The 72,089-nt window shown below is 43.0% G+C and overlaps 2 protein-coding genes across 2 annotated transcripts; one reads left to right on the forward strand and one right to left on the reverse strand.

Annotated features, from left to right (window-relative positions):
* Window positions 1-13,308: 13,308 nt before the first annotated feature.
* Window positions 13,309-28,672, forward strand: LOC122553851 (intelectin-1-like). Its single transcript, XM_043698263.2, has 8 exons — window positions 13,309-13,496; window positions 16,136-16,230; window positions 17,345-17,497; window positions 22,651-22,898; window positions 24,766-24,924; window positions 26,253-26,373; window positions 27,371-27,474; window positions 28,093-28,672. Exons 2-8 carry the CDS (start codon window positions 16,164-16,166, stop codon window positions 28,243-28,245), a joined length of 1,005 nt encoding a protein of 334 aa, XP_043554198.2. The 5' UTR covers window positions 13,309-13,496; window positions 16,136-16,163; the 3' UTR covers window positions 28,246-28,672.
* Window positions 28,673-30,761: 2,089 nt separating this feature from the next.
* LOC148149453 (putative G protein-coupled receptor 139) lies at window positions 30,762-57,010 on the reverse strand. Its single transcript, XM_087990219.1, has 5 exons — window positions 56,938-57,010; window positions 52,104-53,001; window positions 47,051-47,129; window positions 40,919-41,050; window positions 30,762-30,779 (listed from the first exon to the last, which is right to left on the reverse strand). The coding sequence occupies exons 1-5, from the start codon at window positions 57,008-57,010 to the stop codon at window positions 30,762-30,764; spliced, it is 1,200 nt and encodes a 399-aa protein (XP_087846345.1).
* Between the last annotated feature and the right edge of the window lie 15,079 nt (window positions 57,011-72,089).

Genomic DNA, 72,089 nt, shown 5'->3' on the forward strand with positions numbered 1-72,089 from the left:
ATCAGCCTACAATGGTGAACCATATCAAATGTATTATTGAAGTCCATTTATATGACACCTACAGCCCTTCACTCATCAATCAACTTTGTCACTTCCTCAAAGTATTCTATTAATTTGGTAAGATATAACCTTCCCTGCACAAAACCATGGAGACCTCAAACAATAAGTGACTCCCAGTCAATGTTGGGAAAATTAAAATCTCCCATCACCACCATCCTGTTGCTCCTATGTCATTCCAAAATCTGTTTACATATTTGTACCTCTATCTCACACTTGCTGTTGGCAAGCCTGTAGTACATTGTTACCATATCCTTCCTATTTCTAAGCTCTGCCAAATATTGTTTCACTGCTCGAGTTCTCCATCGGACCCTCCTGCAGCACAGCTGTGATATCCTCGCTGACCAATAATTCAACTCCTCAACCCCTTTTACCTCCCTCTCTATCCCGCCTGAAGCATCGATATCCTGGGATATTTAGTTGCCAATGATGCCTTTCCCTCAACCAAGTCTCAGTAATAGCAATAACATCATACTCCCAAGTACTAATCCAGACCTTCTTAGTTAGAAGAAAAAACAAAGAACATTGCTGGGCCTCCAAGCCTGTACTGATTCAGATCCTCTATCTAAAACTGCCGTCTATTTTCTGTAGCCCTCTGCTCCCTGTCCATTCATGTATCTGTCTAGATACATCTTAAATGACTCTATCGTGCCCGTCTCTACCACCTCTGCTGGTAAGAAGGTCTGGATTCAAGTCCCACCTGGACAGATGTGTTTCATAACATGTTTGAATAGGTTGGGTATATCACTATAGAGGCACTGAAGAAGGATTTGTTGCTGGCCAATTTTGCACCTGGAAGTCAACTGTCCCTGTTATACCCTAGAGTTGAGGTTTTTGAAGAAAAATGAAATAAATATATAATTAGAAAGATTTTAATGTGTGGTGGCATGGTGGCTCAGTGGTTAGCACTGCTGCCTCACAGTGCCAGGGACCTGGGTTCAATTCCTACCTTGGGTCACTGTCTGCGTGGAGTTTGCACATTCTCCCTGTGTCTGTCTGGGTTTCCTCCCACAGTCTAAACGATGTGCCAGTTAGGTCGATTGGCCATATACTACATTGCCCATAGTGTTCAGGGATATGTTGGTTAGGTGCATTAGTCAGGGGTAAATGTAGAGTAGTAGGGGAATGGGGGATTCGGAGGGTCAGTGTGGACTTGTTGGGCTGAAGGGCCTGTTTCCACACTGTAAGGATTCTATGTAATAATTTTTTAAAAAGCAACCAAGTATTAGCCTTCAACAAAATAAAGATTAGTTTGTGGCACAACCATTGCTTCAAGTTATTAAAACAAAAAGTATAAACTTAATAAAATTACAGACTAAAAGTTTTGAAAGTATTCAAAGTTAAAAAGAGACTTTTGAGATGAAAATAAGATCAGTCTTTAAGACTGTGGGCAGAGGATCTGGGAGATTGAGGGAGAAACACGACCCATGTTTTTGAGGAGTGTGGTGGGGTGCTGCTGAAGGGCTACAGGAAGTGAGTTAAAAACTTCAATCTGTCAGCAAACAGAGAAAGTAACACCCTGAGAGTCTGCAGAGAGCGAGAAGGTGTGGGCTGTAATGAGGGAGAGAGGAGAGTGAGGTACTAACCTGAGGGTTAACAAATGTAAATCCTGGTTCTCAGGTAGCTTTGAGATCAGGAGCAGGGTTTGTGTCTCTGATACAATTGCACACAACAATCATCAGTCTGTTGCTCACTGAATACTGGAATCTGATATATCCCCTGCTCCTAGCCTGTTATGTCCCAATTTCCTCTCACCTATGAACACAGGCATTTAAACAGGGCAGTTCATTGAGCGTCCCATTCCTCAGGTCTCCACACAAAATGAGAATTCATATTGAGTGGTTACCAATGCGACCTGAAAGCATGAGGGACTTGGATTTAATTCCAGCCTTGGGTGACTGTAGAGTTTTCATGTTCTCCCCATGTCTATCTGGGGTTTCCTCTCACAGTCCAAAGATGTACAGGTTAGGTGGATTGGCCATGTTTCAAAAAAAACCTATGTGGGCTGGTACAGACTTGATGGGCTGAATAGTCTCTTTCTGTGCTGTAGGGATTGTGTTTTCACAGATCTTCATGTTATATCATCAGATAATAAGCAAAATTCAGCATTTGATTTTTAAGTCTAAACTGTCCCAAGCTTCTCCATCATCCAAAAGTCAGGAGTGTAGTGGAATACTCTGCACTTACCTGTTTGAATGTAGTTACATCACTTAAGAAGCTCCTTGAGAATAATGGCCATTTGTACAGCCCGTATTGCTCCTATGCAGTCACACCTTCGCAAACACCGTACAGTTCGAGCAGTGTGTACCATCTACAAGATGCACTGTCGCATCTCAACATGACTCTGCATCTTCCAAATGCAGGACCTCTACCACAGAGATGAACAAAACCTTCAGATGCACCATCACGTGCAAGTTCCCCTCAAAGCCACACTTTCCTGTTCACTGTTCCTTCGGTACTGCTAGTTCCAAATAGGAAAACTGCCTCCCCAAGCATCACCCCATGTTACTTACCTCACATCGACTACAGCACTGAGAAGGGAGCTCTCCAATCCCCTCCCCCACCACTATCAATCGCAATTGAGAAAGGCAATAAATATGATCAATAAATTATAAACAAGACCGTCCCTGTCAGTGATGTATCCGTCCAGGAATGAATAAAAAGGAAATGAAATATGTGATTATGTGAAGAAAATCACCCAGAACAGGGTTTGTCCTTTATCCTTCAAGCAGATTTAGAAAGGTACAGACATTATTGTGTTTGGTAATTATCTGAAGTTATTATTGTTGAAGTTTTAATTTTAAACACCCGTTTGTAGTCATACAAGTGAGCCCTGTCTTTGAAATGCTTGTGAGAATATAAAATTAGTGTTTCTGAAAATCTCTATGGAATCGTCGCACATCTGTAACCTGGTGTTACTATAATCAACCACTTGGAGTTGACCTTCACTTGAACCTATGGGAAGAGTTCATGAAATCTCTGGCATGTGTAACTCAGCATTCTGTCCCTCCTTAAATATCATCTCCCGTGGTAATAACTGTATTTTTCATTTTATTTGTAAGTATTGCAGGAGAACTGCTGTAGGATCTTACCCGATGCCAAAACAGTGATTCTTTGGTGACCCCATTACTGGGGATAGGGGGATTTGCACCATTGGGACCAAGTTTCCTTTCAACTGTGATGAGGTCAGACTCCTGCTGATACATATAACTAGGGCTGTAGACAGCATTTGAAATTAAATAGCGGGGAGATTATCCGAGATATTCATTGCCATACCCTTGTGGAGAATAAATGTCACTTGCAACTTAGCAACCAAACCTGGATGTTGTCCAGGTCTTGCTGCATATGATCGTGGACTACTTTAGTAGAAGGAGCCGCGAATGGTTCTGAACATTGTACATACATCAGCAAACTTACCCACTTCTCACTTTCTAATAAGGGGAAGATCAGTGATGAAGCAACAGGAGATGAATAGGCTTAGGACACCGTTCTGAGGAACTCCTGCAGAGATGGCCTGGGGCTGAGATCATTGATCTCCAAAAACCACAATCATCTTCTAAGAACTCCTGACAGTTTGCAAACATTGCCGACAGGTTCAATATATACTTCCCTGAACTGGGTTTCTTCTGTGGCCAGTTCAGAGGGGAATTAAGAATCAATGTGTTTCAGTGGATTTGAAGACTGTTTTAAGCCAGATTAGATAAGGATGGTAGCTTTCATTCACTGAAGAATATTAGTGATTCAGATGCTAATTTATAACTATTGATTCCAGATTTTTAAAAGTTGAATTTGAATTTAACCATCTGCCATAATGGGAATCCAACCCACATCCCCAGAACATTAGATTGGGATTTTGGATTGTCTAGCAACATTCTAACTGCACTATGGTCTTCCAAAATACCTGGCAAATAGAGGTTCAACAGATTGTATTTTCACACAATCAATGATTCCAAGATTTCATGTGCCTTACTCTGACTACAGACACCTCTTACTGATCTGCCCTGAGGAAGATCTAGATCAGGGAAAGAATGCATGGAACCCAGAATCACCAGTTCAGTTGTCAACCTCTAAGCAGCTGGGAAGGTCTTCCTCAACTATGTCCCTCAGCCCTTCAATTACTCTTTCACATCAATTCCTCAGACATATCCCACTGCTTTTGAGATCTGAGTCACACTGATCTTGTGGTTGCATACAATATGTTATTTTTCTCTTCCCTGCACTCAAGATCTCCCTGGGCTATTTCAATGAAGTGCAGGAGTGACTCCAATTCCTTATTGATGAGATCCAATTTATGACGTTACATTGGTTTGTAATCTCATCAGTTGTGTTTTCATAGATTTTATATCTTTCAGCTGATAATTACTGTCACGAGAACAGATACCGCAGGTACTCAAAGTGCTGAAAAACAAATTTGAAACAACAGACACAACTCAGATCACATCTTGTTTTCCCTTCTATTGCTCCACAGTGGCTGAGCAAAGCATCAATTGTAAAACTCATCCTTGCTTCCAAATTTCTCCAAGGTCTCACCTCTTTTCATTTCTATTTCTGACTCCAACTGAGATGTCTACATTCCTTCTGGTGTCTTGCACATTGCTCCATCGTTGGCATCTGTGCTTTGAAATGCTGAAGGCCTCTGTTCTAGAATCTCCTCCAGAAACCCTCCAGCGCTCAATAGCTCTCTGTTCCCAAGCTCTGGCCCTTCATCTTTATTCCCTTATCGTTTTTTGTGAAAATGTTTCTGCGATGTTCCAGAGCCATTTTTTCTATGATATAGGCTCCATACACATACAGGCTGTGGTTATTGTATTTTTGTCATTGCATCCAGTATCTAAATCAGGTCAAGCAGCATTCAAGTTTGGGTTACAGAGTTAATAGTCTGATCTCCCTTTGCCCTAGATATCCTATTGACTATTTCAGGATGAGTACAATAAATTGATATCATTTTACAGTAATCCAGCTTTCAATCATCTGTTGCTATTTCATGGAGGTGTTGATTTGATTATAGAATATAATTGACCCCATATCTGCCTTGTAGATGCATTTGCTATCAAGCTGTTGAGACCAGGCCTCCAAAAAGCAGGTCCCCAGAATCAGATTGAGCTCCATAGGTAGGGATGGTCTATATCCATATTCATGTGTGAGTAGTATGTCATCAATAATGATACTTTGGAAACGTATTGTTCAATGTAATAATGGCGGAAGATTTGCTATTAACATTATATTTACAGCTTAAAGTCTTCTCTGTCTTTATGTACAAATTTCATTGCCACTTCAAGCAAGGTTTGATATGGAACTAAATGCAGAAAAATCAAAAGATTGCTGTTGGAGATGTGTCTCCTTTCTGACTCACTCCTCCTTTCATTTCATTGAATGATCTGAATTTCCTGGAATAGGATTTGACTATAAAATAAATTTGGCTCAGGCAGTGAGGTCATTTCCAGTCAAAGTGACTTTTTAACAAAGAGATGCTTTAGTTACAGCAGTGAACATCTCTGACACAAGTCTGGACTGTGGTTGGTCCTGGTTATAAATCTTGTCTGGACAGCATTGAAAACAGAAACTGCTGACTTTTCCTTGTTCTCTTTTTATCTCTTATCCTAATGTTTATTTCCCTCTATATTTCTTCTTCACCTGATTTGACAGTGCTTTGTTTTATATGTTAGTTTATGGGACATTTCTTGTCCATCTCTAATTGCTTTTGAGAAGGTGATGGTGAACAGTGTGATTGAACTCCTACAGCCACAGTGCCATTAGAAAAGGATGTCAAGGGTTTTGACCCATCAACAATAAAGGAACAATGTTACAACTTCAGGTCAGGATGGTGAGTGGCTCAAAGGGGCCTTTTCCAGTGGTAGTCTTCCCATATGTCTGCTGCCCTTGTCCTTCAAGATAGATATTGTGTATCTGGAAGGTATTGTTGCAGGAGCCTGTTGGTTTGCTACATACTGCTGCCTGTGAGCATTGTCAGTGCAAAGAGAAGCTGTTTAAGGTGGAAGATGAGGTGTCGATCAAACAGGTTGTTTCCTCTTGGATGGCACCAAGTTTCTTAAGTGTTATTCGAGCTGCATTCATTCAGATGAATCGAATGTGTTCCATCACAATCTTGACTTTTGCCTTAGAGGATGGACAGGCATAGGGGTGACAGGAGGAGAGTTACTTGGTGTAATATTCATGGTTTGACTTCGAGGTACAATATTACCCATCAGCAATTTTCTACAATTAGGCAGGAGCTGACTTCATTCATCCCAATATGTAGAGTTAATTCATTAATACAATATTCAAAATGCCAGCTGAGGTAATGTACTTTCTCCTCCTCCCTTATCTTGTTAATGATGATCCCAGAATTATAGCACCTCACAGAAAAGCTGTTGTGAAGAAATGAAGGTCATCCTTCTTCTATTCCTTGTTATTGCCAGCACTGAGCAATCCCCTACACATCATGAAGGTAAGTGATGACTTTGTCATGTTTTGGTCCTTCATTTTGTGAATTTAAACAGGGATACATAATGGACAGAACACGCATAGGTCAACTTGGATCCTGGTCGGTACCATTTCATCCTTTCTCAGGGGGTTCCCTCACTCCCGAGAATTCATATCCTTCCCCCAGAGATTCCTGGAGCTACATCTCTTTGTTGCTTAATGAAGAAGGTACTGACTGTCCACAGATGATCAGTGCGGTGTTCCCATCAGGACTGTAATCAATTCTGCAATGTGCCAGAGGGCACACGATGTCTCTGAACTGTGACACAATATAAATCCCTCCCTTATTCCCTCTTCCTTTTGTCCTTCTGTTGCTCGGGTTTGCTGTCTGTTTTCTTCTGTCTCGTTCTTTCCATGTGCCTGAACATGTGACTTCATCATTTCAGTTGCTTCTCATTTCTCATATTCTGGCTTGCATCTTCTCCCTCGATCTCTGGCTCTGTTGTCTTATTCAGCATAGACACTTTGATTTTCACTCTTTCTCACTGCATATTACTTTTGTCTTTCGATTTCTTTTACACTTCCTGCATCTTTGCCATCTCTTTGTCTTTGCTGGTAATTCCCTCTTTTCTTGTTTTCCTTTTCATCCCTGGGTCATCCTCTATGTCCAACTCTTCGTAACTATCCCCAATGCCTCTTTTTTAAAGTGTGGAAATGCCAGGGTTGGACTGAGATGGACAAGATCAAATATCTAATAAACACCAGGCTATAGTCGCACAGATTTATTTGAAATTGTAAGCTTTCGGAGCTCTGCTTGAGAGCCATAAGGAACAGTCTTTATAAGCAAAATGTTAACAACTTTTAAGCTAGCTGCCCTTGGTGAATCCTTTAATCAGGTAGGAGGTAGACTGCTATTAAAATGTAAAATCCAGATTCCTTTCAAGTCCTTGTCCCTCGATGATTAAAGGTTCTATCAATGTAACCTGAGATGATATCTCAGGTTAGACAATGCACTTCAGGTGTGAGGTCCTGCTTTGAATCTGTCTATGCTTTAAGCTGAGGCCTGTTTTTTTTTGACAGAAAAGCATCTTGAATGAAATAATTCTCCCCAGTATGTGGGTGGGTGAGAGAGAGAGACAGTGTGTGTGTGTGTGTGTCTGTGTCTGTGTTTGTGTCTGTGTGCGTGTGTGAGAGAGAGTGTGTGTGTGTATTTTAGAGAGTGTGTATATGACGTGTGTGTGTGAGTGCATTTGAGAGTGTGACTGCGTGTATACGTGTGTGTGTGAGTGCATTTGAGAGTGTGACTGCGTGTATACGTGTGTGTATATGTGTGCAAGTGTGCATGTGTGAGTGTTTGTGTGTGGGAGAGGGACTATAACTATGTGAGAGTGTGTGTGTGTATGTGAGAGAGTCTGGTATCAACTATGATCTTAGGTTCATGTCACATGACAGTAACCCTACCACTCTCACTCTCTCTCTCTCTCGCTCGCTCTCTCTCTCTCACACACACACACACACATAGACACACAGACACATACACACTCACAAGGACACACACGCAGCTTTTTGCCGGCAGAGGGGGTGCATGAATGGAATGAACTGGCAGAGGAAGTGGTGGAGGCAAAAAAACTTCTAATGCTGGAATCCAACATAGACAGGCAGGCGGCTGGAAGAACACAGCAAGCCAGGCGGCATCAGGAGGCGCAGAAGTCAACGTATCTGGTGTAAACCTTCTTCAGGGCTGGGGGTGGGTGTAGGAGGAGCAGCAGATAAAGGGGGTGGCGGGGGGCAGGGTGGTGAAGTGGGGATAAGTGAAGACAGGTAGAGGGTATGACCTGATTGGTTAATGAGAGGAATGAATCCAGTTGGTGGCAGGGAGGAGTGGAAGGGAGGGGCAGGGGCTGAGAAGGGAGTTGGGGGAAGGGGAGGGAGATTATGTGAAATTGGAAAACTCAATGTTGAGTCCTCTGGGCTGCAGGGTGCCCAGGCAGAAGATAAGGTGTTGGTCCTCCAATAGATTCTCTGGTTTGTTTTGGCAATGGAGGAGGCCAAGGGTGGTCATGTGGGAAAAGGAATGGTTGGGGGAATTGAAATGGGTGATGACTGGGAGGTCCGGTCGGAGCCTATGGGCCTGACTGTGATGCTTAGCGAGCTGTTCCCTAAGTTTACGTTTGGTCTCCCCGATGTAGAGAAGACCACATCGGGAGCATCTGATGCAGAAAACTAAGTTGTGTACTAGGAAGTGGTGGAGGCTGGTACTATTACAACATTTAAAAAGCACCTGGATAGGTATATGAATGTGAAGAGTTTCGAGGTATATGGGCCAAATGCTGGCAAATGGGACTAGATTGAGTTGGGATATCTGGGCGGCATGGACAAGTTGGAACGAAGGGTCTGTTTCTGTACTGTACATCTCTATGACTCTGTAACTCTAATTGTGGAAGAAATGGGCAAAGAAAGAGAAGGTAAAAACAAGGACTGCAGATGCTGGAAGCCAGAGTCTAGATTAGAGTGGTGCTGGAAAAGCGCAGCAGGTCAGGCAGCATCCGAAGAGCAGGAAAATCGACGTTTTGGGCAAAAGCCCTTCATCAGGAATAGCAGCAGGAAAATCAACGTTTGGGGCAAAAGCCCTTCATCAAGAATAGGGCCTATTCCTGATGAAGGGCTTTTGCCCGAAACTTTGATTTTCCTGCTCCTCGGATGCTGCCTGACCTGCTGCGCTTTTCCAGCACCACTCTAATCTAGATAAAGGAAGAGAAGAGTCATAGAAGAGCAACCTGTGAGCAATATGCTTAATTTAAGCAATACCCTGCCGAATATAATGAAAGGAAATGTCAAGGTGATAACGAACCATTAAATCGCATCACTTATGAGGAGATTAAGTGATGAGGAGATAAAATAGTTGTCTGGGCCTTTCAGTCAATGTAAGTGCAAAATATTTTATTTACTTTCTTCCAGCAGAAAAAGGGCATCACCTTCAACTAGTGACCTAAAGCTTAGTGCAGCACTGGGAAATAACAAAGAGCTTGAATTTTAGGGCTCCAAAACAAGAATCAGCAACAAGTCCAAGTGAAAGTCATAGATGTTCAGGTTGTACCAGAGTCCTGATCATTGGCTAAACAGACCAATACTCTTGTTTATATGTTTGTAATTCAAAGCTTTTTTTGTAATTTCAGAAATATACTTTATTCATAAAAGAATCTCTGTATGTATACATTGTCAAAAATGCAGTTCGGTTCTGTACATTTGCATGTCAAATAAACAAATAAAACATTGGTCTTTGACTCTATCCTCAAAACTTCAGACCACTCTTTGACATACAATATTAATATTTACATATATGTGAGACACTGGGAGGGTCCGATAACTGAATGGACCCCCCATTTATCTTCAGCAGGAAGACCTCAGACAGTGCTCTTTCCCCACTGGACGTTGATGGCCCAAGCTTTAGTGCATTCCAACTCCACTCCCAGAATGCTTTTTATTTCAAGAATATACTTTATTCATAAAAAAATCTCATTCTTCAAACCATGACGTCATTATATAAGAACCAACAATGCTTAGCTCGCCTTCTGTCAGGGCCGCTCAGCTCTAGACTCATTATTAACCTCAGTTCAGAAGAGATAAAGTGAGATTGCAACAGGGGTGGTGAGAATGCACTACCCAGGCTGCATATGAGCAAAATAGAAACAGCAAATTTGGAAACGATCCACCTAGTCACCCAAGCTCCTTCAATTCAAAATTCTGAAAATCCTCAGCAGCTCTGGCAACAGCAGCAACCATCAGTTAATATCTTTCCCCTGTCTAACTGCGCCTCTTTAAAATGTGATATTCAAAGATCCCGATGTGTATTATTTTTATACTTAAGTAACCATGCTATTTATAATGTATTTGCAGGTGAATTTGAACCAGGATATGAGTCAAGATTAAAGTGGTGCTGGAAAAGCACAGCAGGTCAGGCAGCATCCGAGGAGCAGGAAAATCGACGTTTCAGGCAAAAGCCCTTCAAGTGAGTGAGTGTGTGTGTGTGTGTGTGAGAGAGGGAGAAAGTGTGTGTGAGATTCGACAATGAAAAAGCAGCACTGGTGATGTGTTCTGGAGTCAAATACAATGGATGCAATTCAGAACACGCAGGTACAGGGCCTGCAGCAAAGATGGATGTTAGAGGAGTGGGTGGATGGTTCGAGTGAGGAAACAGAATCACAGAATTATAATGATGCTGAGAAGGCCATTTGGTCCATCATGCTGATTGTGCCAGCTAGAATATAGCAAATAAGGAACGAACGCAAATGCTGCAAATGTGGGAAATCTGAAATAATTGTTTTTAAAGTGATGGAAAAACCCAATAGGTCTGGAACCACTTGTGGAGAGAAAGACAGCATGACTGTTTCAGGTCTGAAATTATTCTTTTCTGGAACAGAAAGCAAGCAGCATCCACAGACAGCCTTCCTAGGAAAGGGATTAATAGGCACCCCAGATTATGTTTCCCCCTTGAACTGAATGGAGCCCAAATTAGATTAACTAAGAACATAAGGCTATCAGACAAAAGAAGCGAAGTGGGCTATTCAGCCCATCAAATCTGCTCAGCCACGCAATGAGATCATGGCTGATCTGGTAATCCTTAACTCAATTTTTGATTCCTTCATGAATTAAAAATCTGTTTTATCTCAGACTTGAACATACTTAATGACCCAGTGTCTACAGCCCTCTGTGGGTAAGAATTCCACAGATTCATTACCCTCTGACTGAAGAAATTCTGTGTCTGTGTGTATCTGTGTGTGCCTGCATGCCTGTGTTAAATTCCCAAATCAGAATAGTGACCTGTTTGGAGGGTAACTTGCAGGCAGTGGTATTCCCATATATCTGTTGCCCTTGTCCTTCCAGATAGAATTTTTTGTGGGTTTGGAAGGTACTGTCTGTAGCTCCCCCACATCACCCCCCCCACCCCCAACACCTCACTTCCACTCCTAAACAAAACCCCACCCTCAGTGCTCACCAACCCCCCCACCCCCACTGCTCACAGCCCCCTCTCGACCCCTGAGGATAGATCACATTACCCACAGCAATCACATTACCCGCTCACCATCCTCACCTTCAACAATATTTCACCTTGCTCATCTACTTGCCTAACTGTCTCAGCCTGCAATCCCTGTACTTCTGAGCCCATTGCACTGCTCCTGTCTCTCAATGACAGAACATCCAACCAAGGTCATGGGATAGTACCAGGCCGCAGCAACTGCCAATCGCTTCTCGTTCCAAATTTAGTCCAGGAGTATAAAGGTAATAGAAGTATACCTAAGAGGGAAATCAGGAGGGCAAAAAGGGGAAATGAGATAGCTTTGGCAAATAGAGTATTGGAGAATCCAAAGGGTTTTTACAAATACATTAAGGACAAAAGAATAACTAGGGAGAGAATAGGGCCCCTCAAAGGCCTGATTAGGGATAGTCAACATGGCTTTGTGCATGGGAAATCATGTCTCACAAACTTGATTGAGTTTTATGAAGAAGTAACAAAGAGGATTGATGAGGGCAGAGCGGTAGACATGACCTATATGGACTTCAGTAAGGCATTCAATAAGGTTCCCATGGGAGGCTGGTTAGCAAGGTTAGATCTCACGGACTACAGGGAGAACTAGCCATATGGATACAGAACTGGATCCAAGGTAGAAGACAGGGTGGTGGTGGATGGTTGTTTTTCAGACTGGAGGCCTGTGCCACAAGGATCGGTGCTGGGTCCACTACTTTTCATCATTTATATGAATGATTTGGATGTGAGCATAAGAGGTATAGTTAGTATGTTTGCAGATGACACCAAAATTGGAGGTATAGTGGACAACGAAGAAGATTACTTCAGATTACAACTGGATCTTGACCATGTGGCCAATGGGCTGAGAAGTGGCAGATGGAGTTTAATTTAGATAAATGCGAAGTGCTGCATTTTGGGAAAGCAAATCTTAGCAGGGCTTATACACTTAATGGTAAGGTCCTAGGGAGTGTTGCTGAACAAAGAGATCTTGGAGTACAGGCTCATAGCTTCTTGAAATTGCAGTCACTAGTAGATAGGATAGTGAAGAAGGCATTTAGTATGCTTTCCTTTATTGGTCAGAATACTGAGTACAGGAGTTGAGAGGTCATGTTGCGGCTGTACAGGACATTGGTTCGGCCACTTTTGGAATATTGCATGCAATTCTGGTCTCCTTCCTATCAGAAAAATGTTGTGAAACTTGAAAGGGTTCAGAAAAGATTTACAAGGATGTTACCAGGGTTAGTGGATCTGAGCTACAGGGAGAGGCTGAACAGGCTGGGGCTGTTTTCCCTGGAGCGTCCGAGGCTGAGGGGTGACCTTATAGAGGTTTACAAAATTATGAGGGGCATGGATAGGATAAACAGACAAGGTCTTTTCTCTGGAATGGGGAATCCAGAACTAGAGGGCATAGGTTTAGGGTGAGAGGGGGGAGATATAAAAGGGCCTAAGGGGTAACATTTTCACGCAGAGGGTGGTACATGTTTGGAATGAGCCTCCAGAGGAAGTGGTGGGGGTGAATACAATTGCAGCTGGATGGATATATGAATAGGAAGGATTTGGAGGGGTATGGGCCGGGTGCTGGCAAGTGGGACTAGACTGGGTTGAGATATCTGGTCGGCATGGACAGGTTGGACTGAAGGGTCTGTTTCTGTGCTGTATATCTCTATGACTCTATGTGTCTTGATTTCAGTGGAGAAGTGGATAACGGGCTGAGTGCAGACTATTTATAAGTAAAGGTTAATGTGTTTTGAAACGATGCCTCAGGCGAAATGCTGAGGTGTTTGTGAGTGAACATCATGATCCTGTTGCTTTCAAATGCACCGTAAAAGGATACTCACCATCCAGAAGGACAGCTACCATTTGTTGGTAATTGCTGTTAAAGCCATGAGGAGGAACCTCTGAAACACACCAGGAGACTATCTGGGCCAGATATCCAGTGTTTTGGCAACATTTATCCCAGAAAATTCCTGAAGAATTCTCCTAAATCAGTGTAAGTAGAACACTGAGAGCTGTGAGATGTTGGTTTATGGAGCTGGCTTCTTCTCCCTTTCAAGTTTATTTAGAACAAAATCAATAGCACGGTGTTAGTTCTTAAGTAAGGTAAAACGTTTTGTTTTGTTCTTCACCGCTGAAAGTAACCAAGTAAAATGTCATGAGCTAAAATGCAAAAAGTCAATGCAAGTGCTGGTAAAGAGTTCTATGTAGGTTTTTATTCTGTGAGGAGATCTGGAATGTTTTACAGAAAGTTATTAATATGGAGAATGTTAAAAATCACGCAACACCAGGTTATAGTCCAACAGGTTTATTAGGAAGTACCAGCTTTCAGAACACTGCTCCTTCATCAGGTGGCTGCGCAGCAGGATCATAAAAGAACGGAATTTATAAGCAAAAGATCGCAGTGCCTGACACTGTGCAGCACTCTGAAGTTAGTACTTCCTAATAAACCTGTTGGACTATAACCTGATGTTGTGTGATTTTTGAAATTTGTCCACCCCAGCCCAAAACTGCCACCTCCACAATGTGGAGAATGATGAACAGACCGTGACAGGAAGGGATTGAGAGTTCATTTTGAAGAGTATATCAGCCAGAAGTTACAAAAACCATTTAAGGATTACATGAAAACTATCCTCCTAATGTGCACAACATTCGAAAGAAAATGGATGAATTCATAATGCAAATCGAAGGAAGTAAGGATGAACTGATTTTCTTTTGTTTACTTATTGACACAAGTTCAAGGTTTGTGTAAAGATTTGGAGCTTGTGTGCCAGTTGTCGTGGTTGTGGGTATGTTTGCCGAGCTGGGAAGTTGATTTGTAGACATTTCATCCCCTGTCTAGGTGACATCTTCAGTGCTTTGGGTACTTCTGTGAAGCGCTGCTGTACTGTGTCTTGTGGAATTCATTTGGTGCTGTTCCTGCTAGTTCCGGTTGTTCGGTGTAGTGGCCGTTACATTGGGTCTATGTCAATGTGCTTGTTGATGAAGTCCGTGGCTGAGAGCCGTGCTTCTAGAAATTCTCTGGCTGTTCTAAGTTTAGCTTGTCCTATGATCGTTGTGTTGCCCCAGTTGATTTTGTGGTCATTGTCATCTGTGCGTATGGCTACAGTTGGAGCTAATCCTGCAGGTTCAGTCACATGACATTGGGTGCAGTTTTCAAATGTTAATTAATTGACATGAATGTTAATTCAAGCCTCAAAATCCAAATGTTGTAGGCTTCTTTATACAAGCCCAGCAAGTTCAGAAATTCTTCATAAATCAATGTAAATGTTGCATGTTCATCAGTGCCATAGCTGTGCCAAGATAGCATCTGCCAGATACATTTCTAACTCAGCATTGATGAATGCACTGAAGTGCTTTATTTAGAATTATTGCCACACATAACAGATGTCTACTCACATAAGATCTAATTTCTTAGATCTTGGCTGGGTAAACTACAGACATTTGCAACTCACAAAACGGATTGAACTCCCTGGACGTGGAACACTAGCAATTGCAATTAAACCCGACTAGCTTGGTAGTGAGTGTGAGAGGAGGAGGTGCCAGGGATAGAGAGAGGTGTGGGAAGTCTCCTTCAGAAGATGTTCATGTTTGAACAAAGGCTATAATGAGGTCCTGAGCTTTGAGGCCCTGGAGAAATCCAAACTGGGCATCAGTGAGCAGGTTATTGCTGCTCGGTAGCACTTTTTGTGACTCTTCCCATGACTTTACTGATGATCAAGGGTAGACTAATGGGAAGGTTAATTTGGCCTGCTTTTTAAATACATGACATATCTTGGCAATTTACTCTATTTTCAGTACATCCCATTTGTATCTGTATTGGAACAGCTTGGCTATGGGAACATCTGCAATACAAGTCGGCAGTGCTATTGCTGGAATATTGTCAGAGCCCTTAGCCATTTCTAGATATAGTATGTGAGAACTGAATCTGCTGAAGACTGGCCACTGTGATTCTGGGCACATCTGGAGGTGGGTTAGTTGAATCATCCATTTGACAGTCCTGGCTGAATATTATTGTTGTACTGATGGGTTGTACTCCCCCAATCATTGAGAAGAGAAAAATTTGCAAAATCTATTCGTTGTTTAATTGTGCATCACCTCCCATTAGCTAATCAATGCCTTGACTTTAAACTTCCGACCTTTGTTACAATGACAAAAATGTGCCCCTTCCTGTCAACTATTCTTGCCATTTTCAACAACACACCAAGATGTCTGTACCTCTATAACAATTCTTATTTTTCAAAATTTCTCCTTTTTAACCCATTCTTATTGCTCTCTCTATATCATTCTCTACCTGAGTTGACAATGATTTTGTTGTATTATTTGGTTAAGGGATGTTTGCACAGATGGCATTTTTATCTATCCATAAGTGCCCACAAGAAGGTGATTTTGTGCTTTTTCCATCTCCACTCTCCATCCACTCTGATCTCCAGCATCTTCAGTTCTCACTATCTCCAAGTTACTCTATGCAGTCTGACTTAGATTTCCAGTGATACCCATGAGTAACTTTCGACAATAAGGCAGGAACTGACTTCATCCATCCCAATGCGTAGAGTTAATGCGTTATTGCAACATTCAAAATGCCAGCTGAGATAATGTACTTTCTCTCCTCTCTTATTTTGTTTGTGATTACAGCCCCTCACAGAAAAGCTGTTGTGAAGAAATGAAGGTCATCCTTCTTCTATTCCTTGTTATTGCCAGCACTGAGCAATCCCCTATTCAACATGAAGGTAAGTGACGACTTTATCACGATTGTATTTGTTTTGTGAATTTAAACTGGGATACATAAAGTAATGGGTGGGACTGTACAGAACAGCTTGGATCCTGGTCTGTACCATTGCATCCTTTCTCAGGGGTTCCCTCATTCCCTAGGATTCATATCCCCTCCCCCAGACATTCCTGGAGCTACATCTCTTTGTTGCTTAATGAAGAGGATACTGACTACCCACAGATGATCAGTGCGGTGTTCCCATCAGGACGGTAATCAAGTCAGCAATGTGCCAGAGGACACACAATGCCTCTGACCAGCAACACAACATAAATCTCTCCATCTATTCCCTCTTCCTTATTGTCCTTCTGCCTGCGGCTTTTTTTTCATGGTCCTACTCTTCCTGATCGTGTAAACGTGGGCAATTTTGTCAGCCTGGCTGTTTCTCCCTCCTCTCAAGGTTCTCGTTCTAATTTTAACTCAGACTCTGTTAACTCTTTCGAGGAGAAAGTGAGGACTGCAGATGCTGGAGATCAGAGCTTAAAAATGTGTTGCTGGAAAAGCGCAGCAGGTCAGGCAGCATCAAAGGAACAGGAGAATCGACGTTTCGGGCATAAGCCCTTCTTCAGGAATGATCATTCCTTCATTCACGAAGAAGGGCTTATGCCCGAAACATCGATTCTCCTGTTCCTTTGATGCTGCCTGACCTGCTGCGCTTTTCCAGCAACACATTTTTAAGCTCTGTTAACTCCTTCACCCTTTATGTGCCAGTTTTCCTTTCTGCCTCACTGTCCATTTTGTTCCCCCGTCTCTATATGCTTCCTTTCCCTCCTCTGTGATCTGTTCCAGATGTATTTCCCTCCCCTCTTGTTTTCCTTGTCACTTATCCAGCTTTCTGTCTGTCTATGTCATCATCCCTCAATCCCATGTCTCTTTTCATGGCTCCCTCTGTTTCTTTCTCTTTCTCTTTGTTTCCTTCTCTGAATCGCTGTGTTTCTGTGTCCCTCACCCCCTCACTCCCTTCCCTTTTTCTCTTCCTTTCTCTGCACCGCTACCTTATATGCTGCTACATTCCTGTCTCTTCTTGCCTATGTCTTGTTATGTCCAATGACACAAAGTCTTTTTCGTATTTTAAGATGAAACTCATGGTTCAAAAGTGGACAAGGGGAATTTCCAGGTCGTTGGTAACTTCGAGTTGAAATATGACGGCTGTAATGGTAAATCGAAGCCCCGACACAATTTCTCAAGGAGCTGTCAGGAACTCAAAGAAAAACATGACATCACCCAAGGTAAATGTTTTTGACATCAAGTGTGATTGGCTCATGCAGCTACGATGTAGCCAGTGTGCTTACAATTCCCTTCAGTGCCTTGGGGAAAGTGCAAAATTAGTCAAGCCCTCCCTGACACCAGTAATTCCTAAACGATCACCACCAGCACCTCTACAATCCCCTCAGCTATCTCCTTCAGAACTCTGGGGTATAGTCCATCTAATCCAGGTGATTTAACCACCCTTCAGACCTTTCAGCTCTCCAGCATCATCTCCTTTGTGACGGCTACTACACTCACTTCTGCTCCCTGACCCGTTTGAAGTTCTGACCTGCTGCTGGTGTTTTCCACTGTGAAAACTGATGCAAAGTACCTGCTTCTGCCATTTATTTGCTCCTCGTTACTACTTCTCCAACCTCATTTTCCAGAGGTACAATGTCCACGTTTGTCTCTCTCTATCCTTTTATATACATACCTGATAAACAACTCTTGCAAGCTTCTATTAGATTACTAGCTAGCTCACCTCATATTTCATCTTCTCCAACCCTTGCTCCCAATTGCTGTTTAGGTTATCCTGTACAATTTTTAAAAGACTTCCCAATTCTCTGGCTTCCTACTAATCTTCATTCATGACATTGTAACCTTTTGCTTTGTTTTTATGCCGTCCCTGACTTCCTCATTCTTCCCCTAGTATGTTTCTTCCTCCTTGGGGTGAATTTCTGCTGTGCCTCCACAAACTACACCCAGAAACTCTCGCCTGTGCTGCTCCACCGTCTTCCTTGCTAGGCCCCCCCCTTTCCAATCATCCCTGGACAGCCCCTCCCTCATGTCTTTGTAGTTACGTTTACTCAACTCTAATACTGTTACATCTGATTCCAGCTTCTCTCTCTCAAACTGCAGGATGAATTCTGTCAAAGTTAAAAATCACACAACACCAGGTTATATTCCAACAAGCACTAGCTTTCGAAGCGCTGCTCCTTCATCAGGTGGTTGTGAAGCAGGACCATAAGAAACAGAATTTACAATGAAGGATTGATAAGTCTTTCATCTTTTAGAATGGATTTGCTGGTTTCAGTTCTTCAATATGGAAATTCCAGAACTTCTTTTAAGTCATATTCTCAAAATAATTTAAAGTTTAATCACAAAATTTGACATCTCAGTGCAGACAATGCCTTAAAGGTGTGAGGTTAGAGTCTGTCTCTATCCTGATCTTGAGTCAGACTGGTTCTATTTCCAAAATGGAATTTATAAATATTACTTGAATTGACTTACTGCATTGACTACTTGCAGGTTCTGTATTGTTTGAACAGAATAGAGGGCTGGCATGGCAGCTCAGTGGTTAGCACTGCTAACTCACAGCACCAGGGTCCCAGGTTCAATTCCAGCCTCGGGCAACTGTCTGTGTGGAGTTTGCACATTCTCCATGTGTCTGCGTGAGTTTCCTCCGGGTGCTCTGGTTTCCTCCCACAGTCCACAGATGTGCAGGCCAGGTGAATTGGCCATGCTAAATTGCCCATAGTGTTAGTGCATTAGTCAGAGGGAAATGGGTCTGGGTGGGTTACTCTTCGGAGGGTTGGTGTGGACTTGTTGGGCCAAAGTGCCTGTTTCCACACTGTAGGGAATCTAATCTCAAACAGTGAAATGTTTAATGGATCACACAGCATTCTAATCTAAATAGAATGTATCTGCAAATACAAATTCACCCCAAAGACCTGTATATGTGTGTACATGCAGGAGAGTGTGTGGGAGGTGTATGTGTGTGCATATGAGAGAGGATCTGTGTGAGGGTGTGTTTATGTAAGAGTGCGTGCTTGTGTGTGAGAGAGAGTGTATAGTGCAGTGAGGTACCTGTTGTGTGACATGAATCCAAGATCCCGGTTGAAGCCATCCTTATGGTACTGAACTTGGCTATCAGCCTCTGTTTGGCCACTTTGCATGGTTGCCAGTCCCGAAGTTTGACTTGGAGGACGGTCACCTGAAGGTCCGAGGCCAAATGTCCCAGACCGCTGAAGTTTTCCCTGACTGGGAGGGAACACCCCTGCCTGTTGATTGTTGTGCAATGTCCATTCATCCGTTGCTGTGACATCTGCTTGGTCTCACTAACGTACCATGCCTCAGGGCATCCTTGCCTGCAGCGAATGAGATAGACAATTAGTCCGAGTTTTAGAACCAGTCTGACTCAAGATTGGGATAGAGACAGACTCTAACCTTGCACATTTAAGGCATTGTCTGAGCTGAGATGTCACCTATTGATATAAAATCTTGAATTATCTTGAGAATGTGACTTAAAAGAAGTCCTGGGATTTCTGTATTAAAGAATCAAAACTAGCAAATCAATTCTAACACATGGAAGACTTATCAATCTAGGTTTGTTCAATGTATCATTGTAATCCTTTGCTGTAAATTCTGTCTCTTATGGTCCTGCTTCACAACCACCTGATGTAGGAGAAGGAGCGGCGCTTTGAAAGCTAGTGCTTCCAAATAAACCAGTTGGACTTTATAACCTGGTGTTGTGTGATTTTTAACTGTCCACCCCAGTCCAACACCCCAGCTCCTCCAAGTCATATTTTGGTCACTTACCGCTAGAGTGGACCCAACTTCCGAATCAAGGTTGCTCAATACACATCACCAATTCCATAATTGTCTGTTTTGTAGTGGGCTGTACCACAAGCTGCTCCATTAAAAACATCTTGCAGACATTCACCGAATTCCTTTTCTTGGACTCTGATATCAACTGGATTTTCTCAGTATATTGAAGTCCCCCAGGATTATTGTAAAAGTGCCTTTCTAACATCTTCTGATTTATTTTCTTCCCCACATCCTGATCAGGATCATTTCTCCTTTGCAGTTCCTCAACTCCAACCACACAGATTCTATATCCTCTGACTCCATATCACTTCTTGCTATTGATTTAATTTCGTTTCTTACTAACAAGGAAACCCCGCCCCCTCTGCCTGTTCTTTCAATAAGACATATATCCGTGGATATTTCGTTCCTTATCCTGATCTCATGCGGCTCCCCTGCAGTCATGTTGCTGTGACACCCACAACATCATACCCACCAATTTCAATCTGCACTACAAGCTTATGTACCTTGTTTTGCATACTGTGTGCATAGAAGAACAACACCTTCGGCCCTGTATTGACTGTCTTTCTACTCATGGTTATCCTCTCATTTGCTGTCCTATTTCTTGTTCTGGAAACTTTAATCACTTCTCCTGAGTCCCCCTTCACTTTACCTAGTTTAAAGTCTTTGTGACCGCAATTTACCCTGATTTATGCCATCATTGGCTGTCTGACAGAAGGCAGAGAGTTGGGATAAAAGGTTCTTTTTTGGAATGGCAGCCGGTGACAAGCGGTGTCCCACACGGTTCAGTGTTGGGGCCGCAGCTGTTCACATTATATATTAATGATCTGGATGAAGGGACTGGGGACATTCTAGCGAAGTTTGCCGATGATACGAAGTTAGGTGGACAGGCAGGTAGTATTGAGGAAGTGGGGAGGCTGCAGAAGGATCTAGACAGTTTGGAAGAGTGGTCCAGGAAATGGCTGATGGAATTCAATGTGAGCAAATGCGAGGTCTTGCACTTTGGAAAAAAGAATACAAGCATGGACTACTTTCTAAACGGTGAGAAAATTCGTAAAGCCAAAGTACAGAGGGATCTGAGAGTGCTAGTCGAGGATTCTCTAAAAGTAAACATGCAGGTTGAGTCCGTGATTAAGAAAGTGAATGCAATGTTGTCAATTATCTCAAGAGGGTTGGAATATAAAAGCACCGTTGTGCTACTGAGACTTTATAAAGCTCTGGTTAGGCCCCATTTCGAGTACTGTGTCCCCACACCTCAGGAAGGACATTCTGGCACTGGAGCGTATCCAGAGGAGATTCACATGGATGATCCCTGGAATGGTAGGTCTAACATATGAGGAACGGCTGAGGATCCTGGGATTGTATTCATTGGAGTTTAGAAAATTAAGGGGAGATCTAATAGAAACTTACAAGATAATACATGGCTTGGAGAAGATGGATGCTAGGAAATTGTTTCCGTTAGGCGAGGAGACTAGGACCCGTGGACACAGCCTTAGAATTAGAGGGGGTAAATTCAGAACAGAAATGCGGAGACATTTCTTCAGCCAGAGAGTGGTGGGCCTGTGGAATTCATTGCCTCAGAGTGCAGTGGAGGCTGGGACGCTAAATGTCTTCAAGGCAGAAATTGATAAATTCTTGATGTCACAAGGAATTAAGGGCTACGGGGAGAATGCGGGTAAGTGGAGTTGAAATGCCCATCAGCCATGATTGAATGGCGGAGTGGACTCGATGGGCCGAATTGCCTTACTTCTGCTCCTATGTCTTATGGTCTTATTTCATCGACCTTTTTCAGAATGCTTCATGCATTAAAGTACAAAGCCTTTAAGATTAGATTACCTACAGTGTGGAAACAGGCCCTTTGGCCCAACAAGTCCATACCGACTCTCTGACGAGTAACCCAGCCAGACCCATTTCCCTCTGACTAATACACCTAACACCATGGGCAATTTAGCACGGCCAGTTCACCCGATCTGCACGTCTTTGGACCATGGGAGGAAACCAGAGCACCCGGAGGATACCCACGCAGAACAGGGAGAATGTGCAAACTCCACACAGACAGTCGCCCGAGGCTGGAATCGAACCTGGGTCCCTGGTGCTGTGAGTCAGCAGTGCTAACCACTGAGCCATGGTGCCACGCTTTGTTTGTTCTATTATCCAGTTTCCCTACACTTTTATGGTTCCCTGATACAAAATGACACTCGCATATTTTGTCCCTTTTATTTGCTAGTAATAATCAGCCCCATCACTAACCTGCAATCTTACTTTCTCCTTTCATTTTGATTTTGTATTTTTCCACGCAACCGAACCCACACCCCCTTCACTATACAATATATATTACATACATACAGAGTCAAAAATTGCATGCCTCTAATCACATTACTTCTTATTTTAAGACCAAATGAGCTTGTCAATTTATCCTACTTGATTTTCCTTTCAATGATTCAACACGTAAGAAATGTAATCAGAAGAGATTCTTTTCCCATTTTCCTTCCCCTTGTGATGGTACTTCCCTCGAGTTGATGCACAGGGTTCAGAGCCAGTGTTGCTCATGATTGCTCTGATTTGCTGAAAATTACCTTCTTCACCACAGATGGCATTCACCGCTTGATAACCAGTAATGGTGAAAGCTACCAGGCTTTCTGTGACATGACCACTGATGGAGGTGGTTGGACTCTGGTTGCAAGTGTCCATGAGAACAATATACTTGGGAAGTGCACCACTGGGGACCGCTGGTCCAGTCAGCAAGGGAGTAATATCAATTTTCCAGCAGGAGATGGGTCATGGTCCAACTACGCGACATTTGGTTCACCAGAAGGAGCGACAAGTGATGACCTGAAGGTGATCAGTTTCTGTGAAATCTCTTTGTTTAAAACAATGCTTGTCATGACTGGTGTAAGTGGGACCGCTGACCAGAATTGAAGCAAGGAAGAGAAATTGAAATGTGGGTATAAATTTCAAACAACTAGAACAGTAAAGTAGTATAAAGGGAAGCGAATTATCAAAGAATATGTGGACATACATCGATTGAAAAATCATGCATGAATCAGTTGGGCTTAACTGTAAAGTTATAAAGTAACTAATATTCTTTCTGCACCATGTGGCTAGGCAGGAGGAGTCCAGAGGAAGAGTCAAGAGTGTAATGCTGGAAACTCCAATGCTGCCTGACCTGCTGTGCTTTTCCAGCACCATAGTCTTGACTCTAATCTTCCGCATCTGGAGTACTCACTTTTGTGGAGTTCAGAGGACACTTCTTCATTGGGGGCGGCACGGTGGCTCAGTGGTTAGCACTGCTACATCACAGCACCAGGGACCCAAGTTCGATTCTGGCCTCGGGCAACTGTCTATGTGGAGTATGCACATTCTCCCCGTGTCTGTGAGGGTTTCTTCTGGGTCCTCTGGTTTCCTCCCACAGTCCAAAGATGTGCAGGTCAGGTGAATTGGCCATGTTAAATTGCCCGTAGTGTTAGGTGCATTAGTCGGGGGTGGATTACTCTTCGGAGGGCCGGTGTGGACTCGTTAGGCCAAAGGGCCTGTTTCTACACTGTAGGGAAACTAATCAAGGGCACTAAATAAGTAAGTATGTCTGATATGATTCCATAATTTTGGATTCAGTAACAAAAGAGTCACTGAATTGTATTTGCTTTCAGTGAACAAAAGAGGATGGAGAAAGGATTAATATTTTTAAAGATTTTTGGAGAATGTAACAATTAGATGTTAATTTGAATTATGGGGACATGACCTGGGTAACATTAGGAGATGCGTGAGACTGAAAATACTTTGAGATGCTACTAATAACATAGTGCTTCAGGATAGAGGAAAGCCTCTATGCAGACCACATGCTGATCCTCCCTAATCCACCACTCTATGATCCAGTCAACCGTGATCCAGCAGGTTCTGCCTTCATGATCCGTGCAGTGTTTCCAATGGTCGAGACCCAAAGCACACCAATGGTGACGTGAGGAATAACTTTTTTTACGCAGCAAGTGGTGAAGAACTGTGGTCTGATGTCTGAGTGTGTTGTGCAGGTAGGTAAATGTTGGCTTTGCAAAAGGAATCGAATAAGCATCTGCCAAGAGGAAAAGCATGGGTCTTTAAGGAAAAAGCAGGTGAAGAGTACTAACTGAAATACTCTTGCAGATGGCCACCTTCACCAACAAACAGAGCAGCAGCAGTGTGTACCATCTATAAGACGCACTGCAATAACTCAACAGCTTCTGAACCTGTAACCTCAATCATTTAGAAAGACAGTAGGAGAAGATGCATGGGTCCACCATCAGCTGCAAGTACCCTTCCAAGACACTCACCATTCTGACTTGGAGTGATAATGTCATTTCCTCACTATTTTGGAACTCAAAAGGCTGGAGACTCTTTGGCACAGCCCTGTGGTTGTACATCCACCCCAAGGACTGCAGCAGTTCAACAAGCAATTCACCAATTTCTCAAGGGCATTGGGAAGGGATACGAAAGCTGGCCTAGCGAAGCAGCAATGTTCACATTCTGAGAACCAAATTATTAAAAAGTAAGCTGACATGGGATTTTATGGAAGATTGGTCTTCCCTTGCCATGTAGACATTCTACGAAAGTGTTCTCAACTTCACTTTGCACAGCAGCATGTGACTACTATCCAGGTTGTCTTCAGTAGCTCTGTGATGCTCGTGAATTCTATTCGCTGTTGCTCTGACAATCTGTGTCTATTTCTGAACAGAACCCAGGTTACTATGATATAAAGGCCTCAGACATAGCGATCTGGCACGTGCCCAATAACACACCACTGAGCAGCTGGAAAGATGCAGCAATTCTCCGCTATCGCACCGAAACCAACTTCCTAGAAGAATATGGAGGAAACTTGCATCAGCTGTTCCATGTGAGTGTCTCAGTATTGCTTCTTGCAACATATGGAAAATAAAAGCACAGAATGAGCCACAGTGGCTTTCAAACGAGAAATTGCACCTGAAAAAGAGCTCATAATGTAGCTGTTTTGGCACACTATGGCCTTGTATCAACATTAACTTAAAATTCTTCCAACTCAGGTGCACATTGTAATCAAACATAATTGTTTTTGTTGCATTTAAGTGGGGTCAGTTAGCTCAGTTGGCTGGAAGGTGGTTTACAGTTTGCAGTGATGTCAGCAGTCTGGGTTCAGTTCCTACATAAGCTGAGGTTACCATAAAGGATTCTCTTTCTTAACCTCTTCCCCCTACCTGGAGCACGGTGACCCTGAGGTTAAGCCACCATTAGCAGTCTCTCTAATGAGAGAGCAGCCCTGTGATCCAATTGGACAATGGTGAAATTACCTTTCCCTTCTTCCTTGATGCATTTGACAGTCATAAGCTAGGACAATTTTAAAACTACAGCTTAAAATGCAAAAATTAAGCATTCTAAAAGATGCATCCAGTTCTGCTGTTGTGGTTTAGTACATGGTCTACCTGTTGAAGATGACACCTACAATAGGAAAATGCTGGGTTTTTGCATAGGAATATTGGTGAATTTAATGAAAAACAAAACAAAATTTGTATTTTGTACTTTGTAAAGCTATCTCAAAACATTTTACAGCCAGTGGAATAATTTATTGAAATGCAGTTACTATTATAATTTTACATCTATATTTTGTCATTAATTTCTTCAAAGGCAATGAATTGATTTTAGTCATTTGCTCTATAGCTAAAAGCTGCATTGACAGGAAGAATTCAGAGAGAGCAATTAAGGGACAAATGTAGATGAGGACACTAGGGGAATTATCCTGCTTTTATTTGAATTGAGTCATGAAATCATCTCTGTCCCTCTGAGTTGTGGGTTGTTTTTGGAATTTATCATGCAAAGAATCTTCCAATAATGTAACATCCTCTCCCAATGCAACAGACCCTTTGTGCTGCACTGAAATGGCAGTCTAGATTGTGTTGCCAAGGTCCTACTGTGAAACTTGGACCAATCACCTCTGACAGGCAGACACCAATGTTGTCATTGGAACAGGCTGATAATCAGAAGGTATTGGAAACTTCAACAGAGAAAGCAGTAGTGCCTTCATGGATGAAATGAAATTGAAAAGCTTTGGGTAGGGCGATATTGTTCAGTGAGGAGATAACTGAGAAATTAAGAAGTGTGGGAGAAATGGGCACAGGAAGATTTTTTAATATGAGAGCAAGACGACAAGTGCGTGACCTTTGAACCTGTGACCAATGTGCTCAATTTCAGCAATTCCCTGTCGAATACAACAAAGGGATATGCCAAGAAAATAATGGACCTTTCTCTCCAATTCTTTATGACCTTGGCAATGATGCGAAGGTCAAAAGTTTGTATGGGCCTAATTCTCAAGGTTAGTGCAAAATGCTCTGTTTACTTTTTTTTGGCTAAAAAGGCTTTTCCCTTCAACCGATAACTTAAAGGTGTGTACAACATCTGCAAAGCCCCAAGAATATCCTGTTTGCGATCTGGTTTACCCAGAAAGGGCTAGTGGAAGGTCATTTGGAGTAAATGCCTTTCAGCTGCCCCTAAACCACATTTATCAAAGAGAGTTTAACACAATTTACATTTGGGAAAACTGGTGGAAAATGCAGTCCTGTTATGGAAGAGTAAACAATCATAACTAGTATCTTACAGCACAGAGCGACCTATCCAGTTTCCTAATCTCCTGCTTTTATCTCATAGTCTTGCTTTACTTTCCCCCCTTTCCCAGTTTGCATCACATTCCTTTTTGGAAGTTGCTGATGAACATGGTGCCAACAAACTTGTAGTGCATTCAGGATAATAATCGTGGAAAAGGCTGGAGACATTCGGCTAGCAGTGCAGCACAGTGGCTCAGTGGTTAGCATTGTTGTCTCACAGCTCCAGGGTCCCAGATTCCATCCCAATGTTGGGCAACTGTCTGTGTGAAGTTTGCACATTCTCCCCGTGTCTGCGTGGGTTTGCTCCAGTTTCCTCCCACAGTCCAAAGATGTGCAGGTCAGGTGAATTGGCCAGGCTAAATTGCTCATAGTGTTAGCTGCATCATTCAGAGGGGAATGGGTCTGGGTGGGTTACTCTTTGGAGGATCAGTGTGGACTTGTTGTGGGGAACATAATCTCAAACAGTGAAATTATTAAGGGATCACACACTGCAGTATTTGCCATCATTTTGAAACAGCAATAAACACAAATAAAATTTTCAAATCCATAGAGGCTGTACTGGAATACATGTACCATTGGTGCTATAAACAGTTCCCTTTTACTCATTGACAATTGCACATTTTCGATAAGTACAGAACTTTGTCAGAAGTTCCAGACGTATAATTGTTTTATATCTAAATAATCGTGTAATTTATTATGCGTTTGCAGCTGAGCTTGAACCAGGATTTGTCCAATTCAGGGTTTTTAACAATGAAAAGGCAGCAATGGCGATGTGTTCTGGAGTGAAATACAAAGGATGCAATGCAGAACATGTAAGTAAGGGAACTGCGGGAAAGAGGGATGTTAGAGGAGTGGCGGGTGGGGGACGGGAGGGGGGGAAAGTGGTGTGATTTACGAGTGAGCAAACAGAAACTCTGGACAGACCTTCCAGCAAAACGCATTACATGGGAATGAGAAGCATCTAAGCTTATGTTTCTACAGCAAAACAAGGAACTGGGGACATTGGAAATTTGAACCGAAAGCGTAACTTGCTGGAGAAACTCAGCAGGTGTGGCAGCATGTGCGAAGAGAGAAAGCAGAATTCATGTGTCAGGTCCTTTGTCAGAACTAATTGCCATGGCTAGACCCGAAACAATCAATTTGCTTTCACAGATGCTGTCAGACCTGCTGGCTTTCTCCAGCAACTTCTGATTTTGTTTCAGATTACATTTCCGCACTGAGGTCTAACACTGCCCCAAATGAGATTCAGTAGCTTCCGGTGCTTGGGCTGGGGTTTTGGGGAAATCATTTCTGAATCAGTGCAGTTCAGCCTATGTCTCAATAATGCATTTCCTGATGTTTCTGCCTATCGAAATGCTAATAAATATAATTGCTATTAAATTTAAATGCTAATAAATATAAATATAATCTTTCAAGTTGTTTATGTCTAGGTCTGTATTGGGGGTGGAGGATACTTCCCTGAGACATCGCCAAGGCAGTGTGGAGATTTCACAGCCTTCGACTGGAATGGGGTTGGCACACATGTGGGATGGAGTGCATCGAAGGAGGTGACAGAGGCTGCAGTGTTGATCTTTTACCGTTAATGCAGGCTTCGTCCTCATTGCAGTCTCCTGTTAGTCCGCTGACATCTGACTGCTACGCATTTTAAATATTCTCAAAATTTGTTTGTTGTGGTGAAGTCTTCTGCTTTTTAGGAAAATACATTATTCCAAAGAAAGTGCTGCTTATAATGTTTGGCATTGCAGAAATATTATTAATATTTGATCATAACAGTGGTTTCTGGCAATTGTCATTTCTTAGTACTGAAGTCAATCCCATCAGAGTCTTGAAGGGTTCTGAATAAACTGGAATTGTAACTTTTACCTGCCTGTATTTATTTCCATAACTTACTGTATGACTCAAATCTTACTATTTTATGACTTAACAAAAGAAGAACTTTTAAGAAGATTTTCAGGAGATTGACTGCAATGAAAAGTAAATTTTAAATAATAAAAGACAGGATGCACCCTGCACAGATTTCATTTTTTTTCTTTGAAAAGCTCACACTTTTTCCCATTTTATCTCATGCTTCAGACATCAGCTGCTTAAGATTTTACCCTGAATCTCCTCTAACATCTTAAGACCTCCTGCAAAGATGTTTTATTTGGTGATTGCAATCTCTACTTTTGGGGATGAAGATCATAACTCAGGTGAAGTGTGACTTTCTTGCATGAAGTCCAGATAAATTTTGGGGAGCACTTTTTTGTCCAGAACCAACAAAGTGGCAAATGATCATAGATGTTGGAATGTATAGTGGGACAGACTTAATTAGTGGTGTAATGGCAAAAGAAGATTCATCTCACTATGATCATAATATGATCAAATTCAATGTTAAGTTTGAAATGAAGAAGCATAATTTGGTCATTAAGATCCTGGATTTTTCAAAAGGAAACCTTTGTTGGGTGAGACAGAGACTAATGATAACAAACGGTTCCAATTGGATTATTGTGATTGGATAAACCTATAGATGAACAATGGGAGCTGTACAGATCATAATTCAGTTCAGTTCTCGCACATATCACTCAGAGGCAGGATCATTACTTATAAAACAGCATTAAAATGGGTGAAGTGTAACGTAGAACAAAACACAAAGCCACTCATACTGCCAATCCAGGGTGGTTATGACCGAGATGAGGGACAGTAAAGTAAACATAAAATGTGCTAAGAGCTGCAAAGAGAGAGTGCAGTAGGAAACTGGGATAGCAAAACTAATACGAGGGAAAGGAGAATTACAGATTAAAGAAAATGTTGACCATTTAAAAAAACTGAAGTAAATTTAATTGTAAAAATTTGAAAACAACAGACTTTGTAATACTGATTTTGTATCAGTTTTCACATTAGGGATTTTCAAAACATATAAACATACGACATAAAAATGTATGGAAAAGATGGAACATTTGGTGATTCATCTCTGCTCCACCAACACTATACCCAACGTTTAAGAGACAGGAATAGCGAATGTTACAATCTCCAACCAGTGTATTTGAAGTTGAGTACTTTTACAAATACAATGTAGTAGGTGTACATTAGGCTGCCCGTTTGCCCTTTGGCTAATTAAGGGGCTGATGAAAGGTCACGTGGCCCTTAATCTCCAGAATTTAAGGGGTAGTTGAGGAAACCTGAGACAAGGTGGGGGGACCCAATAGCTTTCTCTGCAATGGCTGCTGTTGGGCAGAAAAATGGGGATTGCATCATTCATCCTCCCTGACTGCCTGAACCAGAATCCTTGACCTATTTGAAGGCTGCATTCCATAAGTACATTTGTAGGGATTGTCTGTAGTCCCAGCAGGTGGTAGCAACTCCATTCAGTGACTGGGATGGAACCTCCATACAAGTGGAGGGTTAGACATTCCACATAGATCGAATTAAAGCTGCCCTCAGCATATTATCACAGCTCGGCTTCCTGGGTAGAGGTTTGTTACAGATGTATCATTTCGAGTGAGTAATCTGTCCTCTGCTACAATTAATAACTAGCGTACACAAAATCTAATGGAAAGCAGATGTAAGACTTCCAAGATCTGAGATTTTCCCATCTAGTGCAACCTCTTATATCTGCACAAAAATGCTGTGATGTGGATGTAACATCTGCTTGTTTGCATTATCACTGCCTGTACATACATGCTATGTGCTTGTGAGGTTAGTTTAGTTGACTGGACGGTTGATTTTGAAATGCAGAATGATGCCAGAAGTGTGGGTTTGATTCCAACACTGGCTGAAGTTGCTATGAAGGTCCCACCTTCTCAACGCCTCCCCTTGCACGAGAAGGGTGAACTCGCCAACAGTTTTTTTGTGTGACAGCAAATATGTATTGGGCTTGATATTGCTCTGAAGGCACAGAAATATTACATTTGTACTTGCCCATAGACTTTCTGGAGGGATGTGTTTGAATGGGTTGCTCCATGTTCGAGGAGATCACAGAACTGTACCCTCTGTAAAGAGTCCAGAGACCATTTGAACAGGGCAAGAAACCGTGCTTAAGCAGTCATGTGGAAAATTATTATCGAGCAAAAAAGTCTGAAGAAGAAACCATTAGTTTGCATAATTCACCCTCAAGTTGTCATCAAATCAGCTTCAGAAACTGAAATAAAAAAGGCAATGGATTATTAAGAGATTAAAGACATTGAAAGTAAGAAGTAAAATATTCCTTTGGTTTTACTTTTCAAAATCTCCAGCAATAAATAATACCTGAATGAAATCGATTCCATACTTGGAAAGGTTAATTTTCAGTGTCAAAGACAAAGATTTGACAGTGATTGCATCATGGTAAAAACAATGACTGCAGATGCTGGAAACCAGATTCTGGATTAGTGGTGCTGGAAGAGCAGAGCAGTTCAGGCAGCATCCAAGGAGCTTCGAAATCGACGTTTCGGGCAAAAGCCCTTCATCAGGAATAAAGGCAGTTGAGTCTGGAGCATGGAGAGATAAGCTAGAGGAGGGTGGGGGATGGGGAGAAAGTAACATAGAGTACAATGGGTGAGTGGGGGAGGGGATGAAGGTGATAGGTCAGGGAGGAGAGGGTGGAGTGGACAGGTGGAAAAGGAGATAGGCAGGTAGGACAAGTCCGGAGAAGTCATGGGGACAGTGCTGCGAGTTTGTTTCACGACATGGTTGAAGAGCTTCAGGGCAGAGGAAATGACCTGGGAGTTGCAGTGGGAGAGGGACTCCCTGAGATTCTTGTAGAGAGAGGAGGAAAACTTCTTCAAGGTAGGCATCCTTGCAACCCGACTGCGAATCCTCTTGCAAGGATGCCTACCTTGAAGAAGTTTTCCTCCTCTCTCTACAAGAATCTCAGGGAGTCCCTCTCCCACTGCAACTCCTAGGTCATTTCCTCTGCCCTGAAGCTCTTCAACCATGTCGTGAAACAAACTCGCAGCACTGTCCCCATGACTTGTCTGGACTTGTCCTACCTGCCTATCTCCTTTTCCACCTGTCCACTCCACCCTCTCCTCCCTGACCTATCACCTTCATCCCCTCCCCCACTCACCTATTGTACTCTATGCTACTTTCTCCCCATCCCCCACCCTCCTCTAGCTTATCTCTCCACGCTCCAGGCTCACTGCCTTTATTCCTGATGAAGGGCATTTGCCCGAAACGTCGATTTCGAAGCTCCTTGGATGCTGCCTGAACTGCTCTGCTCTTCCAGCACCACTAATCCAGTGATTGCATTATGTTCCAGAGTCTTGATACTGGAATGGATAACACCTAACTTTTTTAATGATCTTAATTCATGTCACAAGGTGAGTAAAACAATTTCTCATGATTTGATATACTTAAATAGGAGCCCAATGACCAGATACCATATCAGGACGTTTCCAACACACCTTGCAATATGACAGACAAAAGTGAGTCATAAAGCCAGTGCATTGGACATTATCAACATTGCGATGGTGTGAAAAGAAAGAAATGTAGAATTATTCTTGTATTCTTTCCGGGAAAAGTGAGTCACCAGTGATTGTACGCTTTCAGGTTAGCAATGATTAACAGAGAAAGAGAGAAAGCTACAGACAGAGGGAGACATAAAGAGCTACATAGAGAGCCACAGCCTCTTTGGAATACTTGATCTTCTCCACGCTGCACGACACTATGACTTTAAGACTATTACTCAGGGCAATGTCAATTACTGCACACACCCCACTAACAGCAATCTCCCTCTGCTGGACCCTGTGAATATCACAGCATCCAGCATCATCCCCCTCTACTGGGAACTGTAGATATTATAATCTTTATCTTTCTCTCTCTTTCTCACACACACACACACACACACAGACACGCTGACAGTCAGAGCTTGCTCCCCCTCTACCGGGGACGGTAAATATTACAATCTTTCTCTCTCTCTCAAACACACAGACACGCTGAACAGTCAGAGCTTGATCCCCCTCTACTGGGGACTGTAAATATTACAATCTTTCTCTCTCTCTCTCAAACACACAGACACGCTGAACAGTCAGAGCTTGACCCCCCTCTACTGGGGACTGTAAATATTACAATCTTTCTCTCTCTCTCTCAAACACACAGACACGCTGACAGTCAGCTTGATCCCTCTCTGCTGGGGACAGTAAATGTTACACACGCATTCGAGAAATGAGCAAACAAATGACAATCACCGACTTTGCTGAGTTAAAATACGTGCACCGCTACGTTATTCATTTCAAACTGCCTGCCCGGCAGAATACCACATTTGTTTCCCTCTTGTTTGTGTTTGAACACTGTACGAAACAGACGATCAATATAGTTTAGGGAGCCAGGCTGTTAATGATGGAACACTTCGTGAAATGTGCAAACATTCTTTTGCAGAGACCAGGCTAATCTTTAGACTATTCCAATTTCAGTGTACTAAAGTTCACATCAAATATACAATGAACACTCGCATGATCTGAATTGAACTCAGCTTTTTGGATTTATTAGTTCAGGCTTCTGTTTAAAAACATGACCCCCTATAGTGTTGTAGTGTATTTTCGTAGCGGACTGATTTTACCAGTGGGGAAATAGTGCAACATGGAATCAGAGTACTTGATGCCCCGAATCCCACATCAGGAATTCCGTGTAAATGGGAATTCTTTGACTGTTAATCCAGTATGCGAAATCGTGACCAAACTCTTGACTTAAAGGACAAGCTAGCTTAGAAACATAGGCAACAGAAACAGTCTGATCGTGTCCATTGTCGGTCTCAATTCACTGTAAATGTTTGCCAGCGAAGTCAGTAATTGCAGAGAGAAGCCAACTCAGCTGTTACATGTGAATACAGTGACCCAAATATTTGAAAGACCTGACGAGTTTATGGTCAGACTGAAAAAAAATGGAACAGCAAAATAATAGGTGACAAAGTGGGCGGAGTTAAAAATAAAATTACCAACGAGTAAACAGTGGAAGGATGGAAATAAACAAGAGTTAGGCTGACAGGAAATAATTACATCGATATAACAACATTGATGCTTCACAACAAAGGCAATTATATTTATGGCAGGCACCATTGAGTATGAGGCTACACCTGGCAAGACATCTGTGCACAGTAAGTTCCCCCGGATAACAATGAGACCAAGACCCATTAAAACGCTGTGATGTTGGCTGTGGACCAAAGTTTCCCCGAATTTACTGTGTGGTGAGATACAGATGTTATGCTGGAGCTGGACTGCCCCCTTGTGAAATTTGAAAATGTGTTGCTGGAAGAGCGCAGCAGGTCAGGCAGCATCCAAGGAGCAGGAGAATCGACGTTTCGGGCATGAACCCTTCTTCAGGATTCCTCACTGAATCTCTCAGAATCCTTTTCGGTATTTTGTTTACCATAGACATAAGACTGACTGTTCTGTAATTCCCAGGGATTTCCTTAGTCCCTTTTTTGAAAAGGAGAACAACATTCACCTCCCTCCAATCAGCTGGCACCACTCCCTGGAGAGTGAGGATGCAAAGATCATTCCTCACTTCCTTTAGTAACCTTGGATATATCTGGTCCGGCCCTGGGGACTTATCTATCTTGGTGCTGCCCAGAATTTCCAGCATATCCACTTTCTTAGTATCAGTCTGTTCAAGGAGAAAGTGAGGACTGCAGATGCTGGAGATCAGAACTGAAAATGTGTTGCTGGAAAAGCGCAGCAGGTCAGGCAGCATCCAAGGAGCAGGAGAATCGATGTTTCGGGCATAAGCCCTTCTTCAGGAATGAGGAAAGTGTGTCCAGCAGGCTATAAGCATTTACTATAAACCGACCGACTCCCACAGCTACCTAGACTACACCTCCTCCCACCCTGCCCCCTGTAAAAACGCCATCCCATATTCCCAATTCCTTTGTCTCCGCCGCATCTGCTCCCAGGAGGACCAGTTCCAATATCGAACAACCCAGATGGCCTCCTTCTTCAAAGACTGCAATTTCCCCCCAGACGTGATCGACGATGCCCTCCACGGCATCTCCTCCACTTCCCGCTCCTCCACCCTTGAGCCCTGCCCCTCCAACCGCCACCAGGACAGAACCCCACTGGTCCTCACCTACCACCCCACCAACCTCCATATACAGCGTATCATCAGCCGTCATTTCCGCCACCTCCAAACGGACCCCACCACCAGGGATATATTTCCCTCCCCTCCCCTATCAGTGTTCCGAAAAGACCACTCCCTCCGTGACTCCCTCGTCAGGTCCACACCCCCCACCAATCCAACCTCCACTCCCGGCACCTTCCCTTGCAACCGCAAGAAATGCAAAACTTGCGCCCACACCTCCCCCCTTACTTCCCTCCAAGGCCACAAGGGATACTTCCATACCCACCACAAATTCACCTGCACCTCCACACACATCATTTATTGCATCCGCTGCACCCGATGTGGCCTCCTCTATATTGGGGAGACAGGCTGCCTACTTGTGGAATGTTTCAGAGAACACCTCTGGGACACCCGGACCAACCAACCCAACCACCCCGTGGCTCAACACTTCAACTCCCCCTCCCACTCCACCAAGGACATGCAGGTCCTTGGACTCCTCCATCGCCAGACCATAGCAACAGGACGGTTGGAGGAAGAGCGCCTCATCTTCAGCCTAGGAACCCTCCAACCACAGGGGATGAACTCAGATTTCTCCAGTTTCCTCATTTCCTCTCCCCCACCTTGTCTCAGTCAAATCCCTCAAACTCAGCACAGCCTTCCTAACCTGCAATCTTCTTCCTGACCTCTCCACCCCCACCTCCACTCCGGCCTATCACCCTCACCTTCACTTCCTTCTACCTAATGCCCCTCCCCCAAGTCCCTCCTCCCTAACTTTTATCTTAGCCTGCTGGACACACTTTCCTCATTCCTGAAGAAGGATTTATGCCCGAAACGTCGATTCTCCTGCTTCTTGGATGCTGCCTGACCTGCTGTGCTGTTCCAGCAACACATTTTCAGCATCAATCTGTTCAATCCTATTAACCTGGTCCACGGTGTTCTCACTATCAACAAGGTCACTCTCTCTAGTGAATACTGAAGCAAACAACTCATTTAGGGCCTCCCCTACCTCTTCAGACTCCAGGCACAAGTTCCTCCACTATCCTTGATTGGCTGTACTCTCTCTTATTCTTTCCGTAAGTGTAGAACATCTTTGGGCTTTCCCTAATCCTTCCTGCCAAGGCTTTATTGTGTTCTCTCCGAGCTCTCCTCAGTCCATTTTTGAGTTCTTTCCTCGCTACCCTGTAATCCTCTAAAGCTGTGCCAGACCCTTGCTTCCTCAGCCTTAAGTAAGCTTCCTTCTTCCTATCGATGAGAAGCTCCTCTTGTCATCCAAGGCTCCTTCACCTTACCATTTCTTGCCTGTCTCAGTGAGACAAAGTTATCCAACATTTGCAACAAGTGCTCCTTAAACAGCCTCCACACATCTGTTGTGCATTTCCCGTAGAACAGTTGTTCCCAATTTATATTCCACAGCTCCTGTCTTATAGCAGTATAATTCCACCCCCACCAAATTAAATACCTTTCCTTGGATGCAGGTTTGCTCGCTGAGCTGGAAGGTTAGTTTTCAGACATTTTATCACTATACTAGGTAACGTCATCAGTGAGCTTCTGGATGAAGCACTGGTGGCATGGCCTGCTTTCTATTTATGTGTTTAGGTTTCCTTGGGATGGTGATGTCATTTCTTGTGGTGATGTCATTTCCTGTGGTGATGTCATTTCCCCATTCTTTATTCAGGGGGTGGTAAATGGGATCCAAGTCAATGTGTTTGTTGATAGAGTTCCAGTTGGAATGCCATGCCTCCAGGAATTCTTGTGCATGTGTCTGTTTGGCATGTCCTAGGATGGATGTGTTCCTGGTTGAAGTGGTGTCCTTCCTCATCTGTATGTAAGGATATTAGTGGTAGTGGGTCATTAGCTGCTGTTTTAGTGTGTTGGTGGGTTTGTGGGCTACCATGATGCCAAAGGTAATCTGACAGTCATTTCTGAGATGCCTTTATTGTAAGGGAGAGAGTGGCTAGAGTTTCTGGCCGTGTTTGGTCTGTTTGTTGGGGTTTGTTGCTGAGAAATCGGTGGACTGTGTTCGTTGGGAACCCGTTCTTATTGAATACACTGTATAGGTGATTTTCCTCTGCTCTGGGTAGTTCTTCTGTGCTGCAGTGTGTGGTGGCTCATTGAAATAATTTCTAATGCAGCCCCGTTTGTGGGTATTGGGATGGTTGCTTCTGTAGTTCAGTATTTGGTCCGTATGTGTTGTTTTCCTGTAGGCGCTGGTTTGAAGTTCCCAATTGGCTGTTCGCTCTATTGTGACATCTAGGGATGGCAGTTTGTTGTTGTTTTCCTCCTCTTTAGTGAATTCTATGCCAGTGAGGGTATTAGATTAGATTAGATTAGATTAGATTACTTACAGTGTGGAAACAGGCCCTTCGGCCCAACAAGTCCACACCGCCCCGCCGAAGCGCAACCCACCCATACCCCTACATTTACTCCTTACCTAACACTACGGGAAATTTAGCATGGCCAATTCACCTGACCTGCACATCTTTGAACTGTGGGAGGAAACCGGAGCACCCGGAGGAAACCCACGCAGACACGGGGAGAACGTGCAAACTCCACACAGTCAGTCGCCTGAAGTGGGAATTGAACCCGGGTCTCTAGCGCTGTGAGGCAGCAGTGCTAACTACTGTGCCACCATGCCGCCCATTATTGATGGTCTTGCAGGTTTCCTGTAATTTGTTTCATTAGTGATGACAAAGGTGTCATCCACGTAGTGGATCCAAAGTTTGGGTTGAATGGTTGGCAGAGCTGTTTGTTTGAGTCCCTGTATTACTGCCTCTGCTAAGAACCCTGATATTGGAGATCCCATGGGTATTCTGTTGGTTTTGTTGTTGAAGGTGAAGTGGGTGGTAAGGTATAGGTCCACAAGCTTGATGATATTGTCCTTGTTGATGAAGTTAATGGTGTTTGGTGTATGTGCCTTTGGTTCTTCTAATAATGTAGTCAGTGTCTCCTTGGCCAGGTAGATGTTGATGGATGTGAACAGGGTTGTTACGTCAAAGCTTCTATCTTAGTGTCTTTGATGGTTTTCAGGAATTCATGGATGGAGTGGGTGGAGCGGTGTGAGTCTTCTACTAGGTATTTTGGTCTTTGGTGGAGCTCCTTGGCCAGTCTGTGAGTTGGTGTTCCAGGGAGCAAGGCTATGAGTTTGAGGAGGGCTCCTGGTTTGTGAATTTTGGGTAATCCGTAGAAGCGTGGTGTGTTGGATCTGTTTGGTTTCATTTTTTGGAAGGTGGTCTTATTTATTTCTCCAGATTTCTGAAGTGTTTTGAGGAGGGCTGTGATTTGGATCTGTAGTTGTGGGGTCAGGTCTATCGCCACTTGTTGGTAAGTGTTGGTATCTGCAAGTAGTGTGTTCGCTTTCTCAATTTATTTTCTTTGATTTAAAATGACTGTCAAGCATCCTTTGTCTGCTGGTAGGATAACGATATTTTTATCTTTTTAAAATCTTTTTAGTGCTTTCCTTCCTTTTTCCTGCTTAGCGTTGGTGCGACTATCTGTCTGATGGTTTCCCAGGTTTCCTCTGTGAGTTGGTTGTCTTTCAATGTTGTTTCTAATGCTGCTAAGAAATCTTTCTTGTCTGCATCCTGGACATTGTAATTAATCCTATTACTAAGACTGCTTTTTCCGCGTCTGTTAAGGGTCGATCAGATAAGATTTTTATCCATGCTTCTGTGTTGTCTGTGTTGTTACTTTATGTCAGTTTGTCTAGTATTTTTCTGCAGGTCTAGTTTTTTTCATTTTCTGTGTTAGTCATTGTCTAAAGTCTATGGCTTGTTGTACTGTGCCTGTCCATTTATGGTCTATTGCATTAGGGAGTAAAGATTTTTGGCGTGAATTTTCCCAGTTGTATTTACGAAGTCTGTTGTGGGCATCATTAATCATTTCATGAAGTATTCTGCCGCTGTTTTGCTCTGCTATTCTTTTGGCTAGTGGGGTGTTTAGGGGAGGTTTGTATTTCAGACATTTCCCTTAGGCATCCGTGCAGGAAGTAGAGCTGTTCATGGGTAGCTCTCTTCTGAAGGGCATTGGTTTCCCATTTTGGGGCCAGTTTTAGGGTATTGTGCCCATAGGTGTTAATGAGCTTCAAGAAGATTTGTAGCTCTGGTTGAGGTTCTGGATGTAAGTTAGCTCGCTGAGCTGTAAGGTTTGTTTTCAGACGTTTCGTCACCATACTAAGTAACATCATCAATAAGCCTCCGGACGAAGCACTGGTAGCATGGCCCACTTTCTATTTATGTGTTTCGGTTTCTTTGGGTTGGTGATGTCTTCCATACTGTCCATTTCTATCCCTCTCCATGGCTATGGTAAAGGTGAGGCACTTGTGGTCACTGTCACCGAACTGCTCTCCCACTAAGAGATCTGACACCTGACCTGGCTCATTGCCGAACACCAAATCTAATATGGCCTCCCCCCAGTCAGCCTATCTGCATTTTGAGTCAGGAATCCTTGTGGACACACCTGATAAAATCGGCTCCGTCCAGACCATCAGCACGATGGACGCCCAATCAATACTGGGGAGGTTGAAGTCACCCATCACAACAACTCTGTTACATCTGCACCTTTCCAAGATCTGCTGTTCAATCTGTTCTTCCATCTCTCTGTTGCTATTGAGGGATTTATAGACAACACCCAATAAGGTGACTGCTCTTTCCTGTTACTAACTTCCACCCATACTGACTCAGTAGTAAACAACCTTCTCAACAACCTGCTCTTCTGCAGCTGTGATACTCTCTGTAATTAACAATGCTACTTCCCCTCCTCTTTTATCCCCTTCCCTGTTCTTTTTAAAAGATCTAAACCCTGGAACATCCAGCAACTATTCCTGCCCCTGTGAAATCCATGCCTCTTTTATGGCTACAACACCGTAGTTCCAAGTACTGATCCATGCTCTAAGTTCATCTCTTATTCCTGACATTCCTTGCATTGAAACAGACACACTTTAACCCATCCCTTTTTCTTATCAACTGTGTATCCCTCCTGACAGACTCTCTGCATTCTATTTCTGCCCATTCAACAACTACCCTCTCTTCTGATCTGTAGCTCTGGTTCCCACCCCCCTGCCAAACTAACTTAAACCCTCCCAAAATGCTCCAGCAATTCTCCTGCCCAGGACATTGGTGTCCCTCCAGTTTAAGTGCAACCCATTCTTCATGTACACGTTGCACCATCCCCAGAAGATACTGCAATGATCTATGTATCTAACACCCTCCTTCCTGCACCAGCCCTGTAGCCAGATGTTTAGCTGCCCTCGCTCCCTGTTCCTCGCCTCACTAGCATGTGGCACCGGTAGTAATCCTGAGATTACCACTCTGCTCATTCTGTTTCTTAGCTTCCGACCTAATTCCCTGAAATCACTGTTTAGATCCTCATCCCTTTTCCTAGCCATGTCATTGGTGCTAATGTGGACCAGGGCTTCTAGCTGCTCACCCTATCCCTTCAGAATCCTGTAGCCCCAATCAGAGACCTTCCTTTCTCTGACACCCGGGAGGCAACATACCTTACGGGAGTCCCGTTCGTGACCACTGAAAGCCCTGTCCATTCCTCCAACCATTGCGTCTCCTACCACTCGTGCTTTTATAATCTCCCCCCTTCCCTTCTGAGTCACAGAGCCAGAATCAGTGCCAGAGACCTGGCCACTATGGCTTCCACCTGGTAGGTCGCTCCACCCCAACAGTGTCCAAAATGGTATAGTTATTATTGAGGGGAACGGCCACAGGGCATCTTTGCACTGTCTGCCTGTTCCCTTACCATCCTCTGACTGTACCTGAGGTGAGACTACCTCCCTGTAACTCCTCTCTATTACCCTCTCCGCCTCCCGTATGATCCAAAGTTCATCCAGCTCCAGCTCCAGTTCCCTAACATGGTTTCCGAGGAGCTGGAGTTGGGTGCACTTCCAATGGATGAAGTCAGTGGGGACATTAATGTTGACCCTTACCCCCCACATCTTACAGGAGGAGCATGCAACTGCCCTAACATCCATTCCCACTGTACTGAATTCCCAAAGAGACTATCAAAAAGAAACTAGTGACCTTGCTGAATCGGCACACAGAACCTGTTGTTTTGGTTGGATGAGTGGGTGACACTACCTAAGTAATGGTTCGGGTTGCGCTTCACCTATTTATAAGGTAAGTTTTTAAAAGATTAATTTAAATTCCCAGCAGCCCCCTGGTCCTCGTTGTCACCGCTCCCAATGCTGCTGCAAAAATGGAGGCCACTGATCCCATGAGGTAAGTATTTAAAGGAGGAAATTACCTTCTCGGCAGCTCCTTGGTCCTCGCTCTGACCGGTCCCCCTGATACTGCAAAAATGGAAGCCAGTGAATGCATTGTTGTTGTTGTTGTAGTCGCCATTGTCGCCATAAGGGGACTGGGTATCACTAGGACCCTGTGGACACATTCAATCAGTTTGGTTGTTTTTCTCTCTCTGGGATCTTTGGATAACGAGGGAGTTTAGGAATTTTGTTAAAATGTGAACAAGAAGCATATGTAAGGTTTAGGAAGCTAAAATTGAAAAGGCCTGTGAGGAATATAAAGAAAACAGGAAGGAACTCAAGCAGGGAATTCGGAAAGCAAGAAGGTGCCATGAAATGACTTTGGCAATTAGCATTAAAGAGAATCCTAAGGCATTGCATACATTCATTGAAAACATTTTTTTTTCGATAGTCTCTTTCAGAACTCAAAACAGTAGGAATGGATGTTAGGGCAGTTGCATGCTACTCCTGTAGGATGTGGGAGGTAAGGGTCACTCAAGGATAGAAGAGGGAACTTGTGCTTGGAGGCAGAAGATGTGGGTGAGATCCTAATTGAGTACTTTGCATCAGTATTCATCCAAGAGAAGGATGTGGAAGGATAGTGAGATTTGTGAGGAGAATGCTAATATGCTCGGGCATTTTGAGATCAAGAAAGAAGTGGTGTTGGGTCACTTGAAGAGCATTAATGTGGATAAGTCCCCAGAGCCCAATGGTATCTACCCCAGGTTTTTGAGATAGGCAGAAGACGAGATTGCTGCGGCCTATATCAAGATCTATGTATCTAATATTGTGTAGCTAATATTGTTCCTCTATTCAAGAAGGGCAATATGGATAATCCAGGAAACTTTATACCGGTGAGGCTTATATTGGTGGTTGGAAAGCTATTGGAAAGAATCCTTAGGGATAGGATTTATGCATATTTGGAAAAGCATGACCTAATTCGGGACAGCTAGCATGGCTTTGTGCAGGGTAGGTCATGGCTTACTAACTTGATTAAATTTTTGCAGGAGTTGGAAAAGGTGATCGTTGAGGGTAGAGCAATGGATGTTGTCGACATGGATTTTAGTAAGGCTTTCGACATGGTCCCTCATGGTAGGCTCATCCAGAAGAATAGGATGCATGGGATCCACAATGACTTGGTTGCATGGATTCTAGATTGGCTTGCCCATAGTCAGAGGGTAGAGGTGGAAGAGTATTTTTCGGTCTGGAGGTCTGTGACTAGTGGTGTTCCACAGGGATCTGTACTGGGACCTCTGCTGTTTGTGACATATACAAATGAGCAAGATGAAAATGTGTATGGGCAGGTTAGTAAGTTTGCAGACATTACGAAGGGTATTGTATTAAATGACATTACATTACAGTGAAGTTGTGCATAGTGTAGAAGGTTACCAAAGGGTACAGCAGAATATAGATCAGTTACAGATAATGGCAGAAAAATGGCAGATGGAGTTTGATCCCTGTAAGTTTGAGGTACTGCACTTTGGGAGATCAAATGCTACGCAAAAGTATACAGTTAATGGGAGGACTCTGAACAGCATTGATGTACAGAGGGTTCAAATCCATAGCTCCCTGAAAGTGGCCGTGTAAGTAGATAAGGTGTAAAAAAAGCAAATGGCATTCTTGCCATTATTGGTTAGGGAATTGAGTACAAGAGTCAGGATGTCATGTTGCAGCTTTAAAAGACTTTAGTAAGGCCACACTTAGAGTACTGAGTTCAGTTCTGGTCACATTAAGGACAGGATGTGGAGGCTTTGGAGAGGGTGCAGGAGAGGTTTACCAGGATGCTGCCTGGATTAGAGGGTATGAGCTATAAGGAGAAGCTACAAAAACTCAGTTTGTTTTCTCTGGAGCTGCGGAGGGGAGACTTGATGGAAGTCTATAAAATTATGAGATGTGTGGATGGGGTTGAGGGTCAGAACCTTTTTCCCAGAGTTGAAATGTCTAAAGTCAGGGGACATGCATTTAAAGTGAGAGGGAGAAAGGTCAAAGAAGATGAGAGGGCCAAGTTTTTTACACAAAGAGTGGTAGGACTGTGGAACACACTGCCAGGGATGGTGGTGGAGACAGATATGATAGGGGCAATTAAGGGTCTTTAAGATAAGCATATGAATATGAAAGGAATGGAGGGATATGGATCAAAGCCAGGCAGAAGGGAATGGTTTAAATTGGTGTCATACTTGGCACAACATTGTGGGCTGGACAGGTCTTTGTTCGGTGTTCTCTTCAACGATTGGTTCTCTCTGGTCAAGGGGAGGGGCTGAGCTGCACATGTCTTTGCCCTGTCCAGAACTGCCTCCAGATGGGAGAGAGAGAGAGTGGGGTCAGGTCAAGTCCTGCCAGGGCCCTGTTCTTCTAGCTACCTGGCTACCTTCCCGAATTTCCCAAGGACTTGACCAGTTATGGAGGATCAAGTTGATCAGGTTTTACCACTCTGAAATGTCATTCTCAATGACTTGTTCACGGTGAACCCTTTTATGTGTCTGCTCTAGGGTCTGGAGGTCTGGTTTTTGGACCGAGAATGGCTTTGTTTTACTGAGGCATGTCTGCCCCATGTATCTGATGGTGATCTGTTTTGGTCAGGAAATGTTGACATTTCCTTTGACACTTGCTCATGGGTTATTGAGTCATAGAGATGTACAGCATGGAAACAGTCCCTTCGGTCCAACGTTTCCATGCCGACCAGATATCCCAACCTAATCTAGTCCCTTTTGCCAGCACTTATCCCACATTCCTCTAAACCCTTCCTATTCATATACCCATCCAGATGCCTTTTAAATGTTGCAATTGTACCAGCGTCCACCACTTCCTCTGGCAGTTCATTCCACACAAACAACACCATCTGTGTGAAAAATTTTCCCGTTAGGTGTCTTTTATATCTTTCCCCTCTCACCCTAAACCTATGCCCTCTAGTTTTGGACTACCTGACCCCAGGGAAAATATTTGGTTTATTTACCCTATCCATGCCCCTCGTGATTTTATAAACCTCTATAAGGTCACCTCTCAGTCTCTGATGCTCCAGGGAAAACAGCCCCAGCCTATTCAGCCTCTCCCTGTAGCTCAAATCCTCCAACCTTGGCAATATCCTTGTAAATCTTTTCTGAACCCTTTCAAGTTTCACAACATCTTTCCAATAGGAAGAAGACCAGAATTGCATGCAATATTCCAACAGTGGCCTAACCAATGTCCTGTACAGCCACAACATGACCCCCCAACTCCTGTACTCAATACTCTGACCAATAAAGGAAAGCAGATCAAATGTCTTCTTTACTATCCTACCTACCTGAGACTACTTTTAAGGAGGTATGAAGCTGCACTCCAAGGTCTCTTTGTTCAAAGTTTGTGAGAAGATTTGTAGCTCGGGTGCTCATTCTGTTCGCCGAGCTCTTTGTTCAGCAACATTCCCTCGGACCTTACCATTAAATGTAGAAGTCCTGCTAAGATTTGCTTTCCCAAAGTGCAGCACCTCGCATTTATCCAAATTAAACTCCTTCTGCCACTTTTCAGCCCAGTGCCCCATCTGATTAAGATCCAGTTGTAATCTGAGGTAACCCTTTTCACTGTCCACTACACCTCCAATGTTGGTGTCATCTGCAAACTTACTAACATACCTTTTATGTTCATATCCAAATCATTTATATAAATGATGAAAAGTAGAGGGCCCAGCACCGGATCCTTGTGGCACTCCACTGGTCACAGGCCTCCAGTCTGAAAAATAACCCTCCACTACTACCCACTGTCTTATACTTTTGAGCCAGTTCAGTATCCAAATGGCTGGTTTTCCCTGTATTCCATGAGATCTAACCTTGCTAACCAGTCTCCCATGGGGAACCTTGTCGAATGCCTTACTGAAGTCCATATAGATCACATCTACTGCTTTGCTCTCATCAATTCTGTTTGTTATTTCTTCAAAAATCTCAATCAAGTTTGTGAGACATGATTTCCTGCACAGAAAGCCATATTGACTATCCCTAATCAGCCCTAAATCCTGTTCCTTAGGATTCCCTCCAATAATTTGTCCACCACTGATGTCCGGCTCACCAGTCTATAGTTCCCTGGCTTGTCCTTACCATCTTTCGTAAACAGTGGCAAAACATTAGCCAACCTCCAATCTTCCGACACCTCACCTGTGACCATTGATGATACAAATATCTCAGGAAGAGGCCTAGCAATCACTTCCCTAGCTGCCCACAGAGTTCTAGAGTACATCTGATCAGGTCCTGGGGATTTATCCACCAAATGCATTTCATTTCATCCAGCACCTCCTCCTCTGTAATATGGACATTTTTCAAGATGTCACCATCTATTTCCCTATATTCTATATCTTCCTTGTCCTTCTCCACAGTAAACCCTGATTCAAAATACTCGTTTAGTCCCTCCCCCATCTCCTGCAGCTCCACACAAAGGTGTCTTCTGTGGCTGTCTGGTTTTCAGTTGTCTGGCCTTAAATCCTAGAAAGGCCTCTCTCCAGGCAGAATGATCTCTGTGTGTGTTTGTGTGTTTTTCTGATGTATTTCTAGCATACCTTGCTTTTCAGCCAATTTCTGTGACCTGTTTATGGAGTCACAGAATCATACAGCATGGAAACAGACCCTTCAGTCCAACCAGGCCACACTGACCATGTTCCCAAACTAAATTCGTTCCATTTGTTTACATTCTCCTGCTCCTTTGATGCTGCCTGACCTGCTGCGCTTTTCCAGCAACACATTTTTCAGCACATGCACAATTGAACCTCGCAAGCAATGCCATGTTTATTAGAGAAAAACCATTTATCATTTTACTCCTTTTCCTCCATGTGTCAGGTTTCTGTAAATGCGGGGACAATATATGTGGTATATATATTCTATCAACTTCATTAACTGTTCCATCAATGTACTCCTGCTTGTCTTGACAGTGTCCTTTACCTTTGCAGAAGCAGACATGTCAAAGTATCCTAAACTGCTATTATTATCATTTCCTGGAGATATTGTAATATAAGCCAACATGGCTAGGACAGTAACAACTTAAACTAACCAAACATTTCCCAGAAGCAGTTTTGAAGGTTTATGGATTTTATTTTAGTGCTGCAAGGAGAGACATGTTGCTGAACATTTTTGTTCTTCACTCATCAGGATAAATCAAGAGTGCAAAATTTCAGATGGTTGTAGCAATTTACACCAGAGGAGAAATGCAGGTGCAGATCAATTGGCAAGTCAATCCTTTGACCAAGCCACTGCCATGGATAAAGGACCAGGGATCTAGCTGCTGTCCATGCTTCCACATTAATGGAAAAAGTGCTGAAGACTTGAACACATTCCTTTTGAGTAAAACTGTGCTATTGACAATCCAGATTTGATCTTCCCTGTAACTTTGTCTTTAACTGTGTGCATGGAATGAGGAAGTCATTGAGGCTGGTATAATTACAGCATTTAACAGGCACCTGAGTGAGTATATGAATGGGAAGGGTATAGAGGGATATGGGCCAAGTGCTGGCAAATGGGACTAGATTATGTTAGGATATCTGGTCGGCATGACGGGTTGGACAGAAGGGTTTATTTCCATCTCTGCACATCTCTTTGACTCTATGAGTCTATAATAGGTAGTGAAACCAGAGAGCTGGGGATTCCAGATCAGAGTCCAAGGGAGCAAAGAAATCCCTGTTAAAGAAAGGAACACACAAGGACAATGCTCGGGTTGATTTGTGGTGGAACATAACAGTAAGGCCCCGCTCAGACAGTGAATGTTGTGGTGGAGTGTATCAACGCAGCAAACTGAGTGGAAGCTGCAGATGGGTCAGAGGATGATGGTAAGGGGGAGGGTCTTGTCTGTTCAGACCTGATGGTGGCTGAAAATGTGTTGCTGGAAAAGCGCAGCAGGTCAGGCAGCATCCAAGGAACAGGAGAATCGACGTTTCGGGCATAAGCCCTGCTTCAGGAATGAGGAAAGTGTGTCCAGCAGGCTAAGATAAAAGGTAGGGAGGAGGGACTTGGGGAGGGGCGTTGGAGGGAGGTCAAGGTGAGGGTGATAGGCCGGAGTGGGGTGGGGGCGGAGAGGTCAGGAAGAAGATTGCAGGTTAGGAAGGCAGTGCTGAGTTATAGGAATTTGACTGAGACAAGGTGGGGTGAGGGGAAATGAGGAAACTGGAGAAATCTGAGAACGTGGCTGAAGAGCTTCTGTGCAGAGGAGATGACCTGGGGTGTGCAGTGAGAGAGGGACTCACTGAAATCCTTGTAGAGCGGGGAAGAGAGCCCGTCCCCCAAGTCCCTCCACCCTACCTTTTATCTTAGCCTGCTGGACACACTTTCCTCATTCCTGAAGAAGGGCTTATGCCCGAAACGTCGATTCTCCTGTTCCTTGAATGCTGCCTGACCTGCTGCGCTTTTCCAGCAACACATTTTCAGCTCTGATCTCCAGCATCTGCAGTCCTCACTTTCTCCTCAGAACTGATGGTATCAATTTGATCATGACCTGTCCAGATACCATTTCATTTTGGCAAAATTCCCCACAAATGCCTCTCATTATACTGTGTTAATGCTACTGAAGGCTTTGTAGAGTAGACAGGGAGAGGGAGCGCCTTTCTCATTGTGGGGACCAGCAACATAGAGGCTGTCAGAAATGACATATTAACCTAGAGAATAGTGTGAATGAAGGGGGTCTCTGGAACAGGGATTAGTTCAGGTGAATGTTATGGGTGAGGTGCAGTGGAATTAAATATGTATATGAGGGAGAGAGGAATAAAGGGTTTTGCTGATAGATGGAAAGTTTTAGCTCGTGAAATTTAAATTGCTTTTAATAAATGTATAACATGAGTGAGTCTCAGTCATGGTGATGATAATAACTATTGTTGAATGTTGTAAAAACCCATCTTGTTCATTATTACCCTTTAGAGAAATCTGCTATCATTACCTGAGCTACACAGGCAGGAGGCTGAAAGAACACAGCAAGCCAGGCAGCATCAGGAGGTGGAGAAGGCAATGTTTCGGGTGTAACCCATCTTCAGAGTTGTGGGGAAGAGTAGATCAGGGAACAAATGCTTACTGAAGCAGGTTTGATTTTAAAAACTCCAATTTTGTTGTAATAATAAAGTTGGAAGACACAGGAGCAGGAAGGTGAGATAATGGAAGAAGGGAGTTGATGATTGATGAACATTGGGTTTAAAACTGGAGACGACTGAACAGTTGAAGAGATGTAGTCCTGGTGAACCAGCTATTGATATCTGTGACCACCACTTGAAGTTTTAAAACAGAACTTTTTAAAAAAGGAAATTAATTTCAAAATAATATGGTTAAATTTATATGTGACCATTTCTTCACTGATATTAAATGGCTAATTGCCTTACCGTCTAACAGCAAGAAAAGGATAGTAAATGTCTTCACTCTGATGGAGTATTGTTGGTTCACATGTTTTCTGGGTTTTATTGATGCCAGAGACTCCACCTGATTCTCAGATCCATTGAGAGCAGTCACACATTGATAAAGGTGGGACAGCATCAGTGAGATGCCAGTTACATCATCATTCATATCAGTTACAGTTAACTGAACAAAGAAGTGAAGACAATCATCCGAAAGCTCACTTTGTGATCATGGAAGAGAAAAGATGTGGTCCTAAAGTTTACACTTCTCTGAGGAGGATGTCCAATCAGAGGGATTTTGTTTGTGATGTCGAGGGAAGTTTACTTTGACTGCACATTCCAAGTTATTTAAGTTGAAATATTTTGTAGTGTCATTTTTCAAATTTTAGGAACAAAATAGTGTCAAAACTATGAATTTCATCAATTGCTTTTAATAAAAATGCCACAATAATATTTAGTAATGATGTTAATTGTGGCAGTTCCTGAACCAATATTAGAATCACTTTATTGACTGAACCTCATAACCTTACACGAGGAGAGGGGAGAGTTGACAATGACCCAACCCAGAGAAAGGGGGAAGCAAAATGGTGATCAGATTCTTCACAATCATTCCACAGAACACTGTCCAAATGGGATCTTTCCAAATAGCCAACAGTAGAATCCTACAGCAAGGAAGCAGGCCATTCATCCCATTGAATCCAAACCGACCATCGAAAGCACATCCTGCCCGGAACCACTATGGGCAATTTAATATGACCCATCCACCTAATTTGCACCTCTTTGGACAGTGGGAGGAAACTGGAGTACTTGGAGGAAACCCACACAGCCACAGGGAGAGGGTGCAAACTCCACACAGACAGTCGTCTGAGGATGGAATTGAACATGGGTCTCTGGCACTCTGAGACACTGAGCCACTCTTGAGGTTCTTAGGAAAGATTGCATCCATTGTGTCATGCAATGATCTCTCCCATGTGAGTAGTTAGGTCTTACTGTGTGGAGTCAAGAAACTGTATAGTTTGCTCTTGTGTTGACAAATATGAACAAAATCACATTCTGGGTCTTGTAATGAAAGGATGCCTTCAAATCAGTCCTGGTGTCATTGACTCAATGGTGTTTCCTGACCAGCGAGAGGCTGTCTTACTCTGGTAACTTGGTCTGTGCAAGTAACAACAGCCTCTGTCTGCAGATGACTGACCCATTCACGATGGGAGAGTATCAGCTGCCAGACATGACTGGAGGGTACCTACTTAATGCGTGATACCATTTTTAGTGATCAGACTCCCAGAAAAAAAGTAGCACTTTTGGCTCTGCAGAAGACTATCCCAATATAGGAGCATCTAAGGAACTAGCTACAAGTAATTACCTGTACAGGTAATCCTCTAAAACAGAGATAGTAAGAGTAATTTTCTCTCAGAGGATCTTAAGTCACCAGAAAGCAGTGGAAGCAGTACAATTGCATTTATTCAAGCCAGAGGGAGGTGGATTATTGATGGGCGGAAGAGTGAAATGTTTTGGGGCAGACAGGAAAGTGTAATTAAGACCATCACCAGATAGGCCATGATCTTATGGAATGTTGGAGCAGGGTCAAAGGGCAGAATGGCTTACCTTTGCCACAAACACCATTCTCCACCCTGGTCACTCATGTAGCCTGTTCCCAACTCTGTCACTCTGAGTTATGCCACTAATCCCTTATCATTTCCACCATCGGGGTATTTGCTTTCAGCTCTGGGGAACCTCTTGCCTTTTCTCTTGCCTCCATCTAATAGTGACAGAAACCTTTTTCCATTTGCTTTGTGCATTTGAGGCTCGGTTAGTGCAATGCTTCCCAGCAGCAGCTGTCAGCCCATACCCTCACACCTTGTCCTTCACGCTTCTGACTACTATCCAGCTGACTTACACTGGACTCTGGTCCAGCAATGCTTCAAACTGAAACTAGACATCTACATGCTCTGTGCAGCTTTAATGTACCTATCTCTGTCACCTCAAACCTTACACTTCAGCCCAACATGTCTCTTTGGTGTGACTTAGATCTTTTGTGCACCATACCCCTCCCGCCCCACCCCCACCCCTGGTCCCTTTGACCCACCTTTGGCAGCTCAGCCATCGTTCACCTACACTGGGACTGTTACAATTTCCTTCCTCAATCTCTTGGTCTTTCTGCCACCATTTCTGTTTTAAACACCTTTTCTTAAAACCCACCTCGAACCAAAGACTTTGGTTACCTCTCTGAACAATTCCTCCTTGAACTCAGCATCTGAGATGAGGGGACTCAGAGCCAGAAGAGGTTTAAGAAGCTGAAATGACCACTGTCAGTACGCAACATCCATCCACCTAATAAAGAACAGCTCAGGGTGGGCATGAAGATGGCGATGCCTCATATTTTATGTGTCTTCACCTCTGAAATCAGTGTAAAATCCAGACAAGGAATTTAACACAATCCCACGGTTGACACTTCTCTGTAACACACTCAAGCAACAAAAATTAACTCATGGCTGTCTGGAAAAGCTTGCTGTGCAGAAAGTGACTCTTTTACATTCTACGGTCCAACACTGACTGCACCTCAAATGTACTGTGTGGATGAAGAAGGATTCGGGACATCCTGAGGTTGAGCTGTGTGACCCGTCAATGTAAATCCTCTGTTGGGCTTTGTAGCTGTTGTCCTGTCTCCTATGGGTAAGTCAGCAGGTGCCCAGCCCTTACTCTCCATGACAGTATGGGGAAAACAAAATGCCAGGACAGCAGCAGTTAAACAAACCTCTCACTGCAATGGCAGCAGTAAAGAGGAATCTTGGACAAAGAGAAACAGAAGGGATTACTTCAAAGGGAACAATATGGTTTCTGGATTCCCAGCCAATGACACCAGCAGAAGATGAACATTCCTGAAGATCATGTACTGAAGCTGGTCTAGTCTCTGTTACAACATTAAACTACTCTCTGGTGCACAGAGAATCTGTGGAATTCTTTACTGCAGAGGGCTGTTGAGCTTTGGTCATTATGTATTCAAGGCTGGGATAGCTGGAGTTTTAATCAGAAAGAGAATCGAGGCTGATATGGAAAAGGCAGGAAGGTGGAGTTGAGGATCATCAGATCAGCCAAGATCTCTTTTCAAGACAGAGCAGGTTCGATGAGCTGAATGACCTCCACTGCTCCTATGTTTTCTTATCTCATGGTTTTAAATCTCTTGAAAATGTCTTTCCAACCTCTTCAAAAGTGAAAAGAGAATTTCGAAGCAAAGTCTTTGAAACTGGAACAAGTGAAAATAACTGAAATAATTCCATGGGTGCCAGCATCCCATCACCAAATCATCCTTTATTTACATGTGCAAAGTACATGACACTGCCCCAGCTAGCTCAGAGCCAACTCCTAGAGTGAACAGAACCCGTGACACTCCTCCTTATATTTGTCAGCCAGGACTCCCTGTTTGGAGCATGTTAACAACTCCAATGAGGGAACTCATATTCTATGATGTCCACCAGACTGACCTTGTTCCACTCCCTGCAGTAACCAAAGGGGTTGGATCAGCCTTGAATATGTTATGGAGGAGAATGGGCAGGGAGAGGTAAAATATTTTCAGTGCAGCAAGGAATTACGTTTGATGTAACAAGGACAGATTCAGACGATGATCAGTCAGGGCTATCTGGTATGTGCATGTTTGAAAGGAAATGTGGCTGTGCTGGGTTTGAGAGCGACAAGCTTGATTGCGATAGGTGGATAATCTCCAATGGAGATGGTCGTTTCTGGAGTGTGAAATCGCGTCGATGCTCTGATGAAATGTGTGGAGATTAAATAAGCGAGAAGCACTGTCAGCTGAGACAGGGATAGAAATATAGCTCTGCTTTTAGATGAACTGTGTCTATCATTTCAGTAATTTCCCAATTATAGTGACTGGGTATTGGACTGCATTCTTCAGCTGCTCTCTGAATTTAGTCTGGGTCACTGCATAAATACAGGTGTTGGTGCAGGTACTCAAAAGCTGCAGCATGTAGCCAGATCGTTCAGCAATATACGCAGGATCATGGGGACCTATGTAGTAAAACCTGTCATTAAATCGGCGAGCAAAGAAAATGCTCACATTTGGCGTCCATAACAGGATAAAACTGCCTGAGATAGTGAAGAGTAAAATGATGGATTTCCTGCGGCTCTCCATCTCTGGGTCAGTGTGATTCTCACTCTTGCTATGATCCAGTAGCTTCCTGCGGATTCTGCTGGTCACTAAAATGTGTCTGACTGTCAGAGCATTGAGCAGTAAAATCAGAATGAACGGGAGGAAAGGGGTTAATATAATATTGAGGGTATCGAATGTTACCCAAGCAGCTGCACTGAAGAAATTCACTGGGAGGATGTAGCCCCAAGGTACATTGTCAATTATATATTCAGGTTCATACAGAAAGTACCAAGGAATGTTTTCCAAGCAAAACAGCACACTCACTGTTTTTATAACCACAGCTGCAGTTTTCTCAGTGCAATATCTTGCTTTCATCTTCTGGCAGCAAATTGCAACAAACCGGTCAAATGTGAAGGAGACTGTGAACCAGACAGAAATATCTGTGGCTACATAAAGCAGAACAAGTAGAAGAGAATGTGCCAGTGTGGTATCCAGGTAAGTCCCTGGGAAGTAAAATGGAAACATTGTAAACAGTATTACATCAGTGAAAACGACCAATAGATCTGCCACTGCCATGGCCACCAGGTAGAGAGTGATACATCTGGAGAGTCCACACATTCCACGTGACAGGATGATAATAGCCACTGAGTTAACTGGAATATGTAGAGAAAGAAATGGCTAAGGATGAGAATATTAGAGGTTTTTAGAATAACATCATTACACAAGGAATCTTGTTCAGCTAGATCACTATTGATCTCTAGTTGAAAATCGTACAACACCAGGTTATAGTCCAACAGGTTTAATTGGAAGCACTAGCTTTCGGAGCGCTGCTCCTTCATCAGGTCATTGTGGAGTACACAATTGTAAGACACAGAATTTATAGCAAAAGTTTACAGTGTGATGTAACTGAAATTATACATTGAAAAATACCTTGATTGTTTGTTAAGTCTCTCATCTGTTAGAATGACCACGGTAGTTTTACTTCTTTCATATGTAAATTACAAACGTTTGTTTAAAAAAATACATTCTCAGGTTAACTGTAACAATTAGTGTCAGCGCAGATAAGATGTTGAGATGTTGAATGTGTTAGCCCCTTGTGTTTCCTGACTATGCCATAATGTTTAGACTGATTCTAATCTAAAAAAAGTGAGTTAACAGAGTCTTACATGGATTCATGCAGTTTTTGAGCAAAGTACAATGTAACTCTGCAAGTACAAATTCACCCCACAAACGTAGTATGTGCACATGTGGGTTTGTGTGTGTGTGTATGCGTCTGGGGTGGGGGTTGTGAGTGTCTGCATGAGAGAGTATATATGTCTGTCTGTGAGTATAAAGTGGTCTAAGTCTGTGAGAGGGTGTGTGTGTGAGTGTGGGAGTGTGTTTCTCTGTAGGTGTGTGTGTGTGTTTCTGGGGTGGGGGATTGTGAGTGTTTGTGAGAGTGTATATGTGTATGTGAATGTAAAATGTCTAAGTCTGTGAGAGGGTCCATGCACACACACACACACACACACTCCTATAGACCCACACTCCCACACTCACACATGCATCCTCTCACAGACTTAGACATTTTACATTCACATACACATATACACTCTCTCTCACAGACACACACAACCCCCACCCCCGACACACACACACACGCACACACTCCTACAGAACACACACTCCCACACTCACACATGCATCCTCTCACAGATTTAGACCACTTTATACTCACAGACACACATACATGCTCTCTCTCACAGACATTAACAATCCCCCACCCCAGACACACACACACACACACACACACATATGTTTGTGGGGTGAATTTGTACTTGCAGAGTTACATTGTACTTTGCTCAAAAACTGCATGAATCCATGTAAGACTCACTTTTTCGATTAGAATCAGTCTAAACATTATGGCACAGGCAGGGAACACGGTGGGGGGGAGGGGGGCTAACACAGTTAACATCTCAACACCTTATCTGCACTGACACCAATTGTTACAGTTAACCTGAGAATGTAGCTTCTTTAAAAAATGTTTGTGATTCACATGTGAACGAAGTGAAGCTATCATGGGCATTCTAACAGATGAGAGATGTAACAAACAATCAAGGTATTTTTCAATGTATAATTTCAGTTACATCACATTGTAAACTTTTGCTATAAATTCTGTGTCTTACAATTGTGTACTCCACAATGACCTGATGAAGGAGCAGCGCTCCGAAAGCTAGTGCTTCCAATTAAACCTGTTGGACTATAACCTGGTGTTGTGTGATTTTTAACTTTGTACACCCCAGTCCAAAACTGGCATCTCCAAATCATGATCTCGAGTTGAACTTTGTTTATTTGCATTAGATCCGCAATCATCAAACCTTTTTTTTATCACCAGGTACAGAGTCACATAATCACAGAATTGTTACAGAACAGAAGGAGATCACAGCCTGCTGTTCTTTAAAAGAACAATTTGCCGGGTGCCATAGTCCTGCACGTTATTCCTTTGCAGATAACAAGGCCTCTTGAACACCTCAGCTGATCCAATGTCCACCCATGGTCAGGCAGCACTTTCCAGATTATTTTGCTCATTACTTTAAATATGTGCCCTCATATTCTCAATCATCCCAGTAATTGGAATAGTTTGTCCTTTTGCACTGTGTGCAGACCCGTCATGATTTTGAGCACCTCTGTCAAATACCCTCTTAAAACTCTCTTCATTTAGAAAAAAAAATCCTTACATTTCCAATCTATCTATGCGATGGAATTTTCTCATCCTGGGACCAACCTGCATTCTCTCTAATGCCTTAACATTTTTCCGATTGTGTTTTGTGCTGAACTGGATGTAATAATCCAGTACAGGCTGAAGTCTTTATATTACACTGTCTGTCCATGTTCTTCTGGCCAACTTGTATTCTTTCACACTTTTCTACATACAATTTCATTTGGTACTTGACTACCCATCACAGTAGCCAATCTATGTTCTTCTGAAATTCTACACTATCCTTCTCACAGTTCACAACATTCTCAAAGTTGTGCATCAATCACAAATTTTGAAATTGGGCTCTGAATGTCAAGATCTCAGTCATTAATATTTAAAAGGATATTTAAATGTCTAATAATAATAATAAAACCATAGCCACATTACCTTACATAAAAGACATATCAGAAATTCCAGACTACACAGATACCGTGGCATCATGGTAGCCCAAAAACCTACCAACACACCTAAAGGATCCATTAGATGCTCCCAGCAAAACTAACGTCATTTACAAGATACCACGCAAGAATTGTAAACAACACTACATTGGACAAATTGGCAGGAAACTTGCTACCAGGACACATGAACAACGACTGCCCACCAAGAGACACAACCCACTATCATTAGTTTCTAGACATACAGGCAAAGAAGGACACCACTTTGACTGGAACAACACACACATTCTCAGGCAGGCGAAACAAAGACATGCACCTGAATTCTTCGAGGCATGGCATTCTAACCAGTGCTCATGACATTGCCAACCTGAAGAAGCCAAAATTTATAAATAGCGAGGCGGGATGTACCATCAGTGCTTCACTGGAGTCTTTCATTGATGACTTTACCTCAAATGGTGATGAAACCGAGCTAACTTACATATACAATCACCAACCTGAAATACAAATCTTCTCAAAGATCGCTAATATGTCTAATGTATTGTCAATAATTAACACTGACCTCTCGGGTACTCCAATATTATCTTTCTTCTGTCCTGAAATGCTTCATTAAACACTGCTCAATTTTCCCTATGACTCAGCCAGTTTTGTATGTATTTTGCTGCTGTATCTGTTTTTCCATCTTTGCTCATAAGCTTGTCCTGGGAATTTTATTGATTGACTTTCAGAAGTCTATATCTACTACATCAACAGCATGCTCTTCAGTTGCCTGGATGAGGATAACTCCAAAAATGCTCAAGGAGCTTGACACCATTCAGGACAAAGCAGTGCACTTGATTATCACCAAATCTTCCACCTTCCACATTCACTCCCATCACTAGTGGCAAAAATGTGTACCATCGACAAAATCCACTGCAGCAACTTACACAGACTCTTTTGCCAACACCTTCCAGACCTGCAACCTGTTCCATTGAGAAGGACAAGGATAGCAGGTACATGACAAAACCAGCACCACCAACACTGCAAGTTGCCCTCTGAGTCACTCCCCATCCCAACGTGGTACTATATCATTGTTCTTTTACGTGAGATGGGTGAAAGTCCTGGAGCTTGCTTCATACCAGCACTGCCAAAGGTGGGGAGTGGTCCCTAGATGCCAGTGATTATCGTGGTATGAATAGCTGGCTGACCACCAACGTTTCCAGGGTAATTAAGAATGAGCAATAAATGTTAATCTAGTCGGTGATGCCCACATCCTGCACACAAATAAAAAGGGCAGAAACAGCCTGGAGCGAATTCTAATCACTGAAACTGGAACTCACTAAATGTTTAAAGTCTGGTGACTTTACCACTGTGTCACTACTGCCTTTACATTGATCAAAGAAGAATTTTCAAAAAAAAGGGAGGAACAGTTTAAATGAAGCAAAAAAAAATTGCTTCAATGAAGTGCTTAAGATGCTTACCAAGGACTCCAACAACTGCAAGAACAGGGTAGTAAATATCTTCTATCCAATGGATTATTGTTGGTTCATGCATTTTCTGTGAGATGTGACAGTTTCTGCTGGTGTGACAGGCAACAGCTTCTCCCAGTTGATACTTTGAGAGGATTCCTGTATTTGTACAGGAGGTAAATCTCCAGTGACATGTCATTTACATAGTTATTAATGTTTATTACATTCTACTGAACAAACAAGTGCAATCATGGGGAAACTGATGAGGGAACGATGTGATGAAATATAACTAACTGTTGCCTCCTGCATCACAAACCAAGATTTCCATAGGAATTATAATTGAATAGGACACTGGGTCATGCCCACACTGAGTCCTCAGAGTGATCTATGAATGATGCATGTGTATTGCTCATTCAGCACCCTTTCAGGTTTCCAGTATTTTCATTTATACATAAATCGCAACAAAACATTCATCTTAAACCAAATAAAGATTAGTTTATTGCACCAGCATTGCTGCAAGTTATTAGAGTAAAAATTCTAAAGTTAATAACAGTACAGACACACAGGTTTAGGTTAAAATGTGACCCTTGAAAATGAGAGGAAGATCAGTCTTTAAGATTGTTGCCGAACTCCTGCTCCCTTTAAGAGTCTCTTTCTGAACTGAAGGGGATGAAAACTTGAGGTCAGCTGCTTCAGCAGCTGTGCTGGATTCTGCAGTTGAAGAATTAGTCTTTGCCTGTTCAGGGGCACTGAGCAGGGTAACAGAGTTTGGAATAATGGGAGGTTTCCTGTTCCTCATTAGTTCTATGGCTCCGACATTTGCAGGTTGCCTGGACATCTGGAAGAGAACAACCGTTGGTTTCTATCGATCTTCTTCCATGTCCTCCCATTGGCTGAGAACCCTCTCCCTAATGGAGTCACACAGAGTTCCTTTGGAAGATTTTGCTCAAACTGATTGGTCATAACCTGTCCTAACAAGACTTAAAATGGCAGCTATCTAGAAATGGCTGGATCACGTTTCCATGTTTGGAATTGGGTTGATGTGGAGGTGCTGGTATTGGACTGGGGTGGACAAAATCAGAAGTCACTCGATACCAGGTTATAGTCCAACAGATTTATTTAAAATAAAAAGCTTTCTGAGTAGAGCCCCTTCATCAGGTGAAGTCAGCACTTCACTTGATGAAGATGCTACACTCTGAAATCTTGTAATTTTTAATAAACCTATTGGACTATAAACTGGTGTTGACTGACTTCTGCCTTTGGAATTGGGTTGGCTTACCTCACCTTGTAGTCAAGGTAATTGGCCTTTTATGAACTGTGTTAGCCTTTGGTTTGGTTGATGCCCATTGTCATGTCATAGTGAGCTGTGAAGTACAATTCACGTCCTCAGGGGATCATAATCAGGGAGTTTCTCATGACCCTTGGAACTGTTCATTCAATTTCAAAAAGTCTCTTATGATTCCTTCCTGAGGTAACTACAGCCTGCTGCTAATACCAGCTGAAATCCACAAGGTTAGTCATGTGATTTCTGGGAGCCATTTTGTACAATTCTCTGTCAGTGTTAAACATGGTTTAGATTTATTTACAGAATACATAATATTATACAAACACAGAAATGCTACTTTGTGAGAGACATATTTCAATGGTTTTGACTTAATCAAATGGTTTTGACTTTTTATAATGAACAATGTCCTTTCTGTTCAACATTAATCTTCAGTTAATTTTAAGCAATTTCTAATGCATCGCTTGGTGTACTTGACATGGAAAGAGTGGAAGGAATACTCCTGTGTATTGTAAACAAAATAAAAAGTCTATTGGATTTATCACTTGCAGATTGCAATTTTCACATACTTTCCAAGTTCAACAGACTTCAGCTGATCTGGAAATCTGCAGCCTATATTCAATCCTGCCAGAGGGCCCTTATACCATTCTCCCCACCCCTGATCATTTACATTGTTCTCTCCTCTTCCCATCAATTAAGTTCGAATGATATCCCCATGTTTAAATTCCTTGGCAGTTTTCTGCAATGACTACATCCACCCCATATTATCATTATCTCTGACTCTGTCTTTTGCACAGAGATCCTTGGCTCATTTAAATAACACCAACCCTAACCTTCCTGAAAAAAAATCCTTCAGAATAATCTTTTTAACTTGGTGATAATTTTGCTCAGTATTTCTCTGAAAACCAACTTGAGAAGTATTTTCATGTCCGATAAATGAATCTTTTTTGCTGTGATAGAGAATGAGGATGAAAGAGTGGAACAGTTCGTGAGGGGACAAGAACAAAAGACAAAGAAAGTGCTAAGAGCGACAGTGGAACAAGAGAGATGATAAATAGGTGCAAATCTTGGGGATGGAAAGGAGAAACTAGGTCTGCTTCATTAAGTGTGAGGATGTTTGTTGGACTGGAGGCCTGTGACTAGTGGAGTGCCTCAGGGGTCAGCGCTAGACCCATTACTGTTTCTTATCGATATCAATGACTTGAATGAGAATATATAAGGCATCATTAATAAGTTTGCTGATAACAGTAAAATAGACAGTATCGTGGACAGTGAGGAAGGTCATCAGACGTTGCAGCAGGACCATGATCAATTGGGGTAGTGGGCTGAGAAATGAGAAATGGTGTTTAATATAGATAAGTGTGCATTTTGGGAAGTCAAATCAAGGTAGGGGTTTCATGTTTAATAGTGGAGCCTCAAGGAGTGTAGTGGAACAGAAGGATCTTGGAGTTCAGGTTGACCGTCCTCTGAAAATGGAGTCACATGTAGACAAAGCAGTGAAGAAGGATTTTGGCACACCGGCCTTCATCAGTCAGGACATTGAGTAGAGAAGTTGGGAATTTATGTTGCAGTTATACAGGATGCTGGTGAGGCTGTACTAGGAGTATTGTGTTCAGTTTTAGTCACCCTGTTATAGGAAGGATGTTATTAAACTGGAAAGAGTGCGGAAGAAATTTACAAGGTTGTTGCCTGGTCTCAATGGTCTGAGTTATAGGGAGATGTTAGACAAGCTAGGACTTTTTCCTTTAGAGCGTAGGAGACTGAGGGGGGAACCTTATAGAGGTGTATAAGATCTTGAGAGGCATGGATAGGATGAATGCACTCAGTGTTTTCATCAGGGTTGGGGAATCAAGGACGAGAGGGCGTTAGTTTAAGGTCAGAGGGGAAAGAATAAACCAGAACCTGAGGGACAACATTTTTACACAGAGCGTAGTACATAAATGGATTGGTTGAGGTGAGTACATTAATACCATCAAAAAGGCATTTAGACAAATACATGACTAGGAAAGAATAAGAAGGCTATGGGTCAAGGGCAGGGAAATAGAGTTAGTGTGGATGGATATTTTGGTCGGCATGGTCCAGTTTTGGCCAAAGGCCTGTCTCCCTGCTGAGGGATTCTAGAACAGTAAGTGCAAAGTCAACAAGGCACGAACGAGGCACAGTTGGGATGGGGTTGATGGCTGTGATCAAGGTGGATGTCAGAGGTCATTCTCTGAAGTGTTTGAACTCAGTGAGTTGGATTGGCTGTAAGGTGTCGAAGCAGAAGTTTAGGTGCTGTTCCTCCAGGTTGTATTGAAATTGAGTTCTATAGAGTCATGGAGTTATACAGCTTGTCCAACCCGTCCATGTTGCCCATTATCTCAAAATAAACTTTTCCCACCTGCCTGCCCTTAGTCAATGTCCCTCCAAACATTTCTTATACATGTCCTTATCCAAATGTCTTTAAAACGTTGTAAATGTATCCATGTCACCACTTCCTCTGAAAGCTCAATCCATACAAAAATCACCCTCTATGGGTAAAAATAATTTGTCCCTTTTGTCCTTTTTAATTCTTTCTCCTCTCATTTTCAAAATAAGACCCCCTAGTCTTGAAATCCACCACTTCAGAAAACAACATCTGTTGTTCACCTTATCTCTACCCCTCATGATTTTATAAATCTCTATAAGGTCACCCCTCAACCCCTTACACTCCAACGAAAAAGGTCGCGGCCTATCCAACTTCTCCTTGTCATTCAAACCATGAATTCCCAGCAACATCCTGGTAAAACGTCCTTGAACCCTCTCCAGCTTAATAACATCCTTCCTTTCACAGGGAGAGCAGAACTGGACACAGTACTCGAGAAGAGGCCTCACTAGGGACCAGTACAACCTTCACATGATGTTCCAATTTTTATACTTAAAGATCTGAGCAATGAAGGCAAGCATGCTAAACATTTACTTAACCATATGCGATGCAACCTTCAAAGACTTGTGTACCTGAATCCCTAGGTCTCCCTTTTCTACAACACCACCCATAGCCCTACTTTAAATCATATATGTCCTGTCCTTGTTTATTTTACCAAAATCTAATGCCTCACATTTATCCAAATTAAACTCTATTAACCACTCATCAGTCCATTAACCCATTTGATCAAGATCGCTTTGCAATCTTAAATAACGTTCTTTACTATCCACAAAACAACCAATTTTGGTATCTTCTAAGATATCCAGCACTTCTTTTTCTGTGATATTAACTTTTTCAAACATCAGTATTGATTTCCCTGAGTTCTCTAGCCCCCATCACTTTCTCCACAACAAAAATTGATATGAAATATTCATTTAATATGTCTCCCATCTCCTGAGGTTTGACACAAAGATTACCTCTTTGATTTTTAAGAGAGCCCAACTCTCTATAGTTGCTCTCTTTTCTTAATGTCCAGTCGGTTCTGCTATAATGAGGGTCTCTGAAACACGAATTGGCGATAACGCGATGAAAGATTTTGGACCGTTATTTATAGAACAGCAACTTTCCTTATCCGTGTTGGCAATAACATGATTCCAGCCCCATTAGTTTCAATTATGTTGCTATTACTTGATTTTCTAATAACGTGGGATCGCACAGGAAGCTGCAAGATCCATGCTGCTCTCAGTCCATCATTTGTTTTTGCTAATGAATTGCATTGAGATGAAATTGATAAGAAATAATGTGACTAGAGACAGTGATGAAAAACTCATCTCTGAATTTATTTAGGGTACTTTAATCATTTCAATAATTTACCTATGGTGGTGACTGGGTATTGGACTGCATTCTTCAGCTGCTCTCTGAATTTAGTCTGGGTCACTGCATAAATACAGGTGTTGGTGCAGGTACTCAAAAGCTGCAGCATGTAGCCAGTGATCTACGCAGGATCACGGGGACCTGTGTAACCAGAAATGTTTGAAATTCGTCCATAACAGAAAACGCCCACATTTGTCACCCATAACAGTATAGAACTGCCTGAGATGGTGAAGGGTAAAATGATGGATTTCCTGTGGATCTCCATCTCTGGGTCAGTGTGACTCTCGCTCTTGTTGTGAGCCAGGGGCTTCCTGCGGATTCTACATTAAAATGTGTCTGACAGAGCTTTGCACAGTAAAATCAGAATGAATGGAAGGAAAGGGGTTAAAATAATACTGAGACTGTGAAATGCTACCCATATATTTTCAGTGTAAAAGTTAAAAGATTTGGTGTGGCCCCAAGGCACATTGCCAACTCTATACAGGTTTATATACAAAGCCCTGAAGAAGGGCTTATGCCCGAAACGTCGATTCTCCTGTTCCTTGGATGCTGCCTGACCTGCTGCGCTTTTCCAGCAACACATTTTCAGCTTATATACAAAGCACCAAAGAATATATTTCAAGCAGAATACCACACACATTGTTGTAATAACCACAGCTGCAGTTTTCTCTGTGCAATATTTTGTTTTCATCTTCTGGCAACAAATCATAATGAATTGGTCAATGGTAAAGGTGACAGTGAACCAGACAGAAAAATCTGTGCTTGCAGAAAGCAGGACAAGTAAGTGAGTGCGTGCAGGAGTGGTCTCCAGGTAAGTATTTGGGAAGTGAAAAGGTATAACTGTAGACAGTATCACGTCAAAGAAAACGACTAGCAGATCTGCCACTACCATGGCTTCCATGTAGTGGGTGATGCATTTGGAGAGTCCACATACTTCCCTCGTGACAGGATCAGAATGGCCACTGAGTTAACTAGAATACATCAGAAAAAAGTAAACAGATTATATATCGGTAGCTCAGATAGCATGTGAATAGTGAATAATTTTTATTTGCCCAATCAGATATTTTCATAATCTCAAAAATTTTAATTTGTTGACCATTTTTTAAAGTCACATTCAGTTTGTTACAAAAACAGGTTACAAAATCTGTGTTTGTAATTTAGCTTTTTTTACACCAGTGATATTTTCCTGAATCTGTGTTTCACCGTCTACAAGGACAATCTGTAGTTCCTGACATAAACAGCCCAGCACTGAACAGAATCATTCCAGTGTTGTCTATAACTCTGTGCAGACATCACCTCACTTCCAGCACCAGTGGTCCAGCAGATTGAGACAAAGGATTACATCACATTCGACTTCTTGATGGTTTTAGCTTTTACCATGTGTTTTTGTTGTGCATTCTGACACCAAATTTCCCTTTTTATGCATTATTCACAGACTGACCCCATTAAAACTGATTTACCATAATTTCAGTCATCCATTTATTGCTTTTATTGTCCCTTTGCAGCTTACTTGTCCCATTTATAATTAGAATTAGAATTAGCTTTATTGTCACATATACTCACATGAGTACGGTAAAAAGTTTACAAGTCACCAGTTAACGGCACCACCTTAGGTATCAAGGTACTATGCACAGATGTAATGTAGTCTCAACCTTACACATGTGGCTCTCTATTCCATAATCCAAACTTTTAATAGATACAGGCAAAGATCTGGGATTCCTGTTTGTACCACATTAGTAATCCAAATAAATTATTCAACTCGCTTATACATCACAACCTGTTTTAAATCAAGTTCCAAATCGGGATCCTGGAGTTTTAGTAAGTGATTAGAGTGATAGGAAATGACAGTGAGTGCAATTGTAGCTGAGGTGTTAGGTGAATATGAGACAGCAATAGCTTGTGAAAAAATGTGGTCATTTTGAAAGAATGTACTGCATTCATGTTTACAACATTCCTGTTCTCAGGGCACTTATGACCGATCAAGTACAAGTTGTACCTTTCCTAACCCAGCACCCTCTAGCCTTGCATATTTTAGCAGTGTGAACCCCTCAGTGCTTTCAGTTTTGCAAAGAATCCACATTTTTTTCCGATTTTTATAGATGGCATTTACTGATAAACAGATCATGTGCATTCTCTAAAATAACTGCTTCCCGTCTCATTTCTGGTATACAGTGCTTTTTAAAGACTGATTCAGGATTTCTGGCCTCCTGCCTTTCTGCCCAAGTTCTGCCAAGATCCGGTTCCAAGACGACTGACTGACAGCTCTATGTTTCCTGCTGTGTTGAAGTGCAGTCACAATCGTCATTTCAGAAATGCAGCAGCCGGTTTGCACACAGAAGGCTTACACACAGAACAATGTGATAATGTCAATGAATGCTTCACAACATCAACGATGGCACAGTGCTGTGAGATGTCGAGACTGACTTTTTATTTTTATGTCTTTTTTAATTGTTGACTGAAATGAGAAAATGTCAGTTGCGAAACTAGCGATTGTAAAGATTGAAAGCAAGTAACTTCATCCACATTTTGAGCATTGTTTGCACAGCTGTGGGTTAAGCCAATGGTTACAGATGAACTGAAGCTGAAGGATTGCATATTAATAGAGTTTGGATTGGCAACAAACCTCAGATTGTTTTATGGACCCGTGACCAATTACCACGGCAAGCATTTGTGCCTGCCAGCAATGATGTGACTGCAACACCTTGGGACTGTGAAGAAGACAAAGAGAACCCTTTGGACAAGCACCAGTTAGGGACTCTCCTTTCTCTGTTCTCTGCAGTAAGCCACCTTAAGACTGAAGAAAGCCACTTTTTCTTTCATTCAATAGTTGTCATAAACTGTGATTTATAGTCAATAAGTCAGACATCTTTGATCAGTAAACCAGCTACACTTTACCTTGTGAAAACCAATGGAAGCATCTTTATTCCATAATCTAAACTTCTCACAGATGCAGTTAAAGATATGAGACTCCCATATTACAGTTGTAGCAGGTTATAACTGTTTACCTGCAGCTCGAGTCTAATATTTGGAGTGAGTATTCATTCCTGTTAAGTACAGAAATCTGCTCAGTGCTTTCTGTCAGTCTGTGTCTAAAGGTGGGTAAATAGGAGAATTTTGCAGCTGTGAAGGAAATCTTCACCTTTTGTGATGACTCTGGGAATAGAATCACAGAATCAGTTCAGTACAGATCGAGGATCATTGAGTCTGCACTGACTATCCGCAGAGTGTCCCCTCCAACCCCAACCCCACTCCCTCATCCCTGTCACCTGGCATTTCCCATGGCTAACCCACCTAGTCTGCACATCCCAGATCGTGACGGAACAATTTAACTTGGCAAATCCACCTCATCTTCACATCTTTGGATAGTGAGGCTTTACTTTCAATGCATTCGTGAGGCATGACAATAACGGAGGTTTGTTTAAAAACCAGCCAAATGACAACAACTTGCAAAGAAGAATAGAATGGATCTTAATGAGTAGCAGAGAAAGATTCAAGGGAAGAATAGGTGAGGCCACAGTATTTACTGAAAAAGGTGAATTTCAGAATGTATTCAAATCCTGCTATCAAAACTGAATTGAGACTGTGTGGGAGAAACTGGCAGAATTGGCGGGGATCAGTGTTGGGGAGGTGTTGATGTGGTTTTACATTTAGAGAGGAGATCAGAGCTGAAGAAGCACAATCCAGGTGGGCCAGGTATTGTTAAAGTTCGGCCAGTCTGCCTGCTCAATGTGCCAAAGGCTATAAATTCTGTGTTACGATCGTGCCCTCCACAATCACCTGATGAAGGAGCGTCGCTCCGAAAGCTAGCGTGCTTCCAATTAAACCTGTTGGACTATAACCTGGTGTTGTGTGATTTTTAACTTTGCTCAATGTGTGTTCCTGATAAACTCAAGGGCAATTAAAATTTAGGGAATGAGACCACTCTTTGCATACATTTCACACCAACATTTACTATTGAAATTTCCAGTCTAAATATTTGTCCTATGTCGATAGTTCTTTTTTGTTCTTTATTGATAAAACAATTCAATTATTCCAAACACATGTCATTTTGTTCTGACTGAAATCTGTAATCAGCAAAATAAGATTTGAAACAGAACTTCCAAAACAAAGCAATCAAAGATGATGGTTCAAATTACGGGTCATTTGCTTCCACAGAAGTGTTAAATATCTGACTAAGAACTCCAGCAACTGCAAGAAGAGGATAGGAATCACCTTCCAACTGACGGAGTATTGTTGGTTCACCCATTTTTCTGTGAACTGGGAGGTTTCCCTACTGGTGCCCCAGGTAATAGCTGTGCCTGATGACATGAAGCATTCAGAGGAGCCTCGTACTCATAAAGGGAAAAGTACGGAGAGATGACCGATACATCATTGTGCACATCAATCACAGGTCATTGAGCACACAAGTGGAGACAATTCTGTGCAACTCATAAAATAAACTACAATTAATTGGAACATGTCTGCCTCAAAGGATGATATTCCATTGATAATATTGTTTAATCTGACCCTCTTCAAGGAATATTATTCATCCAAGTCACATAAATAGTTTAAACTATAAAATTGAAACTTGTTTTGGCCATTTCTTTTCAATGCAACATTGGAAGTCAGTAATTTTGAGGCAAGGTTCATCTATAGATCCCTGCAGAGTCTATGTTTTCCCTACAGTGTGGAAACAGGTCCTTTGTCCAACAAGTCCACACCGACCCTCTGAAGACTATTCCACCCAAACCCATTGCCCTATTACTCCACACTTACCTCTAACGAACACATCCCTGAACACTATGGGCCAATTCACCTCACCTGCACATCTTTGGATTCTGGGAGGAAACCGGAGCAAACAGAGGAAACCCACACAGACATGGGGAGAATGTGCAAACTCCACACAGAGTGCCATCCGAGTGTGGAATCGAGCCCAGGTCCCTGGTGCTGTGAGGCAGCAGTGCAGCAGTTTAGTTTAGTTGCCAAAAGTATTTCAAACACAAAAGTTAAAAATATTGTTCGCGCACAATTTAAAATTGACAAGCCTTATTCTTAAGAATATAAATTTCTTGAAACCCCTATTTGTGGTTCATGTTTCTAGAATACCCTTGAGTTTTAGGAATTAAACTTTAACAGGAGAAAATGAGCCAAATACTGCTCAGGCCGATGAGAATCTCTTACATTGAAAATGTATGTTGCTTTAAGAGGAGAGAGACAATATAAGAAACAGGAAGGTGGCTTGCTGTGTTGGAGCGATGGTGTTGAATCATAAATTTTGCAGAGTATGTTTGACAGGGTCTATGTAAGTTTGTTCTGGAGTGAGCTGTGTACTCACACACTATATTACAGCACTTCTCAGCTTCTCGCACATTAATGTGGGAGTAGGACACCAGTTCTGATGGAAAGGCAGGGTGAAGGTTTTCACCCACCACAGGGGCTTCCTGTGGTTGAATTCTTTGGCACGATATTAAAGGGGCACCTGGGCAGGCCTTCGGTAAACCAAGACCCTCACTCGGCTTGTGCTGGGTCTTTCTGAGTCTCCTCGGAGATATCTCAGAGCAGAGAGAAAGTGGGCCTTCAGCTCAGTAACACTTGACAGGAGTTCCTCCTTCATCTGGGATGGAAGGGATGTCCACTTCCCGGGGATTGGAACCTGTCGCCATTCTGACTGTCGGAAGCCCAGGATATAGATGAGTCTCCATGGCTGGCACAAGAGAGTCTGGCTCCAATACCACTAGAGGGTGAATGATCTGCTGCCCTCTGCCAGGGTATATGCCACTGTCCATTCACGACAATGTCACCCTCATAGGGACATGAGGCATTGCATGTTTACAGCTGATGGACTGTCACCCAGGGGATAGGACGGCAGGCATCTCCATCACAAGCTTCATGCACTGTCACTCCATGGGAGCTACCAACGATGCACAACTGGTAGCTCTCTCTCAAGAAACAATAAAGATGGGAAATGATCAAGACCATTCATTAGGTTAGGCACCATTGGCTCCCTTGTCTTCCATCATAATTTGGTGAAATTAGAATTTAGCATGGGGTTGCGTTTGGAGAAGGGCAGGACCCAAAAAAGCTGCCTTCAGTCTCAGAGGCATTTCAGATACAAACGGCATAACTTACACTTGAGCCTTTTTCCAGCTGCTCTCTGTCTCTCTGTCTCGCTCTCTCAGAGAGTTCGGGCTAGTGTTAGGGATAGGGTTATGGTTATGGCTGGGGTTAGAGTTAGGACTTGGGTTAGAAATATGGTTAGTGTTAAGGCTAGGTTTAGGTTTAGGGATAGGGTTAGGGTTAGGGTTAGGGCTAGGGCGAGGGTTAGGGTTAGGGCTAGGGCTAGGGTTAGAGTTAGGTCTATGGTTGAGGTAGGTTTAGGTTTAGGGCTAAGGTTAGGGATTGCGTTAGGGTTCGGTTCTGGGTTAGGGCTAGAGTTAGAGTCGTGGGTAGGATTGGGATAGAATTAGTGTTAGGGCTAGCGTTAGCGCTAATGTCATGTTCATTGTTCGGGTTAGTGCTAGGGATAAGCTTAGGGCTAAGGTTAGAGTACAGGCTCGGTTTAGGTATAGGGTTAGGGTGAGTGTTAGGGTTAGGGCTCGGGTTTGGTTTCAGGCTGGAGTTCACGTTAGGGTTCATGTTGGTGCTTGGGTTAGGCTTAAGGATAGGGTTCGGGTTAGGGTTAGGGATCGTGTATGTGTTATGTTTAAGGTTATGGATAGATTTAGGGTTAGGATCAAGGCTAGGGTAAGGTTTCGGACTAAGGTGAGGATTTTGTAATGGGTATGGGTTAGGGTGACGGTGAGTGTAAGGCTCAGTTTTAGGGTTAGGATTAGGGTTAGGTTTCGGGCTAGGGTGAGGTGTAGAGTTAGGGATTGCTTTAGTGTTGATTAGATTAGATTAGATTACTTACAGTGTGGAAACAGGCCTTTCGGTCCAACAAGTCCACACCGCCGAAGCGCAACCCACCCATGGGTTAGGGCTAGAGTTAGAGTTTGAGCTGGGGTTAGAGTTAGGGATAGGGTTAGGGTTGGAGTTAGAGTTAGGGTTAGGTTTGGGGTTAGAGTTAGAGTTAGGGTTAGGATTAGGCTTGCGTTTATTGTGAGGTTTAGGGTTAGAGTTCGGCATTGGATTAGAATTAAGGCTAGGGTTACAGTTATGTTTAGGATGAGGGTTAGGATTAGGGCTATGGTTAGGGTTCGGGCTAGGGCGATGGTTAGCGATTGGGTTATGGTTCGGGTTAGGGCTAAGGTTAGTGTCGGGGTTAGGTTTAGGTTTAGGGCTCGTGTAAGGGTTAGGTCTTGGGGGAGGTTTAGGGTATTGGTTAGGGTGAAGGTTAGAGTTAGCGATAGGGTTAGGATTATGTTTAGGCTTAGGGATCTAGTTGGGGTTAGGATTAGGTTTAGGTTTAGGGTTTGGTACAGAGTTAGGGCTAGGGTTAGAGATAGTGTTTGGGTTAGAATTAGGGCTAGGGTTAGAGTAATGCTTAGCGTTAGGGCTAGGGTTATGCTTAGGGAATGGGTTAGGATTAGGGCTAGGGTGACGTCTAGGTTTAAGACTATGGCTAAGTTTAGGGATAGTGTTAGGGTTAGGGTTAAGGTTATGTTTTGGGATAAGGTTAGGGCTAAGTTTCGGTTTAGGATTAGTGTTAGGGTTTGTGCTAGATTAGAGTTAGGGCTAGGGTTAGAGTTAGGGCTAGGTTAGGGATTGGGCTGGGGTTTGGTTTAGGTCTAGAGTGACGTTTAGAGTTAGGGATAGAGTTAGGTCTAGGATTAGGGATTGGGTTAGGATAGGTTTAGGGTTTGGGCTAGGGTTAGAGTTAGGTCTAAGGTTAGGTTTAGGGTGTGGGTTAGGGCTAGGGCTGCGGACCGGGTTAGGGTTAAGTTTCGGGTTCAGGCTAGGGTTAGAGTTAGGGCTAGGGCTAGTGTTTGGGATAGGGATAGGGTTGGGGCTAGGGTTAGGGCTAACCCTAGGGTCAGGGCCCAGGTTAGAGTTAGGGTTAGGGTTAGTGCTAGGGTTAGGCTTAAGGCTCAGTTAGATTTAGGGCTTGGTTTAGAGTTAGGGATAGTGTTAGGGTTAGTGTTAGGGTTAAGGGTAGGTTTCGGGATAAGGTTAGTGCTAAGGTTAGGTCTATGGTCAAGGTTAGGGTTTGTATTAGGTTAGAGTTCGGGCTCTGGTTAGGGTTAGTGCTAGGGTTAGACTAAGGGTTCCAGTTAGATTTAGGGCTAGGTTTAGAGTTAGGGGTAGGGTTAGGGTTAGTGCTCAGGTTAGTGTTAGTCCTAGGGTTGGTGTTGTGCTAGGGTTAGGCGGCGGGATAGGGTTAGGGTTTGGATTAGGCCTAGGATTAGGGTGAGGCCCAGTGTTCTGTTTAGGGATATGGATTAGGTTTAGGGCGAGTGTTTGGGTTAGGACTAGGTACAAATTAGGGCTAGGATTAGAGTTAGGGCTAGTGTCAGGGATAGTGTTACAGTTATGGCTAGAGTTGAAGTTAGGGCGAGGGTTAGGAGTAGGTATAGGGTTAGGGCTCGATTCTGGGTTAGGGCTAGGGTGAGAATTACAGCTACAGTATTGTAGAGATATGGGGTTTGGGTTAGAATTAGGGATAGGTTTAGGATTAGGGTTAGGGCTAGTGTGTGAGTTCAGGCTCGTGTTAGAGTTAGTGCTAGGGTTAGGGTTATGGTGATGGTTACGTTTACTGTTAGGGTTAGCATTGGAGTTAGGCCCAGGGTTAGATTTAGGGCTAGGGTTAAAGTTATGCTTAGTGTTAGGTTTAGGATTTGGGCTATGGTTAGGGATCAGGTTAGGATTAGGGTCAGTGCTAAGATTAGGGTTTGGGTTAAGGATAGGGTTCAGGCTAGGGTAAGGGTTAGGTCTAGGGTGAGGATTTGGTCTCGGGTGAGGTTTAGGGTGACGGTTAGGGTAAAGGTTAAAGTAAGCGATAGGGTTCATTTCGTATATAGCTTAGGGATTGTGTTAGGCTTAGGTTTAGGGTTGGGGATAGTGTTCGAGTTTGAATTAGGGCTAGGGTTAGAGTTATGCTGAGGGTTAGGGCTCGGGTTAGGTTTAGGGATAGGGATAGGATTAGGGCTAGGGTTAGGGTGATGTCTCAGTTTAGGATTAGAGCGAGGGTTAGGGATAGGGCTAGGGTTAGGCTTAGGATTCGCGTTAGGGTTAGGGTTAGGGAATGGCTTAGTTATAGGGTTAAAGTTAGGGTTAGGGTTACTGCTAGTGTTAGGGTTCGGACCAGGTTTAGAGTTAGGGCTAGGGTTTGGGCCGGATTTAGGGTCAGGTTTCGGGATAGGTTTACGGTTATGGCTAGGATTAGAGTTAGGACTAGGGTTAAAGTTATGGTTAGTGTTCGTGCCAGGGTTAGTTTTAGGCATAGGGTAAGGGTTAGAACGAGGCCTAGGGTTAGGTTTATGGCACGTGTTAGAGTTAGAGCTAACGTTAGGTTTAGTGCTGGGACTATTGTTAGGGTTCGGATTAAGGTTAGCGTTAGGCTTAGGGTTGGGGTTTGGCTAAGGTTTAGGGATTGGGATGGGGTTAGAGTTAGGGCTAGGAGTTAGGGATGGGGCTAGAGTTAGGGTTAGGGTTAGAGTTTGACTTAGGGTTAGGGCTATTGTTAGTGTTAGTGTTCGGGATGGGGTTAGGTTTAGGGTTAGGGTTAAGATTAGGGCTAGGGTTAGGGTTAGAGTTAAGGCTAGGTTTAGGGATAGAGGTGGTTATTGGGTTAGAATTAGGGTAAGGGTTAGGATTAGAGTTAGTGCTAGGGTTCGAATTATTGCTTGGGTTAGAGTTAAAGGGTATGGTTAGGGATAGGGTTTGGGTTAGAGTTGTGGTTAGGGCTAGGGTTAGGGTTAGGGCCAGTGTTGGAGTTAGGTTTAGGTTTAGGGCTAGGTTTTGAGTTAGGGTTAGGGTAAGGGATAGGGATGGGGTTTATGTTAGAATTAGGGTGAGGGTTAGTTTTAAGTTTAGGGCTAGGGTTCGAGTTTGGTCTAGGCTTAGAATTAGGTCTAGGGTTAGGGGTAGGTTTAGAGTTAGGGCGAGAGTTAGGGATCAGGTTAGTGTTCGGTTCTAGGTTAGGGCTAGGGTGAGAATTAGGGCCAGTGTTAGAGCTCGGATTAAGTTTAGGGCTGGGGTTTGAGTTAG

The sequence above is a fragment of the Chiloscyllium plagiosum genome, unplaced genomic scaffold, assembly GCF_037043375.1.
Source record: "Chiloscyllium plagiosum isolate Xiang-an unplaced genomic scaffold, Cpla_swu_hap1 HiC_scaffold_8, whole genome shotgun sequence".
NCBI lineage: Eukaryota > Metazoa > Chordata > Chondrichthyes > Orectolobiformes > Hemiscylliidae > Chiloscyllium > Chiloscyllium plagiosum.

What these genes read in the sequence shown, in the direction of transcription:
- LOC122553851 (XM_043698263.2), top strand. Translation starts at nt 16,164, where the DNA reads ATGAAGGTCATCCTTCTTCTATTCCTTGTTATTGCCAGCACTGAGCAA. An exon ending in AAAACATGACATCACCCAAG is followed by an intron (nt 17,498 to 22,650) that starts GTAAATGTTTTT and finishes TCTTCACCACAG; the next exon opens with ATGGCATTCACCGCTTGATA. An exon ending in GTATGGGCCTAATTCTCAAG is followed by an intron (nt 26,374 to 27,370) that starts GTTAGTGCAAAA and finishes ATGCGTTTGCAG; the next exon opens with CTGAGCTTGAACCAGGATTT.
- LOC148149453 (XM_087990219.1), bottom strand. Translation starts at nt 57,010, where the DNA reads ATGCATGAACCAACAATAATCCATTGGATAGAAGATATTTACTACCCT. An exon ending in TGCAGTTGTTGGAGTCCTTG is followed by an intron (nt 53,002 to 56,937) that starts GTAAGCATCTTA and finishes TACATATTCCAG; the next exon opens with TTAACTCAGTGGCTATTATC. An exon ending in CACAGAAGCTCTTCAGCCAC is followed by an intron (nt 41,051 to 47,050) that starts GTTCTCAGATTT and finishes ATGTGTCCACAG; the next exon opens with GGTCCTAGTGATACCCAGTC.